The sequence below is a fragment of the Oncorhynchus masou genome, chromosome 29, assembly GCF_036934945.1.
Source record: "Oncorhynchus masou masou isolate Uvic2021 chromosome 29, UVic_Omas_1.1, whole genome shotgun sequence".
Classification (NCBI taxonomy): Eukaryota; Metazoa; Chordata; class Actinopteri; order Salmoniformes; family Salmonidae; genus Oncorhynchus; species Oncorhynchus masou.
Genome location: NC_088240.1, coordinates 20,323,775 through 20,384,999, shown reverse-complemented (window position 1 = coordinate 20,384,999; position 61,225 = coordinate 20,323,775). Strand labels below are relative to the sequence as shown.

Below are 61,225 nucleotides of genomic sequence, written 5' to 3'. Positions count from 1 at the left end.
ACTCCATAGTTTCGTGTGAAATTCTGTTGTGGCTGTGCGCTGCTGGTTGAGGTCAGATGCAGGAGAGCAGGGAGTATTGAACAAGCACACAATTTATTATGACAGTAGAGAAAATAACAGAAGAACGCAGCTTCTTGAAAACCTCCAGCCCACAAGGCAAAAGTGTAAGGCGTGATAAATGTACAATACAAGACACTGCAGTACAAAATAAACAACCTGTGTGCAAAAGACATGGAAACTTGAAAACTCAGTCTGGCGCGTAACGATAACCACGTAACAAGAAACAATTTCACACAAAGACATGGAGGGGTACAGAGGACTAAATACATGCAGTATGATTAGGGAATGAAAACCAGGTGTGTATGGAACAAGACAAAACAAATGGAAATATGAAAAATGGAGCAGCGATGGCTAGAAAGCCGGTGACGTTGATCGCCGAATGCCGACCGAACAAGGAGGGGAGCCGACTTCGGCGAAAGTCGTGACAGATTCCTTTTGTCTTTCCCACATGTTCTCAGTCCACACCCACGTCCCTTTGTCCACCAAGCAGTCATATCAGCTTAGCCCAAAAAGGAACCTCCTCTTTCATTTCCTTGTAACCATATCTACCGTTGTTTGTTTATGCATTTCTGTGATTATTTAGTTAGTTAATAAATAAATGATTAAGCCAATTGGTGTATGGATGATTCATAGTAAAGGCTGGATTCGTGCAGATAACCAACAATTTACGACGTTTATAATGAGACTAAGCGAGGTAAAGAATAATTAATTGATTAGAAGACTAATTGATCAGATATTAAAATATCTGAAATAAGATTTTCCTTGGTGCCCCAAATTCCTAGTTAATTACATTTACATGATTCATTTTTTCATGTAATAATAATTACAGGGAATTGATTTGGATAAAATAAGTCTTCACTTTTAATGATGCCAAAGACACGACAACAGTACCTTTCAGCTCTGTTCTCTTTCCTTAGATCATCAATCTGACATTGGCTGAATTCTAGACGGTCAAATAATGCATTGATGTCCTCTCGTAATATATCCAAGAGATCAAGTTTGACATTAGACCGGTGGAGATCTGTCCTTTGGTCTGATGAGTCCAAATTTGAGATTTTTGGTTCCAACCGCCGTGTCTTTGTGAGACGCAGAGATGGTGAACTAATGATCTCTGCATGTGTGATTCCCACCGTTAATTATGGAAGAGGAGGGGTGATGGTGTGGGGGTGATTTGCTGGTGACACTCAGTGATTTATTTAGAATTCAAGGCACACTTAACCAGAATGGCTACCACAGCATTCTGCAGCGATTCACCATCCCATCTAGTTTGCTCTTAGTGGAACTATCATTTGTTTTTCAACAGAACAATGACCCAACACACCTCCAGGCTTTGGCCAGAAATGAGAGTGATGGAGTGCTGCATCAGATGACCTGGCCTCCACAATCCCCCAACCTCAACCCGATTGAGATGGTTTGGGATGAGTTGGACCGCAGAGTGAAGGGAAAGCAGCCAACAAGTGCCCAGCATATGTGAGAACTCCTTCAAGACTGATGGAAAAGCATTCCAGGTTAAGCTGGTTGAGAGAATGCCAAGAGTGTGCAAAGCTATCATCAAGGCAAATGGTGGCTACTTTGAAGAATCTCAAATATAAAATGTATTTTGACTTGTTTAACACTTTTTTGGTTACTACATGATTCCATATGTGTTATTTCATAGTTTTGATGTCTTCACTATTATACTACAATGTAGAAAATAGTAAGAAATAAAGAAAAACCCTGGAATGAGTAGGTGTGTCCAAACTTTTGACTAGTATATACAAAAGTATATGGACACCCCTTTAAATTTGTGGATTTGGCAATTTCAGCCACACCCGTTGCTGAGAGGTGCACACAGCCATGCAATCTCCATAGACAAACATTGGCAGTAGAATGGCCTTTCCGAAGAGGTCAGTGACTTTCAATGTGGCGCCGTCATAGGATGCCACCTTTCCAACAAGCCATTTTGTCCAATTTCTGCACTGCGAGAGCAGCCCGGTCAACTGTAAGTGTTGTTACTGTGAAGTGGAAACGTCTAGGAGCAACAACAGCTCAGCTGCGAAGTGGTAGACGACACAAGCTCACAGAACGGGATCGCCGAGTGCTGACGTGCGTAATTCGTAAAAATCATCTGTCCTCGGCTGCAACACTCACTACCGAGTTCCAAACTGCCTTTGGAAGCAATGTCAACACAATACCTGTTAGTTGGGAGCTTCATGAAATGGGTTTCCATGGCCGAGCAGCCGCACACAACCCTAAGATCACCATGCGCAATGCCTCTTCTCAAAATTTGAGTTAAGCAACATTGATCCCCTCCTTCCATCATGCCACCTTAAGGGGGAGCTCTTGCAGAACAGGTGCTGCAGGCTGGGGGGCAGGTCTGTGTAGCACCCCTCCCCCATATCCCCCAGCTGAATGAGGATGACACTCATCTCACTGTGGACCAGAGCCTGGTGGAGCCCCACCTGACAGACAGTCAGTCTTCTGCAGGGGTCAGTGAGGACGAGTAGCCCACTGGCCCCCTGACCCTTGACCTCCCGACTCTGAGCCTGACCCTGAGCTTGAGCTGGGGGTCAGGATGACCATCAGCCTCCTGCTCGGCTGAATACATCAGCCTCCAACAGTCTGGGGACACAACAGAGGAGTGGAAGAAGTTTACGTTTTTAACAGTTTATTAGCCTCAGTTTATTAGCCTCTCTTGTTAAATTAGCCTCTTAGAGGGAAGGGAACTGTCTAAAAGAATTTACCTTCTCCAGGTAAGTTGTTTCTGCTGTGGATGAAAAGTCTTAAGCCTCACTTCTGCTGCAGGACAGTTTCTCACAAAGTGACACTTTCTCCTGCATGCCTTGGTCTACACCAACCATCTGGTAGACAACTTAAAGCATCCTAGACCTTCCGATCTGAAAACACAGATAAAGAGTTTTCTGTCTAACCTCTGCATGTAGGCCGTCATTGTAAATAATCATTAGTTCTTATCTGGCTTGCCTAGTTGAATAAAGGTTCAATTAAAAAAAAAAAAATGAAGAGTGGATTCTAGAGATTAAATTAAATTCTATTTGAACTGAAATGTAGTTATTTTATCTTAAAAGGCCAATGATTTATTATTTCAAATCTTTAATTTGAGCAAAATTAGCATAATTTTACTTTGAGCAGATAGGCTTTGAGCAGATAGGCCTACTGCAGACTATAGGCCTACTGCACTGCACAATGAGTGGGCCCTATTAAGACTTTCCCCGTGTGGTGTGACTAAGAATCATGTGGGAGAATAAACACACAAGTACATCATAATTTAGCATCCTAGGTCTAGGATCCTAGGTCCTAGGTATAGGATGCTTAATTACATGTGCATTTATACTGTAACAACTTTTGTAGTTAACTGTAACTACTTATAGTTATAATGTAATAAAAACATGTGCCTGGTGCAAGTTTACACTAATTCACCAACTTAGTGTTTTGCTTCATCTGAGCTGCATCTGATTCATGTACAAGTTTGACAAAGGTTGCGACCCCTTGTGGATGTACTGGGTGTCTGAGAGATTATAGCCTATGCTCAATAGACACTAATTATTTAAACATTAATGTGCATTGTTCAAAATATATCTCCAGTCAATGTTGTTACTAGCACTTGCCCATAAAATAAAGCATATACCATCTGGGTCAACTTGGTTGAGCTAACGAAAACAGATTTAATGCGAGTGTCATCACACACCATTTCAAAGCACATGTGATGTTTGCCTAAGTACAATGGAATTACTAGTTGTTACACAGCATATAGCTAGTTAAAATGAAGTGCATCTTGAGGGGAACTTGCATGTGATGAATGTGTACTTATACAGTACATTACCCGTCCTGACAACCTGGCCCTCATTTTAAAGTTTCTGGAAGAGTGATCCATTTTCACTTAGGGGTGTACTCACTTTTGTTGCCAGAGCTTTAGACATTACTGGCTGTGTGTTGAGTTATTTTGAGGCGACAGCACATTTACACTGTTATACCAGCTGTACACTCACTACTTTACACTGTAGCAAAGTGTCATTTCTTCAGTGTTGTCACATGAAAAGATATACTCAAATATTTACAAAAATGTGAGGGGTGTACTCAATTTGTGATATACTGTATTTACTCTGAGCTGCGCTTCGGGAGGTTGGTGGTAGATGGGAGGCCGTGTTGCCCAACCGAGTCCTTTGAAGAATGTCTCTGGTTGTCAATTGGATACGTTGTAGTAATGTTGTTGGGTGATAGACGGGATACTCTGTCTGTTCCTTCGTAACCTTTGTTTGCATCTGCTGTTGCTTACTCAACAGCTAGGAGGTGTCACTTCTGTAGTGAATAAGAGTTCAAAGTTCATACCATTTGCAACCAAAGCTCACGCTAATGTTGGCTTCGTTCTGTAGTTAGTATCTGAACCATTCTGACATAGGATCGTCGTCCTCACGTCCTCGGAACAGGAAGTTATATTGTCGTCAAGGGCTTATATAGGAAGGGAGATGAGGGCGTGTTTGAAAAGTTTTATAGCCCATGTCCCTTCACAGGGGCGGGCCACTGATTGAGCAGAGCCCTATCTTATGAAAACCCAAATCTCACATTTTAGAAGCTAAAATCACATTTCATCCCATCACAAATAATTTCCTATTCAAACATTTAAATTGAACAACTGCCAGAGCCACCCGTCTGCACTGAGCTGCCAGAGCCGCCTGTCTGTCAGAGGCTGCCAGAGCCGCCCGTCAGGAGATGCCGGAGCTGCCTGTCAATCAGGAGCTGCCGGAGCCGCCCTTCACTACGCCGCTGCCGGAGTCACCCTTCACTACGGCGCTGCCGGAGTCGCCCTTCACTACGGTGCTGCCGGAGTCTCCCGTCTATTCAGGGCCCGCTGTTAGGGTCCCCAGTATGAGGTCGGGGGCGAGGGTCGCCACTCCAAAGGCGCCACTTAAGTGGGCCAAGACCATGGTGGAGTGGGGTCCACGTCCTGCGCCAGAGCCGCCACCGCGGACAGACGCCCACCCAGACCCTCCCCTATAGGTTCAGGTTTTGCGGCCGAAGTCCACACCTTTGGGAGGGGGGGTACTGTCACATTTTGACCTTACTTTTTTATGTATTTGTGTTAGTTTGGTCAGGGCTTGTGTTGGGGTGGGTAGTCTATGTTCTATTTTCTATGTTGTATTTCTGTGTTTGGCCTGGTATGGTTCTCAATCAGAGACAGCTGTCGATCGTTGTCTCTGATTGAGAATCATACTTAGGTAGCCTGTTTTCCCCATTTTGGTTGTGGGTGATTGTTTTCTGTTTTGTGTGTATTCCTTACAGAACTGTTTCGTTTTCGCTCTTTATTATTTTTGTCATTTCAGTGTTCAGTTTATTAACACTTACCACGCTGCACCTTGGTCCTCTTCTCCTTCACCTGACGAAAACCGTTACACACTGGGCAACAACTGATTGAATCAACATTGTTTCCTTGTTATTTCAACAAAAAAGATCAATGTGATGACACTGAATCAACGTGGAAAACTGATTTGATTTAGAAAAAGTCACTGCCTCCTTTTTTATCACCAGACTTTTAACCAAAATCCAATAACATGGTGAAATGTTTTGTTGATTTCGCGTTGAATTCACGTTAGTTGATAACTTAACCAAATGTAAATCAAAATTAGGCGTTTAACTAACGTCTGTTCCCAGTGGGCAGATAGGTCACATTCATTCCCCCCAAAATATTAACTTCAAAAATAATATGCTATTTAACCGAAGACAGGCTATCCATAAACAAACACAAAAAAACTTGGATGTCTCACATGGTTTGAGAGACAGAGCCATATATTTAAATAGCATAGCTGTTTCGAGATAAGCACCCGTAACAACACATGTGTCACGCCCTGGCCATAGTTTACTTTGTATGTTTCTATGTTTTGATTGGTCAGGGTGTGATCTGAGTGGGCATTCTATGTTGGATGTCTTGTTTGTCTATTTCTGTGTTTGGCCTGATATGGTTCTCAATCAGGGGCAGGTGTTAGTCATTGTCTCTGATTGGGAACCATATTTAGGTAGCCTGGGTTTCAATGTGTGTTTGTGGGTGATTGTTCCTGTCTCTGTGTTTTGCACCAGATAGGGCTGTTTTTGGTTTTCGTACGTTTGTTATTTTGTTAGTTTATCGTGTATAGTTTCCGTATTAAATAAAATGAATCACAACTACGCTGCATTTTGGTCCGCTCCTCCTTCCCACAACGAAAGCCGTGACAACATGACTATGAATGACTGAATAATGATGATGACTTTTGAAAGGTTGATAAATAATTTTCCTAAGTGAAAGGTACAGTACTATCTACATTGTATGTAGGCCTATAGTAGATATAACTACAAACTGCCTTTGCACTCAGTCGATTAGTGTAGTTGAGGGGTCACAGGTGTAAGTGCAGCCTGTAGCCTCCGAGTGGACAGGATTGAGTTTGACACTTGAAACATCCTTTTTAATAACATGTTTAACAACTAATTAGAAGCTGTTCGTGTGTGTGTGTGTGTGTGTGTGTCTGCGTGCTCACCTTGTCCCCAGGTGTGTGTGGGTAGCTGTGTAACATGAGAAGGTGTGTGCCAGAGAAGAGTCTAAATGTCATGAGAACAGATGGTTGGGAGATGATTAGATACAGAAGTAGCAGCAACATTTGGCAAACCAACATCAGTGCAGCCAAACCATTCACACAGACCTCAATAAATACTGACAGAAAGGACAGAAACATGATCGTTTTTCTCTTTATTGCATGTCATGAGTAAATGATAGGCAGCTCTTTACAAACTCAAAGGCAACCTACTGTAGACCATCTTGTGCTTTTATTTTATTTTCATAATAGTCAACCCTTTTTTATGTAAGTAGACAGGAAGGTTTCTCAGAGGTCCGAAAAATGTAGTTTTCCATTGATTTAGAGCATGTGATTCCTCGCCTTCCCTCATGCCACCTTAAGGAGGCCCTCTTACGGAACAGGTGATGCAGGTTGGGGGGTAGGGGTGTGTATCCCCCTGCCCCATAAACCCCAGCTGGATGAGGATGACACTCATCTCACTGTGGACCAGAGCCTGGTGAAGCCCCACCTGACAGACAGTCATAGTCTTCTGCAGGGGTCAGTGAGGACGAGTAGCCCAGTGGCTCCGCTGACCCTTGCCCTCCCAACCTCCCGACCTGAGCTTGAGCTGGGGGTCAGGATGATGTCATGACTGGCCTGCTCGGGTCAGGTTACGGTGGACCACAATCCTACAGAGAGATCTCTCACACCCAGCAGAGGGGAAGAGATCGAGAGTTATGGAGATGGGGGGGGGGGCTCAGATCATTAACATGCTATAAATGGACTTTGGGACGATAGGTTTCATCAACCACATTGATAGATGGAATATGAAAATTATTTTAGTTTTTGTTAAGTTATTAAAAGTTAAAGGATGGCGTTAAAGCGAAAACATTGTAACTTTAAGAGTTGTCTTAGTATATGCTGGATGTTTGCATATTGTACATTGTGTGGAAAATGTCCAGATCAAAGAGAATGTTTTTGTAAAGATGAAATGTGAAGCTAGTTGTCTAAATTGGATCTGAGTAAAATCCAGACCTTGCCTGGTGCTTGGTACGCCCAAAGAACTTGTCACGCCTTGGTCTTAGTATTTTGTGTTTTAGTTGATTAGTTAGTCAGACCAGGGTGTGACATGGGTTTATTTTGTATTGTAGTTTCATATTGGGGTTTGTAGTAGTTGGGATTGTAGCTGATTAGGGGTGTGTGTGTTTAATAGGTTTGTCTGCCTGAGGCGGTTCTCAATTAGAGTCAGGTGATTCTCGTTGTCTCTGATTGGGAACCGTATTTAGGTAGCCTGGTTTTCGCTTTGTATTTCGTGGGTGATTGTTCCTGTCTCTGTGTTAGTTTCACCAGTCAGGCTGTAATAGGTTTCACGTTCTGTTTGTTGTTTTTGTATTTATTAGTTATTTTGTGTATAGTTCGTTCGTTTGTCTTCCTATAAACATGAGTAACTTACACGCTGCATTTCGGTCCGACTCTCTTTCAACTAAAGAAGAACGCCGTTACAGAATCACCCACCACACTCGGACCGAGCAGCGTGTTAACAGGCAACGACAGCTGGAGAATCAAAGGGAGGAGGAATTATTCGGAGAATGGACATGGGAAGACGTGCTGGAAAGAAAAAGACCCCGGGCTCAGCCTGGTGAATATCGCCGCCCTAAGGAGGAATTAGAAGCGGCTGAAGCGGAGAGGCGCTGGTATGAGGAGGCAGCACGGCGACGTGGATGGAAACAGGAGCAGCCCACAATGGAATATAGTATGGATATAACGACGTGGGAAGAAATAGACAGGTGGGCGGCCGACCCAGAGAGAGTGCCGGTGCCCGCCTGGGATTCGCTGGAGCAGTGCGAAGAGGGCTATAGAAGAATGGAGTTGAAAAGAAAGTCATGGCGGCGCAGAGCGAAACCCGAAAAGCAGCCCCAAAATTTTTTTTGGGGGGGGCTATCAGGGAGTATGGCTGCGTCAGGTAGGAGACCTGCGCAATCTCCCTGTGCTTACCGGGGGGCTAGAGAGACCGGGCAGGCACCGTGTTATGCAGTGGTGCGCACGGTGTCCCCAGTGCGGGTGCATAGCCCGGTGCGGTATATTTCAGCTCCGCGTATCGGCCGGGCTAGATTGAGCATCGAGCCAAATGCCATGAAGCCGGCTCTACGCATCTGGTCTCCAGTGCGTCTCCTTGGGCCGGCTTACATGGCACCAGCCTTGCGCTCTGTGTCTCCGGTTCGCCTACATAGCCCAGTGCGGGCTATTTCTCCTCACTGCACTGGCAGGGCAACCGAGAGTATTCAACCAGGTAAGATTGGGCAGGCTCGGTGCTCAAGAGCTCCAGTGCGCCTGCACGGTCCGGTCTATCCAGAACCACCTCCACACCCCAGCCTTCCAGTAGCAGCTCCCCGCACTAGGCTTCCTGTGCGTGTCCTCGGCCAAATACCACCAGTGCCAGCACCACGCATCAGGCCTTCAGTGCGTCTCGCCTGTTCAGCGCAGCCAGTGCTTTCTCCCTCTCTTGCGCTGTCGGAGTCTCCCGTCTGTTCAGCGGTTCTAGAGCCTTCCTCCTCTACAGCACTGCCGGAGGCTCCTGCCTGTATAGAGCAGCCTGAGCTGCCAGTCTACATGGAGCAGCCAGAGCTGTCAGTTTGTATAGAGCAGCCTGAGCTGCCAGTCTACATGGAGCAGCCAGAGCTGTCAGTTTGCATAGAGCAGCCTGAGCTGCTAGTCTGCATGGAGCAGCCAGAGCTGCCAGTCTGCAAAGAGCTGCCAGTCTCCATGAAGCCGCCAGAGCTGTCAATCCGTATGGAGCAGCCAGAGCCGTCAGTCAGCATGGAGCAGCCAGAGCCGTCAGTCAGCATGAAGCAGCCAGATCTGCCAGTCAGCCAGACTCTTCCAGATCCGCCAGTCAGCCAGACTCTTCCAGATCTGCCAGTCAACCAGACTCTTCCAGATCCGCCAGTCAGCCAGACTCTTCCAGATCTGCCAGTCAACCAGACTCTTCTAGATCTGCCAGTCAACCAGACTCTTCCAGATCTGCCAGTCAGCCAGACTCTTCCAGATCTGCCAGTCAACCAGACTCTTCCAGATCTGCCAGTCAACCGAACTCTTCCAGATCTGCCAGTCAGCCAGACTCTTCCAGATCTGCCAGTCAACCAGACTCTTCCAGATCTGCCAGTCAACCAGACTCTTCCAGATCTGCCAGTCAACCAGACTCTTCCTGATCTGCCAGTCAACCAGACTCTTCCAGATCTGCTAGTCAGCCAGGATCCGCCAGTCAGCCAAGATCCGCCAGTCAGCCAAGATCCGCCAGTCAGCCAGGATCCGCCAGTCGGCCAGGATCTGCCAGTCAGCCAGGATCCGCCAGTAAACCAGGATCTGCCAGATCTGCTAGTCAGCCAGGATCCGCCAGTCAGCCAGGATCCGCCAGTCAGCCAGGATCCGCCAGTTAGCCAGGATCTGCCGGATTCAAATGCCTGGCTGGGCTTCATCTCAGTACTGGGCTTTTTCTCAGTACTGGGCTGCCTCTCAGTGCTGGGCTGCCTCTCAGTGCTGAGCTGCCCCTCAGTCCCGAGCTGCCCATCAGTCCCGAGCTGCCCCTCAGTCCCGAGCTGCCCCTCAGTCTCGAGCTGCCCCTCAGTCCCGAGTTGCCCCTCAGTCCCGAGCTGCCCCTCAGTCCCAAGCTGCCTCAGTCCCGAGCTGCCCCTCAGTCACGAGCTGCTCCTCTGTTATGTAGGGTTCTGGGTGAGGACTATTCGGCCATGGTCGGTGGTTAGGGTGGTTTATCCATGGACGCGAAGGGGAGGAACAATGACATTTATGAAGTGGGGTCCACGTCCGGAGCCGGAAACGCCACCATGGACAGACGCCCACCCGGACCCTCCCTATGGTTTTGAGGTGCGTTCGGGAGTCCGCACCTTAGGGGGGGGGTTCTGTCACGCCTTGGTCTTAGTATTTTGTGTTTTAGTTTATTAGTTAGTCAGACCAGGGTGTGACATGGGTTTATTTTGTATTGTAGTTTCATATTGGGGTTTGTAGTAGTTGGGATTGTAGCTTATTAGGGGTGTGTGTGTTTAATAGGTTTGGCTGCCTGAGGCGGTTCTCAATCAGAGTCAGGTGATTCTCGTTGTCTCTGATTGAGAACCGTATTTAGGTAGCCTGGTTTTCGCTTTGTATTTCGTGGGTGATTGTTCCTGTCTCTGTGTTAGTTTCACCAGTCAGGCTGTAATAGGTTTCACGTTCTGTTTGTTGTTTTTGTATTTATTAGTTATTTCGTGTATAGTTCGTTCGTTTGTCTTCCTATAAACATGAGTAACTTACACGCTGCATTTCGGTCCGACTCTCTTTCAACTAAAGAAGAACGCCGTTACAGAATTGCCCTAAAAGGTTAAAATGCCCATTTCTGATCCGAGGGTATAAAACTTGTGAGTTAAGAATTTACAACCAGACTAAGTGACCTGAGCTGCAGCCAAGGTCTGAGCAGTCAGCAACCCCAAAACGCAACGCGAGGTTGAAGACAAAGGAACCTTTTATCTATTTTACTGATGAGTAGAGGGTGAATTCAAGCAGGACCACCCGGTCACCACTCTCCATCGAATCGTGTGCCTACACTGCTTTCATCCCTACGCTGTGAGTTTTGAGCTACAGGGCTGGCTGTTCTCAAAAGACCCCTTTCAGATCAAGGGCAAAGAATACAGACCACTAAGACAAAGGACACTGACACCGTGAGGACAACCAGAGAGTTACACCAGAGAAGTGTGTCATCAGAGAAGCAGAAACGGTCCATGCAGAGACCCCCATCGGAGACCTTCAACAAGTAATTACATCATTATTTTCTGACCCATAAGAGCGGCAGTTCGGGGCAAGGTTAGAGTTAAAATAAGCATAGCTGACAAATGCACCTAAGTGTATTTTTCTCTCGTGTACTCTCTCTCGTTCTCTCTTTTAAATCCCCATGTAAGTAACACATGCCATATTGTGCTGGCCCACTAGGGAGCTGTTTTGTTGTACTACGTTCTAATCAATAGCCTAAACTGTATGTTTGTGTATGTATATCTTATATTATCATTTTAGCTTGTTTGTAAATAAATAATCAACTCAACTGGTGTGGTACAGACTCATTGGTGAGACTCGGGTTTGTGCAGATCTACGGATAATGCGACATTCAGAATGAGACTGTAGAGGAAATTGATTAATTACCGACTGTTGTAAAATCAATATTCTGATTCTTTGAGTTAATTTGGGAAATAGAAACTTAATAAAACCAAACTTTCCCATGGTTCCCCAGGTTAATGAGTTAATAATTACCTAATTAATTTAATCACGTAATTATGAACCGTTAATCATTCGATGAGAAGCAGTCGTCACATTAATCAATACAACCTCACGAAAATCAGCCTCCTGCATATATCAGCCTCCACCAGTCTGGGTACACAACAGAGGAGTGGAAGAAGTTTATGTTTTTAACAGTTTATTACTGTTTATTACTCTCCACGGAAGAGGAGAGCCACACACTTAAACTCTGACTGGAGGTCCTTGATAATCACGGTGTCTATGGTCAGGATAGCCATGAAGATACTCTGCCTTGAAGATATCTCCACACCTCTATTAGAACTGGGAAATGCCAATGACCTCACGATACGATATTATCACGATACTTTGGTGCAAATATGATATGTATTGCGATTCTCAGGATTATCCTGATTCTTTACGTATTGCGATTTGATATTGATTTCATTGTGATTCGATGTTCCAAACATATTGCTCACCATATGTCTGCTGCAGAGGGGCAAGAGAAAGCCATGAGAAAACGAGTTTTGATCAGTCATTGAAATAAATAACTGAAAATAAATTGGCTCTCTATTTAAGGAAAACTTCTGGGATCTTTTCAGCTCATGAAACATGGGACCAACACTTTACATGTTGCTTTTATAGTTTTGTTTAGTGTATAAGTCTTTGTATCTCAAAATCATTGTCTGGTTAATCTATATTCTATCTACAGTAAATCACAATTATACAAATCTAAACATTCCCGAGCTCACTGGCACAGGAAACTCTGACGGCCTGGAATATTTTATACAATGTTGCAAGTTTGCTAGTGCACGATTCGGGCTGGACCCAAGTTAATAGTTGATACAATATTTCAAGTTTGTTGCAGACAGCCAATATGTAGCCAATGTGATTAATAGGATATTTATTTTTCTCAGGATAATTTCTACCTGCAGGCTGCAATGTTTTTATTTGCTGGCTTTATGTAGGCTATTTTTACATAGTTGGCAATGGCAATATAATTTACTTTTTAGGATCATTTTAATTTAGATTTGGATAGAATTTTGATTAACCACATGACAATGATTTTGAGATATGAAGATGTTATTATAAATTAAACTATTTCCCTAGAAACGGTAAGATAAATTGGCATTCAACATGAGAAAAGTTGCTGACTCCTCGTGTAACCTATTACCGGCAACTTCAGGAGAGTAATGGTAGAATCTGCAAAAGCCAGCAGGAGCGGGAGGAGAATAGTTGGGTCAGGTTAGGTTTTCTTCTGGTTATTTTGATCTCTGGTGCCCTCTTGAGGCAGTTGTCTTATTTCATCAAACAGTAATCTTACAGCATTAGACAAGCTCAGTGAGTATATGTGATTTTCACTACTCTCTACAGTAACTGAATACTGCCAACAGGTATAAAGCCAAGTTTGGTGATTTTCTGCCACCTGCAGATGTGGAACGTTTGCTCATGAGTATAAGTCATTGGCTGATCCATCCTGATGACCCATATGGAATTATGTAATCCTTCCTTAACGCATAGAAAGTCCCACCTAGTTGACTACTTCAAAATGATGAAAGTCCTCAATGGTGCTGCCCTTGATAAAACAAGATTGTGGGCACAGAGTCCTCTATCTATCTATATGCTGAAGTTCACTGAGTAGTCTTGCTTCTGCGATCACACTTTCTCTCCGTTAATGTCCCACCACATGTGACAGTTGTCTATGATGTTTTGTCCACAAAACGCTTCACAACTCAACTTCTTAGTGGTGCCCATAAAGAACGATAGATACTGTGAAGACTGACAGATATACCGAGCAAACCAAATCAAGCAGAATTATTTGAAAGTGTTTGAGCCAGGTGTGCTCCCTACCCAGGTCAGTGGTCTCTGTGCTTCTGTCTCTAGGCACGTTGTCTGAGGAGGATGGGAGGTGGAGGGAGCTGAAGGAGACTAATACACAGAAAAGAAAGATACTTTTAAAAAGTGGTTTGACAAACATGTTAATGATATGATTGTGGCTGCCGGAAGTGCCACTCGAGATAAGCGGGTTGCTTGTATTTCCTCCGTTTGAGTTTTTATTTGTAAAATTGCTGACCCTGCAGCTATAGTATGTTGGACGAGGTCTCTATCTCAGTAAAGATTAAATCAATTATATCAAATGCTGAGCAGACTGACAGAGCAGTCATCAATCCGCAGCCTACTTACCTTGGACTTTTAGTCCCCTGGATGCAGAAGTGGTAAGAACCTTCCCACTGTGCTCCCACAGGTACACACACACACACACACACACACACACACACACACACACACACACACACACACACACACACACACACACACACACACACACACACACACACACATGGGTAGATGCCCTCATCTGCTTTGGAAGCGCCGTAAACTGACAGGTAACTCTCACATTCGTTTGGAATTAAAGACAAAACAGTAGACAAACATTTAAAGCAGAGCTTGATGATGAGTTGGGTGTTAGTGCTGGGCTACAACAAAAACACATGCAACCCTTAGGAGCTTTAGGACAGGAGTTGAGAACCAATAGTACACCGCTTGTGTTAGTATTCCGGTTAAGTTTCCTTTCCCATCCTGACACAGTTGTTCCACGAGGGTCAGGACATGGGATAGCGATGCTGTCTGCTAGCTCTGAGATATGGCTGAACAGGACTGAGTTGTTGAACAGTTGGGCTTTGACCACAATCACCTCTGTCACAGACATGAGGCAGGTGTCTGCTGCCTTCCTCCTGGAACATAGATACATTAAAATATGCAGTGTACAACAAGTTATCAGAAATACACACACAACTTTGAATTTAATCTGGGCCCGTAATGAAATACTGTCATTACTAATGATCTTCTCTAACATATCAGCCATTATATTCAACAGCTATTGATAAGAAGAACATTGTCCAGTTCAACACACTTCATCATATTTTAAATGTACAGTCTAAAATAAACAAATAAAGTACAAAAGGAATACACAGCCGATGTGTTTCCTGTACCATTAGAAACTGAAAATAGACTTACTAAGTCAGTGGAGACCTTGGTTGAGACCATGCAGTTTCCAACCCATCCACAGTTTATACTGACACTACTGTAAATAGTACCAGGCCAGTCGTACCCGTGTATACAGTACCACTACACTGACACATTACACTAATAGCTCTGTTATTGATAAAAAGCCTCTCAATTTGCACAATTTACGCATTTCTTAAGAGGATACTCGATCACACTGGTATCTTAATCATATAAATTGAAAAAGAAAATGCCCAATGCTTGTTCACCATTAAAAACATTTGTTGTTCTTTATTATAAAAGCTTAAATACTTGGTTAAATAAAAGCATTTGTTTTTAATGGTCAGCGAGTGCTGTGCCTTTTCCTTTTCAATCATGATACATTTGTTGGGTTGCATCTTGACTCATCTTGATCGCCCTCCACTTCTTTCCATCTTAATCATTTAAAAAATAAATAAACAACAAACAGGTCATTGTCACGCCCTGACCTTAGTTATCTATGTTTTATGTATTATTTTGATTAGGTCAGGGTGTGACGAGGGTGGTTATGTGTGTTTTTGTCCTGTCTAGGTTTTTTGTATATCTATGGGGTTTTCGTATGTCTAGGTAATGTAGGTCTATGGTGGCCTGAATTGGTTCCCAATCAGAGGCAGTTGTTTATCGTTGTCTCTGATTGGGGATCCTATTTAGGTTGCCATTTTCCATTTTGGTTTGTGGGCTATATTCTATGTTTAGTTGCATGTTTGCACTAGTCATATAGCGTCACGGTTCGTTCTTTTCATTAAAAGAGTTATGTATGTTTATCACGCTGCGCCTTGGTCTCCTAATTATGATGACAGTCATAGTATAATTCAAGGCTTGACTTGAGGTCACAGTTCAATTACACAGTGAAAGGTCTCCAGGAAAAATCTCCAGGACCAAGGTTGGCCATCCAAGCCATAGAGCAAAATATCCATATAAAGACATTATACACATTGTCAAATAACTAATACCGTTCTGTGCTATAGTATGTCCCAGGTGTTTGATAAAGTTCTATACTACGTTACATCGCAGTTGTTGGCTGAGGATTCAGACCCCCTTTTTGGCTCAGAGGGCATGTGGTATCTCATACACTTCCAGAAGTAGCCATTAGGAGCTGCAGTTGAGCTGCTGTTTCCAGAGCTGGGCCTCCACCTCATGGCTTCCTCCTAATGTAGCTTAGTGACTCAAGCAGGGAGGTGTAGTCTACCTTGGCATCTGTCTCCACCAGGACCACCCGGAGCCCATGTTGGATCAAAGCATCATATAGGCCAATCTGTTGGTCTTAGCCAGGGTGGTCCTGCAGCTTCTTTTGCAGTGGTAACTGGTAATCAGGATTCATGTTGGAGTCCAGAGGGGATCCACTCTGGGCTGACAGGAGGATTATGAGTCGTCTGCTTCTCTGTAAAGTATCAAATCAAATGTATTTATATAGCCCTTCATACATCAGCTGATATCTCAAAGTGCTGTACAGAAACCCAGCCTAAAACCCCAAACAGCAAGCAATGCCGGTTTTGAAGCACGTTGGCTAGGAAAAACTCCCTAGAAAGGCCAAAACCTAGGAAGAAACCTAGAGAGGAACCAGACTATGAGGGGTGGCCAGTCTTCTTCTGGCTGTGCCGGGTGGAGATTATAACAGAACATGGCCAAGATGTTCAAATGTTAATAAATGACCAGCATGGTCAAATAATAGGTCTGGGACAGGTAGCACGTCCGGTGAACAGGTCAGGACTCCATAGCCGCAGGCAGAACAGTTGAAACTGGAGCAACAGCACGGCCAGGTGGACTGGGGACAGCAAGGAGTCATCATGCCAGATAGTCCTGAGGCTTGGTCCTACGGCTCAAGTCCTCCGAGAGAAAGAAAGAAAGAGAAAAAGAGAGAATTAGAGAGAGCATACTTAAATTCACACAGGACACCGGATAACACAGGAGAAGTAGTCCAGATATAACAAACTGACCCTAGCCCCCTGACACATAAACTACTGCAGCATAAATACTGGAGGCTGAGACAGGAGGGGTCAGGAGACACTGTGGCCCCATCCAATGATATCCCAGGACAGGGCCAAACAGGAAGGATATAACACCATCGACTTTTCCAAAGCACAACCCCCACACCAGTAGAGGAGTATCTTCAACCGCCAACTTACCATCCTGAAACAAGGCCGAGTATAGCCCACAAAGATCTCTGCCACGGCACAACCCAAGGGGGGCGCCAACCCAGACAGGAAGATCACATCAGTGACTCAACCCACTCAAGTGACGCACCCCTCTTAGGGACGGCATGAAAGAGCACCAGTAAGCCAGTTACTCAGCCCTGTAATAGGGTTAGAGGCAGAGAATCCCAGTGGAAAGAGGGGAACCGGCCAGGCAGAGACAGCAAGGGCGGTTCGTTGCTCCAGAGCCTTTCCGTTCACCTTCACACTCCTGGGCCAGACTACACTCAATCATATGACCCACTGAAGAGATGAGTCTTCAGTAAAGACTTAAAGGTTGAGACCGAGTTTGCGTCTCTCACATGGGTAAGCAGACCATTCCATAAAAATGGAGCTCTATAGGAGAAAGCCCTGCCTCCAGCTGTTTGCTTAGAAATTATAGGGACAATTAGGAGGCCTGCGTCTTGTGACCGTAGCGTACGTGTAGGTATGTACGGTAGGACCAAGTCAGAGAGATAGGTAGGAGCAAGCCCATGTAATGCTTTGTAGGTTAGCAGTAAAACCATGAAATCAGCCCTTGCCTTGACAGGAAGCCAGTGTAGGGAGGCTAGCACTGGAGTAATATGATCAAATGTGTTGGTTCTAGTCAGGATTCTAACAACGGTATTTAGCACTAACCGAAGTTTATTTAGTGCTTTATCCAGGTAGCCGGAAAGTAGAGCATTGCAGTAGTCTAACCTAGAAGTAACAAAAGCATGGATAAATTTTTCTGCATCATTTTTGGACAGAAAGTTTCTGATTTTTGCAATGTTACGTAGATGAAAAAAAGCTGTCCTTGAAACAGTCTACATATGTTCGTCAAAAGAGAGATCAGGGTCCAGAGTAATGCCAAGGTCCATCACAGTTTTATTTGAGACGACTGTACAACCATTAAGGTTAATTGTCAGATTCAACAGAAGATCTTTTTGTTTCTTGGGACCTAGAACAAGCATCTCTCTCACTTCCTTATGTCTGAAACACAGACTTCTTGCGAGGGCAATTTTGGGGCTTCACTATGTTTCATTGAAATGTACAGCTGTGTGTCATCCGCATAGCAGTGAAAGTTAACATTATGTTTTCGAATGACATCCCCAAGAGGTCAAATATATAGTGAAAACAATAGTGGTCCTAAAACGGAACCTTGAGGAACCCCTAAATTTACAGTTGACTTGTCAGAGGACAAACCATTCACAGAGACAAACTGATATCTTTCCGACAGATAAGATCTAAACCAGGCCAGAACTTGTCCGTGTAGACCAATTTGGGTTTCCAATCTCTCCAAAAGAATGTGGTGATCGATTTTATCAGTTCCAAGTTAAGAGACTGATATTTGAGCGCGGCACAAATCATGCTTCATTGACAGCATGGCCAATGTTGACTGTTTAGAATTTTAAACTAGGAAAAAATAGCCTTAATCTTAGACTTGGGACCACACAGCCACTCCACTGAATAGCAGGCTAGTGATTGCTTCGCAATGCTTGCAGTTAGCCACACTGATTCCTTCCAAACCACTCATTGAATTTGCATCCAATGTGCGTCTTTATGTTGAATGGCCGATGAGCACCAATACACTTTGTCTATCATTTCTCTTCCTTATTTCTCTTTATATGATAAGGATTAAAAAGGATTGGCCAGTAGAGTATCGACTTGATTCATGAGGATGACTGCTAGCTAGACTTTGAAAGTATGATGTAGATCAGTCCAATCAAAGCTATTGTAGATTTAATGTGATTTGACGTCATTTTATCTGTGGCCAATGATGTTGAGCCTCTTCGAAGGGCACTTCTAATGTAACTCTATGGCAGTACCCAAGTGTCTTGAATTTTCTAGCTCTACCCTTAGACTTGGCAGTGACGTAGTGTTCCCATGAGTGACAGAACACTGAGCCAATCACAGCGCAACGCTTCGTATTTTCTGCTGGTTTGCCCCACCACCACAGAAAGCACTGAGCTAGGCTAAAACACCTGAATTTTGTAACTGCCTTAATCAAGAAAACAAAAAAGAGGCCATGTTTGTATGTGGCTTTATTAACTCAATGATATATATATTTTTTAACATTATTTGCAAACTGATGTGTGACACATATTAATGCCAAAATAACATGCAAAACAGGCAAGCCCCCAAAAAAACAAAACATTTTGGCTCTGCCCCACCTGCCCTGAATGACAAGTCGCAACTGGGCGGCACCCACATCTCCATAAAATAACCTTCCAGAAATGAACATCTTCCACTCTTAATGTGCAGGTGATGGGTTATGTGATGCGTAAAAGACACTGCTGGCTAGTGGCAAGGTGGAACGCATGACTTGTTCATTCGTCAGAACAGAAATGTTGGCCTATACGCCTACAGGAGGGAGCTGTTGAGGATAGTTTGCATTGAAGTATATTTGCCATTGCTAAAGCAACTTGAATTATCTGAATGGTACTCTCTTTGTTTTTTGTTTTTTACTGGTGAAGAAACAACTGAGCCAGCCGAATAAAACGTTTTGGTTGTACTAGATTTTTGACACTAGCACCCCAATTTCACTTTCGGTTACGTTTTATTTTTCTCAGCATCTTTTAAATCTTTTTTTTTTGTATTACATGGTATGGCATTGTATATTCCCCTCAGGCTTTAAAGGGATGATTTTTGACCATATATGATTAATTAGGAGCATTTTGAAATGCAAATAGCCAAGGTCGTGCACAAGCACTGAGGCTGAGAACAATTGGTATTTATCAATGGTTATTTTATACTGGTGTGCGTATGACACTCATAGGATTGTTTGATAAATCACACTTTTTCTATGCATATGAACATTCTCTAAATTCCATTCGTAAGTAGTATTTTTAGAATAGTTTCTACGCAATATTGATTAATGAGGCCCCAGGAATCTTTTGTGACCATGGGAGATTTCTACGTTTACTCACCTCTCTTTTTGGGCACAAGGTTGTTCAGTTTCCTATAGGCCAACACCAGGTCCACTTTACAGCCATAGAAAATACCAGGCAGAGACACATGCACGTGTAGAAACCACTGTGAATGGCTAAAAGGGAAGGAAGTGAGATATAATGGTATCACATTCTGTGCTGACAGACAGTAGCTACGAGTCTAAGCTACTGTTACAATAACAGCACCTTACATCAAATCTCTCACAAATGGCAAGGCCAATGTCCTGTTCAAACAGACTCTTATGAGCGATTTGAAGTCTTTCATGTTACTAAGGAGTGTGTTTGGGGTCCTACCTGGTTGGCGCAGTAGCAGCTCTATGTCCCGACCCAGGACATTCCTGGCGATGCAGCTGATAGGCACATTGAGGAATTTAGAACGGACCTCATAGTGGACTGGCCATAGACCCCACTGCTCCTAAAAAGGCTGAGGGTCAGATGGTGACAGAGTGAGATGGTCACAGTGTAGGACAGAGCTCTATACACACACACACACACACACACACACACACACACACACACACACACACACACACACACACACACACACACACACACACACACACACACACACACACACACACACACACACACAAACTCTTGCTCACATGCACACAGACGAACAAACAATCACACACAAACTCACGCACAAACACATCTCTAAAAAGATACATACTGAGATGCAGTGTATACTACATGTTTTAAAAGAGTACTCACATTGTTGTCTTTGTCACGTTGAGCTGTTCTATGTGGTCAGTATGTCTTCCATCCAGAACATAGAGCTCTCTGACTCCGTACCTTCACCGACCCCAAGAAACGCTGAACAGACCAGCTCTATCCTTGAGCCTGCCATCAAACAGAAAACAGCGGCTGTGACATGGCCCAGAAAGACTGAATTACCCAGCAGTCTTCACACCAGATTTCTATTAAACACTACTGTTCAAGGGATGAGCGATAGCCTTATCTACAAAAAAGCAAGACGTCATAATTTCACACTTGGTTCAACCACAACGGTTTCCTTTCTGGGGTCGGCTAACTTGGGGTCGCAACAGGACTTTTCTTCACATGCACAGACCACACAGCTAAAGTCAGATAAAGCCAATATCATCAGGTAAACGGAAATGCTGCAAAAGGTACACGTTTACAAATCACCTAATTATCACCAAATATGTCAAAAAATTATACACATTATACAATTTCACACTTTGTTGCAGCCACAGAAAGTGTGGTGAGAAAAAATATATTTTCATTGAATTGAAATGGAGGTACAACTTTACCTTTGTTAAATATGAGCTGAGTGCTGTGGCGGTGGTGAGGGGTTTTCCCTGCAGAGAGAACTCTACTAGGCAGGTGTAAATTACAGCATGGCTCTCAGTGGTATTGATCACCCAGAGCCTCTTCAGACCATCTTCTTCAATGATCTTCTCTCCATGCTGGTCGACAGGGCTACAGTCCTGCATAGCCCATCGGAGATGCTGCGTGTCAAAGTTAGCTCACACAATCCTATCTACTTATCCCACAATAGAAATGTCATCAATGTTTTTTATTAAGTTACCAATTTTGAGCAACTGACATTCATGACAGGCAAGGCAGTTAGTTAAGCTAAACAACAGTTCAGTCATGACTGTATTATGTCCATTGTCACAAGCTGATGTCAGCTACTATCAATCTGTTACGTTATTACTATGACATTGTAATGCATGCCAGGCCAGAGGCGGTCGGTGCCGTTTAAGATGAGGATTATTTTTCATTTTATGAGCATAGCCATATTTCTATTACTGTATATTGGATGACTGTCATTCATATTCCATTGACCCAGTTCAATGTAACATTGATAGGTTTAGGCTACTACATGATAATTTTCCCTATACCCATCATGAGGTTGCTACAACCTAGCCTATGAATGAAAGTTTACAGGTCAAGAGAAGAATTTGAGTAATCAAGGTGACAGACAATGACACATTCAGTACCTCCTTGCACTCTTGCCTGTATCTAGCTGATCTAGGGTGTAATCATTAGTCCAACAGTTGCAAACGACAGTTTATATTGGACTAATTCAGCTATGTTTATCCCCGTTTCATTCCGTTTGCTTCTGTTTAAGTTTTTCTTTCAACAGCATTGACGGAATGAATACAGTGTGGCCAAAAGTTTTGAGAATTACACAAATATACATTTTCACAAAGTCTGCTGCCTCAGTTTGTATGATGGCAATTTGCAAATACTCCAGAATGTTATGAAGAGTGGTCAGTTGAATTGCAATTCATTGCAAAGTCCCTCTTTGCCATGCAAATGAACTGAATCCCAAAAAATCATTTCTACTGCATTTCAGCTCTGCCAGAAAAGGACCAGCTGACATCATGTCAGTGATTCTCTCATTAACACAGGTGTGAGTGTTGACGAGGACAAGGCTGGAGATCACTCTGTCATGCTGATTGAGTTTGAATAACAGACTGGAAGCTTCAAAAGGAGGGTGGTGCTAGGAATCATTGTTCTTCCTCTGTCAACCTTTAAGGAAACACATGATGGCAACATTGCTTTGCACAAAAGGGGCTTCACAGGCAAGGATATTGCTGCCAGTAAGATTGCACATAAATCAATCATAAATCATCATTTATCATCAAGAACTTCAAGGAGAGCGGTTCAATTGTTGTGAAGGCTTCAGGGTGCCCAAGAAAGTCCAGCAAGTGTCAGGACCGTCTCCTAATGTTGATTCAGCTGTGGGATCGGGGCACCACCAGTACAGAGCTTGCTCAGGAATGGCAGCAGGCAGGTGTGAGTGCATCTGCCCGCACAGTGAGGTGAAGACTTTTGGAGGATGGCCTGGTGTCTAGAAGGGCAGCAAAGAAGCCACTTCTCTCCAGGAAAAACATCAGGGACACACTGATATTCTGCAAAAGGTACAGGGATTGGACTGCTGAGGACTGGGGTAGTCATTTTCTCTGATGAATCCCCTTTCCGATTGTTTGAGGCATCTGGAATAAAGCTTGTCCGGAGAAAACAAGGTGAGTTCTACAATCATGTCTGTGTCATGCCAACAGTAAAGCATCCTGAGCCCATTCATGTGTGGGGTTGCTTCTCCGCCAAGGGAGTGGGCTCACTCACAATTTTGCCTAAGAACACAGCCATGGATAACGAATGGTACCAACACATCCTCCGAGAGCAACTTCTCCCAACCATCCAGGAACAGTTTGGTGATGAACAATGCCCTTTCCAGCATGATGGAGCACCTTGCTGTGAGGCAAAACTGATAACTAAGTGGCTCGGGGAACAAAACATTGATATTTTGGGTCCATGGCCAGGAAACTCCCCAGACCTTAATCCCATTGAGAACTTGTGGTCAATCCTCAAGAGGCGGGTGGATAAACAAAACCCCACAAATTCTGACAAACTCCAAGCATTGATTATGCAAGAATTGGCTGCCATCAGTCAGGATGTGGCCCAGAAGTTAATTGACAGCATGCATGACAGAAAAAGAAGGGTCAACACTGCAAATATTGACTCTTTGCATCAACTTCATGCAATTGTCAATGAAAGCCTTTGACACTTATGAAATCCTTGTAATTATACTTCTGTTGTCCATAGTAACATCTGACAAAAATATCTAAAGACACTGAGGCAGAAAACTTTGTGAAATGTATATTTGTGTCATTCTCAAAACCTTTGGCCACAACTGTACACCCTTGGTCACATATCAAACACAGTTCACTTTCATAGTAGCCACATACAAACAGCATGAACCTTATACTTGTTGCATAATTCCTTCTCACGTTTACGTGCTCTCCTCCTCTCACTTTTTCCCACCACTTGTGGACTTCAGTGCACAACACATCAGCTGTCTGTGACCAGGCCAAACAACCTTTCCAAGCCAAACCTTCATACAGTATCCTAACCACTAACCGCTACACACAGCATACATCAGTGTCACCATATTAGCTAACGTCCTAGTCAACATACTTACTAGAAGTAACCCGTTAGTATACCCGCTACAATCAAGCAGTACAGTGTACAGTCAGCAAGCAGTTTAGCAGTTACACCGACAAGCCCCAATGGCAATACGTTTATAAAACCAAAAGCTTACCTGGACTTGGAAGAGTTCCCGTATTGGATAGCCATAGCCAGCTAGTTAACATAGAATCCCTCTCTGTTTGAGCCGGTTGTTTGAGTAGGCTAAACTAGCTATCTACATCCGCTAGCTAAGCAAGTGAAAGTGAAAAAAAATCCAGCAAAATATAGATAGCTCTCTCTCTCTTGTTTCTCATGATTCTCCAATTTTTCAAAACTGTTCAACTACTGTCTTTATCTCTCTTTGAGTCAACTACTGACCACATTTTATGCAGTGCTAGCCAGCTGTAGCTTATGCTTTTAGAACTAGATTCAATTTCTGATACTTTGATTGAGTGGACAACGTGACAACCTCCGGAAGTTGTCATAATTACTGTGTAAGTCTATGGAAGGCGTTGAGAACCATAGGTCTCCTAGGTTTTGTATCGAAGTCAATGTACACAATGGTACTACCCTACAGAGTGCTTTTGAGGCTACTGTAGACCTTCATTGCTAAATAGTGTGTTTTAATAAATTGTTTGGTGACAAGTGACTATGTTATTTGGTGACATGTTTGTTTTACAATTTTTATTTTTCTGAAATTCACTGAGGAGGATGGTCCTCCCATTCATCCTCTGAGGAGCATCCACTGCTTTAAGACAGGGCTCTTCAAGTAGGGTATTATGGTATGTGTGTCTAGTGGGGTGTCTGCCCTAACCTTGAACCATCGGATGTGTGCTGTGGGGTCCAGACGAAGAACATCTTGCTGTCTGTAGAACACCACTTCTGTCACGTTCTGACCTTAGTTCTTTTGTTATGTCTTTGTTGTAGTATGGTCAGGGCGTGAGTTGGGTGGGTTGTCTATGTTAGTTTTTCTATGATTTGCTATTTCTGTATTTGGCCTGGTATGGTTCAGAGGCAGCTGTCAATAGTTGTCCCTGATTGAGAACCATAGTTTGCGAGCCTGTTTTCTATTGTGTTTCGTGGGTGATTGTTTTCTGTTTTCTGTTGTGTGTCTGCACCAGCCAGAACTGTTTTCGGTCGTTCTCTTTGTTAGTTTGGTTATTTCCGTGTTCATTTAATAAATATGGACACATACCACGCTGCACCTTGGTCCTCACCTTCTTCCACCAACCATGGCCGTTACAACTTCACTAGTCCCCTTGGATACAGCCCTGTTCTCAGCTGGGACAGGACAGGGCCCAGGGTCCATAGACAGCACAAACTCCATCTCCCATGATCCAGTAGGGTACCTGTGTTGTAATACACATGAATATATGACCAGAGTACTCCATTTACTATTGTAACAGTGAAGTTGAGAAGTATTAATGTGAGACGTGAATAGATTTAGTATTTGGAAACCAATCACCTCATCTCAAACTCTGATTGTGATATTACCTCAAACATTCTTGAAGTCACTTTAGAAACTAAAATAAATTAACAAAGGTATTTGACAACTACATCCAGTAACATGCAGAGGTTTCTTACCTGCTCTCACAGGTGTAGTGTCTGCTATGGGAGGTGTGGGCATGTAGAAACCTTAGAACCTCCCCTCTGACCTCCACCCCAGAGGTCATGTTCAGGGTCTGGTCCCCCCCTCTGTTCCAGGTCACAGTGGTACGATTCTCAATGGCATCACCACACTTCAGCTGGAAGAAGTGACCTGCACTGATGTATTGGGTTTCTATTGCCCCCTGGTGTTCTGGATGACACAGTGAAAAGGTTCTTATTACAGGTTTATGTCAACTTAATATGATTTCATCAATCTAATTTAGAAGAAGCAGCACTTAAAATGAATGACTCGCTGAGAAAACTGAAACCCAACTGCCTGTCAAACAAAGTCAGCTGCATCCACAAACAATCAGCTGTGAACCACTAGTGGGTCCTGACCAGGTCCTGACCTGTTCAAGACACTCCAAGCAGGAAATGAAACTGCTGACGAGGGTGCTGCATATCTGTCTGCATGCAGAATAGAAAGGCAAATCAATTGTATTGTCACCCCACATGACACTACTTATCTGTGCGTGTCTATCATGTTACCTGTAAGCTTTCCTTTATCAATGCAGATAATGTTTGGCTAATGGTCTTGCCCTAGGACATACAGTATATTATAAACTGGGTGGTTCGAGCCCTGAATGCTGATTGGCTGACAGCCGTGGTATATCAGACCGTCCACCACGGGTATGACAAAACATTTAATTTTACTGCTGTAATTACGTTGCTAACCAGTTTATAATAGAAATAAAGCACCTCGGGGGGTTGTGGTATATGGCCAATATACCAGGGCTAAGGGATGTGTCCAGACACTCTGCGTTGCCTCGTGCCTAAGAACAGCCCGTAGTCATGGTAAATTGTCCATTTACAACACCCCCTCTGGCCTAATTGCTTAAGTATACCTATCAGAGAGATGTTTGGAGGGTGTAAACAGTTCAGAAAGTGGGAGAAATATTTTAGAAACAAGGCCAGTGGGTCGGCCTTGCAGAGAATTAACCTGAAACAAGCTTTTCTTCTGACGCACATTTCAGATTTTGACTGTATTCAGGTAGACAGGATATACAAAAAGAGACAAACATTTAAAAGAGGCTTTCAAAACGAAATAGTGAAGGGGATAGACAGAGGGGGGTATATATATCTACAGTATAGTTTTTGATTTGTTAAAAAAGTTTGAAATATCCAATAAATGTCGTTCCACTTCATGATTATGTCCAACTTGTTGTTGATTCTTCACAAAAAAATACAGTTTTATATCTTTATGTTTGAAGCCTGAAATGTGGCAAAAGGTCACAAAGTTCAAGGGGGCCGAATACTTTCGCAAGGTACTGTACCTGCTGGAGTGCGTGCTGCTATGGTGACCAGTGAGCTGAGATAAGGCGGGGCTTTACCTAGCAGAGACTTGTAGATAACCTGTAGCCAGTGGGTTTGGCGACGAGTATGAAGCGAGTGCCAGCCAACGAGAGGGTACAGATCGCAATTGTGGGTAGTGTATGGTGCATCCAGTTTGTTGAGTAGAGTGTTGGAGGCTATTTTATAGATGACATCACCGAAGTCGAGGATAGGTAGGATGGTCAGTTTTACGAGGGTATGTTTGGCAGCATTAGTGAAGGATGCTTTGTTGCAATATAGATTTAATTTTGGATTGGAGATGCTTAATGTGAGTCTGGAAGGATAATTGACAGTCTAACCAGACACCCAGGTATTTGTAGTTGTCCACATATTCTAAGTTATTCTAAGTCAGAGCCGTCCAAGGTAGTGATGCTGGACGGGCGAGCAGGTGCGGGCAGTGATCGATTGAATAGCATGCATTTAGTTTTACTTGCGTTTAAGAGCAGTTGGTGGCCACGGAAGGAGAGTTGTATGGCATTAAAGCTTGTCTGGAGGTTAGTTAACACAGTGTCCAAGGAGGGGCCAGAAGTATACAGAATGGTGTCGTCGACGTAGAGGTGGATCAGAGAATCACCAGCAGCAAGAGCAACATCATTGATGTATACAGAAAACAGAGTCGGCCCGAGAATTGAACCCTGTGGCACACCCATAGAGACTGTAGGAGGTCCGGACAACAGGCCCTCCGATTTGACACACTGAACTCTATCAGAGAAGTAGTTGGTAAACCAAGCGAGGCAATCATTTGAGAAACCAAGGCTGTTGAGTCTGTCAATAAGAATGTTGTGACTGACAGAGTCGAAAGCCTTGGCAAGGTTGATGAATACGGCTGCACAGTATTGTCTCTTATCGATGGCGGTTATGATGTCGTTCAGAAGCTTGAGCGTGGCTGAGGTGAACCCATGACCAGCTCTGAAACCAGATTGCATAGCGGAGAAGGTATGGTGGGATTCGAAATGGTCAGTAATCTGTTTGTTAACTTGGCTTTTGAAGACCTTAGAAAGACAAGGTAGGATAGATATAGGTCTGTAGTAGTTTGGGTCTAGAGTTTCACCCCCTTTGAAGAGGGGGATGACCGCGGCAGCTTTCCAATCTTTGGGAATCTCAGACGATACAAAAGAGAGGTTGAACAGGCTAGTAATAGGGGTTGCAACAATTTCGGCAGATAATTTTAGAAAGAGAGGTTCCAGATTGTCTAGGCCGGCTGATTTGTAGGGGTCCAGATTTTGGAGCTCTTTCAGAACATCAGCTATCTGGATTTGGGTAAAGGAGAAATGGTGGGGGCTTTGGCGGGTTGCTGTGGAGGGTGCCGGGCAGTTGACCGGGGTAGCGGTAGCCACCTGGAAAGCATGGCCAGCTGCAGCGAATGCTTATTGAAATTCTCAATTATAGTGGATTTATCGGTGGTGACATTGTTTCCTAGCCTCAGAGCAGTGGACAGCTGGGAGGACGTGCTCTTATTCTCCATGGACTTTACAGTGTCCCAGAACTCTTTTGAGTTAGTACTACAGGATGCAATTTTCTGTTTTAAAAAGCTTGCCTTAGCTTTTCTAACTGCCTGTGTATATTTGTTCCTAACTTCCCTGAAAAGTTGCATATCACGGGGGTTATTCGATGCTAATGCAGAACGCCACAGGATGTTTTTGTGCTGGTCAAGGGCTGACAGGTCCGGAGTGAACCAAGGACTATATCTATTCCTAGTTCTACATTTTTTGAGAGGGGCATGCTTATTTAAGATGGTTTGGAAGGCACTTTTAAAGAATAGCCAGGCATTATCTACTGACGGGATGAGGTCAATGTCATTCCAGGATACCCTCGCCAGGTCGATTAGAAAGGAGTGCTCGCAGAAGTGTTTCAGGGAGCATTTGACCGTGATGAGGGGTGGTCGTTTGGTCACAGATCCATTGCGGATGCAGGCAATGAGGCAGTGATCGCTGAGATCTTGATTGAAAACAGCAGAGGTGTATTTGGAGGTTGAGTTAGTTAGGATGACATCTATGAGGGTGCCCGTGTTTACTGATTTGGGGTTGTACCTGGTAGGTTCATTGATAATTTGTGTGAGATTGAGGGCATCAAGCTTAGATTGTATTGGATGGATGGGGCGTTAATCATGTCCCAGTTTAGGTCACCTAGTAGCACGAGCTCAGAAGATAGATGGGGGGCAATCAATTCACATATGGTATCGAGGGCACAGCTGGGGGCAGAGGGAGGTCTATAGCAAGCGGCAACAGTGAGAAAGTTGTTTCTGGAAAGGTGAATGTTTAGAAGTAGAAGCTCAAATTGTTTGGGTACATACAGATAGTAATACAGAACTCTGCAGGCTATCTTTGCAGTAGATTGCAACACCGCCCCCTTTGGCAGTTCTATCTTGGCGGAATACGTTATAGTTAGCGATGGAGTTGGTGGTTTTCCTAAGCCAGGATTCCGTCACGGCTAGGACATCTGGGTTGGCAGAGTGTGCTAAAGCAGTGAGTAAAACTAATTTTGGGAGTATGCTTCTAATGTTAACATGCATGAAACCAAGGCTTTTACGTTTACAGAAGTCAAGCCACCTGGGGGGTGGGAGTGGAGCTAGGCACTGCAGGACCTGGATTAACCTCCACATCACCAGAGGAACAGAGGAGAAGTAGGATAAGGGTACGGCTAAAGGCTATAAGAACTGGCCGTCTAGCACGTTTGGAACAGAGTAAAAGGAGCAGGTTTCTGGGCACGATAGCATAGATTCAAGGCATAGTGTACAGACAAAGATAAGGTAGGATGTGAGTACATTGGAGGTATAGTCTCTCGAGATGTTTAAACCAGGTGATGTCATCGCATATGTAGGAGGTGGAACAACATGGTTGGTGAAGGCATATTGAGCAGGGCTAGAGGCTCTACAGAGAAATAAGACAGTAGTCACTGTCCCATTCACAGGGCAAAATGGAAGGCTGTTCCACAAGTAAACTCAGCAAAAAAAAGAGAAGTCCAATTTTCAGGACCCTTTCTATCAAAGATAATTTGTAATTTGTATCCAATTAACTTCACAGATCTTCATTTTAAAGGATTTAAACACTGTTTCCCATGCTTGTTCAATGAACCATAAACAGTTAATGAACACGCACCTGTGGAACGGTCATTAAGACACTAACAGCTTACAGATGGTAGGCAATTAAGGTCATAGTTATGAACACTTAGGACACTAAAGAGGCCTTTCTACTGACTCTGAAAAACACCAAAAGAAAGATGCCCAGGGTCCCTGCTCATCTGCGTGAACATGTCTTAGGCATGCTGCAACGAGGCACGAGGACTGCAGATGTGGCCTGGTTAATAAATTGCAATGTCCGTAGTGTGAGACGCCTAAGACAGCGCTACAGGGAGACAGCTGATCGTCCTCGCAGTGGCAGACCACGTGTAACAACACCTGCACAGGATCGGTACATCCGACCATCACACCTGCGGGACAGGTACACGATGACAACAACAACTGCCCGAGTTACACCAGGGACGCACAATCCCTCCATCAGTGCTCAGACTTTTCGAAATAGGCTGGACTGAGGGCTTGTAGGTCTGTTGTAAGGCAGGTCCTCACCAGACATCACCGGCAACAACGTTGCCTATGGGCACAAACCCACCATCGCTGGACCAGACAGGACTGGCAAAAAGTGTTCTTCACTGACGAGTCATGGTTTTGTCTCACCAGGGGTGATGAACGGATTCATGTTTATTGTCAAAGAAATGAGCGTTACACCAAGGCCTGTACTCTGGAGCGAGTTTGATTTGGAGGTGGAGGGTCCATCATAGTCTGGGGCAGCGTGTCACAGCATCATCGGACTGACCTTGTTGCCGTTGCAGACAATCTCAACGCTGTGCATTACAGGGAAGACATCCTCCTCCCTCATGTGGTACCCTTCCTGCAGGCTCATCCTGACATGACACTCCTGCATGACAATACCACAAGCCATAATGCTCGTTCTTTGCGGGATTTCCCGCAAGACAGGAATGTCACATGGTCAGCAAAGAACCAGCAATCCCATTGAGCATGTCTGGGACCTGTTGGATCGGAGGGTGAGGGCTAGGGCCATTCCCCCCAGAAATGTGCATGTACCTTGGTGGAAGAGTGGGGTAACATCTCACAGAAATAACTGGCAAATCTGGTGCAGTCCATGAGGAGGAGATGCACTGCAGTACTTAATGCAGCTGGTGGCCACTCCAGATACCAGAGTTGGGACCAAGTCACTGTTTTACAAGTCACAAGTAAGTCTCAAGTCTTAGGACTTAAGTCCAAGTCAAGTCCCAAGTCAAGACAGGCAAGTCTGAGTCAATTCTCAAGTCAAGACCGTCAAGCATCAACTCAAGTCTCAAGTCGTAAACTTTGAGTTTCGAGTCCTAAACAAGTCATAATGTGCTCTTCACATAATGTGCTCTTCACATTCAAATGTAATACCATGTCATTTTTTTAACAAGAGTAATAGTTAGTAATAGTTTACGCAAATCATGAATGCTTTTAAAAATATCTCTATATTTATTACTTTGCAAATAAACATTATATTTCCACGGAAAAACATGGGTAGCCATGAGAAAGACCCCCCAATAGTGATCGACTATCGAGGATCGCTATGGGGGGCAATCGGGCGATGGAGGCTTGTACACAATCGCTCAACCTTAACACACACACACTCTCTGTGTGGTTACAGTAGGCTAATGTATGTCAATGGTTTTAGGAACAGGGTAGCCTAGTGGTTAGAGCATTGGACTAGTAACCGAAAGGTTGCAAGTTCAAACCCCCGAGCTGACAAGGTACAAATCTGTCGTTCTGCCCCTGAACAGGCAGTTAACCCACTGTTCCTAGGCCGTCATTGAAAATAAGAATTTGTTCTTAACTGACTTGCCTAGTGAAATAAAAAATTAAAATTAAAACATCAAGCAGGATTTAGGCTACCAACTGCCTAGCCAGTTGTAGCTCAATCTCGGGTGCAATGATTACATTGCCACACTGACTGTATGGAGGCTCATTGCAATCCGTTTTTTGTTGATACAGCGTTTGGGGTATCATCTTTCCAAGGGCTCCATCTGAATTCACCTGCCGACATTCCTCTGCACTGCAACGCACACCTTTTTCTCAGCTGACGCAATTTGATTGGCTGCTGTCCGATTGAAACTGTAATCCGTTAAATGAAGAGTTGATGCGCTACATACTTTTTTTAATAGGATCATTTTTTATATTTGGGCTTGAGGACGGTATCAAGTCAGGTCGAGTCATAAGGCTCAAGTCCAACTCAAGTCACGAGTCATTGGTGTTAAAGTCAAAGTCGAGTTGCAAGTCATCATATTTGTGACTCGAGTCTGACTCGAGTCCAAGTCATGTGACTCGAGTCCATACCTCTGCCAGATACTGACTGTTACTTTTCAGTTTGACCGCCCATTTGTTCAGGGACACATTATTCCATTTCTGTTAGTCACATGTCTGTCTCAGTTGTTGAAACTTGTTATATTCATACAAATATTTACACATGTTAAGTTTGCTGAAAATAAACGCAATTGACAGTGAGTGGACATTTCTTTTTTTGCTGAGTTTAGATTTTTGTCCGTCAGCATTGTCATTCAGTGATGCTGAACCCATGAACAAATACATCTGCATAGATGAGATAGAAACATACGTCCGTTTTAGTAGAAGGGGATTAATCTTCTGAATGCATCTAAAGTAATGATCTTTTATTTTAATTACGAACCCAATTCTTAAAATCTTCTGACTCCACCCAATTTTCCAATGACATTAGAATGATTTCGCAATATGTCGCAATACGAGACTGGTAATTCTCCTGAGCAGTGTTGTTAGCCAAATGATTAAACTTGCATTTGTCGATACCACAGGGGAAATTATACATTTATTGGAATGTTCAAGTCCTTAAGTTATTTGAATGGTATCACCTCCATGCAGCTGTTCCTCCTGTTGCATCAGCCCCAATTAGATCTCCCGAGTCTACTGGTGCCTGAAAGCATGGAGGTTTTGTGTGTGTGTGTGTGTGTGTGTGTGTGTGTGTGTGTGTGTGTGTGTGTGTGTGTGTGTGTGTGTGTGTGTGTGTGTGTGTGTGTGTGTGTGTGTGTGTGTGTGTGTGTGTGTGTGTGTGTGTGTGTGTGTGTGTGTGTGTGTGTGTGTGTGTGTGTGTGTGTGTGTGTTGAGCTCCAAGATATAGTTTCCTTCAATTTGAGCAGAATTTTAAAGCTTAGCTATATTTTGCCTTTGCCTTTCATTCCTTCATTCCCACTTTTTCTTCCCCCATTCCCCATATCATGGACATTGTTGTATTTCAGTGTGCAGCACAGAAGAGGATAAGTCACTTTGATGGTGAGCATATGACATTACTTTAACTGTAACAATGTCAGTTATTTATTTGATATTGGTACATTGTCTGTTTAATTCGCTAAGCTGATGATACAATACACTAAATATTCACTGTTTGCCATTTGACATCAATCACAGGCAGGCGCATCCTGCACCCCAAAAATCTGAAGGGGTACAAAGTACTATGGGCTGTGGGGTAGTCCAGGGAGGAGCTATGCCCCCAAATCTGTAAGTTGGAGAATTGTGCATTTTTCAAACACCTGACAAGCTTTTTCCTGCAATCTAGAGCCATAACCATTATGCTTAATTAGATGCCAAAAATATGTAAAGATCGTTACACAAGCTAGCTACTCTAACTTGATTGATAGCCTGAATTTTTTTCTTGGGAGCTAGTTATGTAAGGACAGATGCTGGGAGTACAGAGAGTAAACATTTAATAAACAATGGACATAAAACAGAACACGGACAGCATCTGGACAGGAGGAAAATAAAGACATCAATGCTGACACGGGGATGAAACAGAGGAACAGAGAGATATAGGGAAGGCAATCAAAACATAAAGGAGTACAGGTGAGTCCAATGAAGCGCTGATGCGTGTAACGAAGGTGACAGGTGTGCGTAATGATGGGCAACCTGGAGTCCTCGAGCGCCAGGGAGTGGGAGCAGGAGCAGGCATAACAAGTTATGAGGTTGAGAGATTGCAAACCTATCTGGGCTAGCTAAAGCCAACTTCATACAATTGCTAAGTGGCTAGTAGTATTAGAGAGAAAAAACAAACAAACAAAATCACAAATAACAGGACAAATCTGACATGGGGCATGACGCCTCTGATCACACACTGTAAATGCAAGCAATGCCACTTTGTGAGGATCTTTCATCCTCATGATAAAGAATCCTGCCTTGCAGGATCTCTGAGCCCCATACAAATCCAGCAGTGACAGTCATCTGACAGTTTGAGATTGGCACCCCTAGCTACGCTCAGTAACTGTGTAGAGGAGGATCTGTGTTGGTATGCAACATGAAAGAGGCTAAAGGAACGACACGTCCATATAGGCATTTGACTGCACTTTTTACAATCATGTTGCAGGCGTGAAATGATCTGCCAAATTTCACTTTTCACATACTATCAAATATGAATAAGCCCAGATATGATCAGATCAACTATTATCACACAGTATGTGGTTTAATTAATGGAAAACTGCTACTGTAGGTTTTGAGTGGATCCCAGTGAGAAAGCGAATCTAAGCTTCGTCACTGTTGCCTACTTCTACTTGGCATAATTGTTTGGTTACTTTACTAGACCTCCATTTTGGTTAGGTGTATAAACAGTTATTTAGCTAATAATTTCTGAACATTTAACAAAGATTACAGTATACATAAGAAGTAAATCAGATGAAGTCCATTAATCATTTTCATAGCCTAAAATAAGAACTTTTAAATGTTTGATTGTTTGCTGTCATGTGTAAGATTTTTAGTTGACAAAGTGCTTTAATGACAATAGTGTTTCTAGTTTCCTGCCACCTGGTCTCTGCCAGTGGCTGGAGGGAGTGGTGTCAGAGATACTGGCTATAATGACGAGATGCTTATGTCTCTGCTCTAACAATGGGATTCGTTGTCCACAGGACGGAACGGTGGGATGTCAAATTCCTACCTATATCTCTCTTTTTGGTTTGGTGGATACATCTCGTTATTTGAATACTGTTTTGAGTATTCGATGAAGGGTGTTGACGTCAATTGCCTATTCAATTGCATAGACCATCTCAACAGGGTCAACTCCACAGGGTGTTTTCCAAAGTTGCCGAGATGTCACGTGCATCACACGTATATCAGTAAACTCATAATAACCTAAGCATTAAGAAACTTCTATTAGATCAAATAAGCCTCACATATCAAAATAAACATTCATTTTTATCTTGACTAAATTCGACACTCTCTCATTGGCCCCCATACAAAAACTCTTCACTTTCGTAATAATTAATGATCTGCGTAACGTGGACAGATTTTGGGTGGAGTAAACCCTCTTGATTCACCTCTTCCTCTCTGGTAGGGTGAAGTTGGCCCTAGATGCTGTTCTTGGGTCAGTTTTGCATTTCTCCCAGTAATGGTTAAGTTTAGCATTGGGGGAGGGGAATCTGATCTTAAAGGAAACTTTACCCCAGAGTGCGGCTGCAGGGTATGCTCAGGTGTAGAGCTTTATGGTTTTTGAGATTAGAATAAAAAATGTCCACCTGTATCTGTAGGAGTTTGTTGGGCTACTGTGAGCCCTAGGGTGAGTCAGGACTGATTGTCTTTCTTTTCTTTTCTTTTCTTTTCATTTCATTCATTTTTTTTATCAGCCTCCTATTTACTTTGAGGCTGGTCCAGCATTTTGTTTCAATACATCCCAGTTAGCACTGTCCGATACCGACATCCATGGATGTCTAAAATATATAATTCTGCTCACTGGGTTTCTACATTTTGTAAATACCTGCACCTGCTCTAATGCCCAAGTATTCATACTCTGTCTGTGCTTAGCTTTTCTTGCTCCTAACCTTTTATTAATCCTCTTGTATTTTGGCAGGAGCGCTGGCCCCTTGCAGGCTTATCTGCCTCAAGGATATTACTCTACTTTAGATGTCACCCTGGGTCTGAGGTAATACTGATCCATACCACCCTCTTCTCCTTGTTTTACCCAGGCAAAAACGTAACTGTTTCAACTTTGACCTGGACATGTATTATTATGTGTAGATTTACTTTCTTCAGTGCATTGATTCAATGTGAGAAACCATTAGCAGCAGGGACCACTGAGTTAGGCTACATGTATGTCCTCTTTAAATCAGTCCCAGAAACATTTGTTATCTTCAAATCTGTTTGAGCCAAATATCACCTCTGTCAAATTGAAATGTAGTTCTCTGGGCTGTTCTCATAGTAAAGTCATGTATCACAGTTTCCATTTGCACAGTTATTATACTTTGTCAGTGCTAAACATGTAATTGTTCTTCAGAGCAGATTGCTCCTGAACTTTTCCTGTCAATACTTATAAGAGATAAATTGTTCCATTTCATATTTTATTCATGCACCGGTTTGTAGAACATTATTCTAAATGTTTTTGTTTTTACTGTGGTTAATTATACCCTGTCTTGAGTTCATGTCAACAACATCTAAAGGTAATAATGAGGAATAGAAGCCATTAGTGAGTCATTACACACTGCAGTTGCTCGCCTCTTATTTTTGTGTAGAGTAATTATAGTATTTTCAAATGGATTACATCCACATATTTAGTTCCCACTTTCTCTATTATCTCTTGGTTAAAGCCACTGAAGCGGGTCTAGCTCCATCTGTTGTGGTTTGTCATAGTTACTGTCTGTATGGGATGTGTTACTTAAAAGGGTCTACTTCCTCTTTCTTATGTTTTACACACCCACCCTCCTTTACAATGGACACTACATCTTCATAATGTGGCCTGTGTGCTGTGTGTTTTATTTCTACTGCTGTTCAAGTTGAATAGTACATATATATCTTTGCTGGCATGAATTTATGAGTGAAATAAAAAAATACCTTTCAGGTTGTGAGCATATTGTAGTTTCATTTTAATGCTGACTCCACTGAAGCAGCCACTCATTGACATTTTCAATACTTTTTTATTTTTATTTTTTTACAAATGGCTGAATGAGGCTTTTAAATGCAGCTGATATTTGAATCTTGGTGCCATATGTAAACAGACGTGGCCCAGATTCCTTTGGTTTTTTGATATGACAGTAAGGTATAAAGATTTTTTAAGTTACTATCCTAAGATTATGCAAGCCAATTTTACTCCCATTGACACTCTCTTTAAACCTGAGGAAAATGGCCTTTTGCTGACAAATACATTTTTAAGTGGTTGTATTAAGGTGTGGGCTTACAGTTTTGCTTTGAAATAAGAACAGCACCATAGCTATAACACATTTCATTCGGTGTGACAGTATAAAATATATCAGGAAGCTCTGTGCTTGGCTGGGCTGTGTTGGTTGCCAGGTCTGTATGAGTGAACATGTGTGTGTTTGGAGGAGGCGTGGATAGGGAAATGTCACATTTCAGTGCGTGTGTGTGTTGAGTGTGTGTTGCCTGTCTACAGTATGTGTGCATACGTAGACGTGTGATGGGCAGTGTCATTGTGTCAGTGTCCTTGTTATTGTTTCTGTGTGTGTATGTACGTGCATGTGTGTGTCACACTGTATGTGTTTGAGTGCGATGTAGTGTACTCCACTGCAGATGTAAACAGAAGTGACATGCCTATGGTATATTTACGGGTCCTTGCCCTCTGTCTTCCCAACTCTCTCTGAACTACACTGGGGCGGCAGTGTAGCCTAGTGGTTAGAGCGTTGGACTGGTAACCAGAAGGTTGCAGGTTCCAACCCCCGAGCTGACAAGGTACAAATCTGTTGTTCTGCCCCTGAACAGGCAGTTAACCCACTGTTCCCAGGCCATCATTGAAAATAAGAATTTGTTCTTAACTGACTTGCCTGGTTAAATAAAGGTAAAAAAATAAATAAAAACTACCTTATTCTCCACCTCTGATTTTAGCAACAGCTCACTTTTGACATGTGCCCTCCTTGTTCACAGACACATTCCATGCAGAATGAAACTATTTAGTGCATAGCCACTTCTGTATGTTCTCCCAGTTTGGGTTTTTAGGTCTTCAGAGTGCTGCATGGCAGAAGTTTTTAGGTCAGTGCTCTTCTACTTTCTGCACTGCTCAGACTCTGGGGATTCAGAAATCACCGATGGGAGCTGTGCTGCTGTCAAGCAAAGCCTCTTTCAGGTTGTCACAGGCTGCAAAGGAGTCCGGTTTGTCCATCAATGTCCTGTTCTTTACTGCTGAGACTCAGTAAAGCCCCCCAAGACAGTGTATGTCCTGAGTCTCAACGTTTGTGTACCATCCATGTAGGCCTACTGATTTATCTTATTCTTTATCGCTGGCAACATTGATGTGATGTAAATGCTGAGTACTCAGATACATTAATATTACAGAGGGTATTGACTAAATACAGTATATGTGTTGTAATGATTGTCAGATTTTTCTCTCAGGCATTTAGACCAATAAATGAATTATCCCGGTAGGCCAATCGAAATTGAAATGTAATTATTTAATATTTAATTTGATATTTACAAGGAAATTAATTTGTCCACATTAAGCCAACATAATGCAAATCATTGGTGTATTTATGCTCAATGTTTTAGTACTAGGCACATCCCCTGCATGTCACTGTCAGTAATTGAGTGCATTGATTCAAGGAAAATTAAAAACTGCCTGATTATTTCACGGCAAATTGATGAGAACAGCATCAAGTCAATGTATCCATTTCCAAATCCAAATCGAATTGGAATTTGGAGTACATCTGTGACTGCTATCTCAGGCAGGCAGGCTTGCAGGCAGAGTCAGTGTGGCTGGTTTGGCCAAGCCAGTTAAAAACAGCTTGTTATCTGTGTCTCATAATGAGAGGAATCAAACATATTCCTCTACTTCTGTGGGTCTCCCTTCTAAAATACATTGTCAATGTTTAGTTGTGTTCTCCAACTGAAACACTCTCAGCTTTTGAAGCTCCATTCGTCATCAGCGCGCACCAATCCGCTTAACAATGTGTGTCTGGGTGATGTTTCCATGGAAACTGTGTTTACTGCCCGGCTGAGGTCTAAAAATGGTACCAAAGTGATAACCGAGCCAGGCCTGTAAGTGGGGTGTACTGAGAGTGGGACAATGTAACAGGTGGATCCAAATGAATGCACACAAACCAATGCTTGTATTTGTCTTTGTTAGGTTTTACCTTTATAAGTTGTAACATTTCTCCTTTAAATAAGATGAGAACTGATTATCAATGTTTAGTTGTGTTCTCCAACTGAAACACTCTCAGCTTTTGAAGCTCCGTTCGTCATCAGCACGCACCAATCTGCTTAACAATGTGTGTCTGGGTGATGTTTCCATGGAAACTGTGTTGATAAAAAAGGTGATGATCAAACAGGTTTTATTTGTGAAGGTAAGGTAAATCAACTAATTAGGGAGAGCATTGTATTCGGCATTGCAACTGAAAGAAGTGAATACTTATTATAGTAGAACTGGATGTCTTCTGTGTCTGTATTACTCCTGTGACCATGGTTATTGTAACTGGCAGATTTAAAAGGGAGGGGTGCTGGGTAGTGAGAGCTGGTGAGTGCCAATTTTGATAGAAGCAAATTAGAAATTAAAATTGACCTTGTGGCCATACAGTATTAGTGTGGAGAGCCAATTGTAGCATTAAAAGGCTAATGAATGCCATTAGTTCTCTTCCCTTCCCCACAATGTGGATTTCACTGGCACGTTGCCCAAACCTGGACACCATGAGATAGAAGGCCTTCTTAAATGACTCTTACCAAGGGGAACCTTTGTCATTATAATTGCTTAATTTCCTCCAATTGTATCCATCCCCTAACTTACAACATTTTGTAGCAGCAGTGGTTTGCACGCAGTTATTTTTGTGCAACCTTGAGTAAGAGTTAGTGTTATGTTGTTTTATGACAATAAATGTTCATCTTGTTCACTGCCAGTTCTGAAGCCATTTCAAGGCTAACATACATGCAAATGCAATATAAGAGCTATTTTAGTCATTCCATTATGAACCTAATCCATTTCGTTTTGCTTGTGTCAGAAGTGGGTTTGCACAACCTCGACCAGATGGATGGGCCATTTTTAGATTATAGACATCAAATAGGTGATTGATTTAATATGGTACAACATGTGGTGAGACTTTAAAAGAAGCTGAAGACAATTAGGGGATTTTAACTGGGATTAAATCGGTTTCAGTCTTCTCTATAATGTAATGCAGGTGAAGCAGAATAAGTTAATTATTGCACTAGTAGAAGTCACTGTTAAAACACAGATGGTGCTTCAATGGTAATATGAAACCACAGCATGTCTTGAAAGATTTTGGTTGTAAAACATAATTCTTCTATTATTTCTACATGGTCATGTTTTTCCCTATTTGCTGTACTTTCATCTTTTTATTTTTAGTGGAGCAAAAGATCCAGGAGATGGTCACGACAGGGGTCATCAGGCTATCCAACGGCCCTTGGATGGCCCCTGTGGTCCTTGTCAAGAAGAAGGACAGCTCATGGTGCTTCTGTGTGGACTTCAGGCAGCTGAACTATGTGACTAGGAAGAATTCCTATCCCCTCCCGCTCACTCCATCTCCACAGTGGTTATTGGCAACTGCTTTCCCTGAAAGCCAGGCTGAAGACTGCCTTCACAATTGCATTAGGTCTTTGTCTGTTCACTTTGATTCCCTTTGGACTCTGCAACACTCTGCCTACCTTTGAGCACCTTATGGAGCAAGTTATGACCACAATCCCTTGCAACAAGTGTGTTGTCTACCTGGATGACCTCCTTGTGCACTCACCGGACTTCAAGGGTCCATTCCCTTGAAGGGGCAAGCCACTTTGGGCACACAAATACCATCCAACGTCTCAGAGAGAATTCTTGCTGGGCTGGAGCGGTATGTGTATGCCTGCGAAACATGTACTGGCCACAAAGGCCCAACTGGACACTCCCATGCCCCATTACAGCAATACCAGGTGTGGGCCCCCTTCAAGCGGGTCCTTACTTGTAGCCTTACTTGTAGTCCGTACTTGTAGCCATGGACTGCATTACCGTGGCCAGAGGCCAATGTAGTTCCCGGCCAGTCCACCACAACTACTGCCAACAAGCTGGTGAAGGGGATGTTTTGCCGGTTTGGAGTACTGGAAGATGTCCACAGTGATCAGACGAGAAATGTTGACAATAAGGTGTTAAAGACAGTCTGTATGGAACTGGTGGTGCGCAGGACGAGAACCAGCCCCCTGCTCTTTAAAGCAAAAGGCTGGTCGAACGGTCTAATCAGACTTTGGCGATACATCTGGCTACGCTCACCTCAAACCACCAGAAGGACTGGGACAAACATCTGTCATTGGTCTATTGGGCTTACCGGTCAGCATTACAAGAGTCCACTGGCTGCACCCCAGCGGTGCTGATGTTAGGCAGATAACTAAACACTACAGTGGACTTTTCCTTTGGAATACCACCTCAACCTTACAGTAAGCAGTGCTTGGACACAGGCCATAACTTCGTACGGTATCGCTTGATGGAATGCATGGTCAAACTTACGCTGTGAGGTCCAGAGACTTAGCCTCTCACTATGACTCATCGGAAGGTATCAATCAATCACATTTATTTGATAAAGCCCTTTATACATAAGCATTGCTATACAGATACCCAGCCTAAAACCCCCAGAAGGAAGCAATGCAGATGTAGGAGCACAGTGTTAGGTGTAGAAGCACAGTGTTAAGTGTAGAAGGACAGTGTTAAGTCTAGAAGGACAGTGTTAAGTCTAGAAGGACAGTGTTAGGTGTAGAAGGACAGTGTTAAGTGAAGAAGGACAGTGTTAAGTGAAGAAGGACAGTGTTAGGTGTAGAAGGACAGTGTTAGGTGAAGAAGCAGTGTTAGGTAAGGAGACACGTGAAATGAGTTCACATTGAACAAAAATCTATACTCTATCTAGCCTACCAGGTCTGACAACATCCTCCCTGTCTCCATGACAACATGTTTGTAGAAAATAAAACAAATATCCCACTGGGCACAGACGTCTGTTCAACGTCTAGTTTTGATATACATTTGGTTGAGTTGTCAAATACAGTGAATTCAAATAGAAAACAACAAAACATTTTACCATGTCATTGGATTTAGGTTCAAAGTTTGGTGAAAGAAAGATGTAATTCCCTTACGTTGATTACTTTTTCAGTTTACCATGTTGATTAAACGTCATCACATTGAATTTGTTGGTTGAAATGACGTGGAAACAACGTTGATTCAACTAGTTTTTGCTCTGTCGGATGATGCCCAGAGAGAGACTCACATGGTGGTGGTGCAGGGCTGACTCTGCTCATTTTTCTGTCACATCAAGAAAATGCTTTTTAGCAAACTGACAGCCACAAGTACATACAGTACTGTACTGAAGCTTTCCACAGACACACAACAGCTGTTCGAAAATACTGTGGTCTTATGAAAATAATCCTTGATCTTAATTGCTCTTCAATACCAGAATACAGTCAAGTAATATAGTGTAGGCATATGTCTTCATATAGATACTGTATATGATGGTTGAAAGTAAGTTACATTTCAGAAAAGTGAGGATATTATGCAAAAAAAAACTCCAGGACCTATAAAAGGTAGAGTAAATTCAATTATTTCACAGATATTTTCAGTTGTCCATTGGCACTGACCAGTGGCTAGCCCCAGCCCTATGAAGTGAAGCCAGGCATAGTAATCAGTAATCAGAGCTCACTGGGCTGTTTCCTGGACCTTGCCTGATAGACTAGATCAATGTCCTGTCAGATCCTACCCTTCAATATCCCACGTAACTGGGCTCTCCACAGCCCAGGCCCCACAACACAGGAATGACCTGCCATCTCACAATATCCAGTCTCCACTAGTATTTACCTGCCGTTTCGTAGGTGGCAATTGAAATCAATTCAACATAATTGGTAATTACCTGGTGTCACATCGGTATCAAGAGGTGTTTGTTTTTATAGGATGAGACTATATTTACTTCAAAGACAAGTCATTGTAGGCCTCGCAAATCTTGTATCCATATAATATTCATGTATGGCTCTGGTATGGCTCTGGTATTGGGCTTCAAATGTGGGTATTCAGTATGTTTCCATAACTTACTGTATGTACAATTAGACTGGTGCAGACAAAACACATGATTTTCACACAAAGTCATTAACTTGCAGCAATTTTAACTTGCAACCTTTCAAGCTTATACTAAAGGTGGCAATACATGTAGTGAGGCTTATAATTGTTTGTCAAAAAAGAATGATACCAAAAATAGCTCCAGTAGTTTGTGGAGGTATATTTTCAACTCTAATTTGTTGAATTAGCATTCATGATTATATATAGATATAGGACCTTCATTTGATAACCCTGTTGTTGTAGGAAATGTCATGCCCACAGGAAATGCAAACTTGTAGTGTATTCAGGTTTAAAAAGGCTTCTAAAGTTTGTAATATCCGCTTAAACATTTCAGACTTGATTTGCCCTCACTAAAATATTAACACCTACAAAATGTCCATGAATTAATTTCCTGTTGCTGCACGTTAATTTTCATACTGTTAGAGAATTATCAAATTAAGATCCTATACTTGTATGATGATGATTAAATTACATTTCTGCAGTAGAATCAAAATAAAGAGACTGACCATGAATGGGTTCAAGTGATGAGAAAATAATGAGTCAAAATATCCAAAGAATCCTCTGAACAGTCTGCATAACATCTGATCTATATACAAACAGTAACAGACAAAAGTTTGGACACACTGTCACGCCCTGGTCGAGGTATTTTGTGTTTGTCTTCATTTATTTGGTCAGGCCAGGGTGTGGCATGGGTTTTTGTATGTGGTGTGTTTGTATTGGGATTGTAGCTTAGTGGGGTGTTCTAGTTAAGTCTATGGCTGTCTGAAGTGGTTCTCAATCAGAGGCAGGTGTTTATCATTGTCTCTGATTGGGAACCATATTTAGGCAGCCATATTCTTTGAGTGTTTTGTGGGTGATTGTCCTTAGTGTCCTGATGTCATTGGTCTGTGTTTATTTACACCAGTATAGGCTGTTTCGGTTTTCGTTACGTTCTTTGTTTTGTAGTGTTTGTAATTGATTCGTATTTTACGTTTGTTTATTAAACATGGATTGCAATCTACATGACGCATTTTGGTCCGACTCTCCTTCCCACCTAGAAAGCCGTAACACACACCTACTCATTCCAGGGTTTTTCTTTATTTTTTTAAACTATTTTCTACATTGTAGATTAATAGTGAAGACATCAAAACTATGAAATAACATACATGGATATCATGTAATCAAAAAAGTCTTAAACAAATCAAAATATATTTTCAATTTGAGATTCTTCAAAATAGCTACCCTTTACCTTGACAGCTTTGCACACTTGGAATTCTCTCAACCAGCTTCACCTGGAATTATTTTCCAACAGTCTTAAAGGAGTTCCCACATATGCTGAGCACTTGTTGGCTTCTTCTCCTTCACTCCACTGTCCAACTCATCCCAAACCATCTCAATTGGGTTGAGATCGGGGGATTGTGGAGGCCAGGTCATCTGATGCAGCACTCCATCACTCTCCTTATTGGTCAAATAGCCCTTAAACAGCCTGGAGGTGTGTTTGGTCATTGTCCTGTTGAAAAACAAATGATAGTTCCACTAAGTGCAAACCAGATGGGAACCAGATTGAATGAGTAGGTGTGTCAACTTTTGACTGGTACTTATATATGTTTTATTGTTACACACACCAAGTTGTCTGGATGCCCTTTGGCTGGTGGACCATTCTTGATACTGAAACTGTTAAGCGTGAAAAACACAGCAGCGTTGTAGTTCGTGACATGAACCGGTGCGCCTGGCACCTACTACCATATCCCGTTCAAACACTTCAATCTTTTGTCTTGCCAATTCAACCTCTGAATGGCACAGATACACAATCCATGTCTCAATTGTCTCAAGGCTTAACAATCCTTCTTTAACCTGTCTCCGCCCTATCATCTACACTGATTGAAGTGGATTTAAATGACATAATGGACCAAAGCTTTGACCTGGATTCACCAAGTCAATCTTTGTCATGGTGTCTGCATAGTAAAGTAAAGTAAAACATGACAAGTGAGGACTCCAGACGCTGATGTTGAATAATGTGCACTGCCCCTGTAAAAGTCTGCGTAGTAAAGTAAAACATGACAAGTGAGGACTCCAGACGCTGATGTTGAGTAATGTGCACTGCCCCTGTAAAAGTCTGCATAATAAAGTAAAGTAAAACATGACAAGTGAGGACTCCAGACGCTGATGTTGAATAATGAAAGCAGTGCTGGCTCTGAGTTTAAAAACCTACTGTAGTACATGACATCATCACCATACATGAATAATGTACATAAATATAACATGACCATGATTAATGTCATTGTGTAATATAGTGTCATTCATGATAATATCAATGTACAGTGCAGGTAGAGGTACAAATAGATGTTTTACATTATATCAGTTATTCAATGATGCATATAGCCAGAAACCTCACTTAAACCATACTCTATGCATGGGAGTATATTCAGTGTCTGACGGTTAGCCTTCCATTTGACATAATGCTTGCTAATCACTTAAATGAAATGTTTTGTGCAAGCACATCATGTTCTGTTGTATCTGTTTACAGTGAGCCCATAGATATACTTCTTGCAAAAACATACTTTTCTATTCGTAGCCTCCGGCTCTGCTATAAAATAGAGTGACAGCAACTATCAAGGGAGGAATTTCCCAGCTTCTTCTGACAGACCTTGGCGGATGAAAAAATCAATTGCATCAGCCAACATTCCTTACCACAGGGATTATCCAACCAGAGATACAATGGGGCAAAAAAATGATTTAGTCAGCCACCAATTGTGCAAGTTCTCCCACTGAAAAAGATGAGAGAGGCCTGTAATTTTCATCATAGGTACACTTCAACTATGTCAGACAAAATGAGAAAAAAAATCCAGAAAATCACATTGTAGGATTTTTAATTAATTTATTTGCAAATTATGGTGGAAAATAAGTATTTGGTCACCTACAAACAAGCAAGATTTCTGGCTCTCACAGACCTGTAACGTCTTCTTTAAGAGGCTCCTCTGTCCTCCAGTCGTTACCTGTATTAATGGCACCTGTTTGAACTTGTTATCAGTATAAAAGACACCTGTCCACAACCTCAAACAGTCACACTCCAACCTCCACTATGGCCAAGACCAAAGAACTGTCAAAGGACACCAGAAACAAAATTGTAGACCAACACCAGGCTGGGAAGACTGAATCTGCAATAGGTAAGCAGCTTGTTTTGAAGAAATCAACTGTGGGAGCAATTATTAGGAAATGGAAGACATACAAGACCACTGATAATCTCCCTTGATCTGGGGCTCCACGTAAGATCTCACCCCGTGGGGTCAAAATGATCACAAGAAGTTAGCAAAAATCCCAGAACCACACGGGGGGACCGAGTAAATGACCTGCAGAGAGCTGGAACCAAAGTAACAAAGCCTTCCATCAGTAACACACTGCGCCACCAGGGACTCAAATCCTGCAGTGCCAGATGTGTCCCCTTGCTTAAGCCAGTACATGTCCAGGCCCGTCTGAAGTTTGCTAGAGAGCATTTGGATGATCAGAAAAAGATTGGGAGAAAGTCATATGGTCAGATGAAACCAAAATATAACTTTTTGGTAAAAACTCAACTCGTCGTGTTTGGAGGACAAAGAATGCTGAGTTGCATCCAAAGAACACCATACCTACTGTGAAGCATGGGGGTGGAAACATCGTGCTTTGGGGCTGTTTTTCTGCAAAGGGACCAGGACGACTGATCCGTGTAAAGGAAAGAATGAATGGGGCCATGTATCGTGATATTTTGAGTGAAAACCTCCTTCCATCAGCAAGGGCATTGAAGATGAAACTTGGCTGGGTCTTTCAGCATGACAATGATCCCAAACACACCACCCGGGCAATGAAGGAGTGGCTTCGTAAGAAGCATTTCAAGGTCCTGGAGTGGCCTAGCCAGTCTCCAACTCTCAACCCCATAGAAAATCTTTGGAGGGAGTTGAAAGTCCATGTTGCCCAGCAACAGCCCCAAAATATCACTGCTCTAGAGGAGATCTGCATCGAGGAATGGGCCAAAATACCAGAAACAGTGTGTGAAAACCTTGTGAAGACTTACAGAAAACGTTTGACCTCTGTCATTGCCAACAAAGGGTGCATAACAAAGTACTGAGATAAACTTTTGTTATTTACCAAATAATTATTTTCCACCATAATTTGCAAATAAATTCATTAAAAATCCTACAGTGTGATTTTCTGGATTTTTTTTTCTCATTTTGTCTGTCATAGTTGAAGTGTACCTATGATGAAAAGTACAGGCCTCTTTCATCTTTTTAAGTGGGAGAACTTGCACAATTGGTGGCTGACTAAATACTTTTTTGCCCCACTGTATTAGACAAACTGGGTAGGAATCTCAACCTACGGTAAAATCCTACACAAGCCACTGCATATTTGAGATGAGACTCACCAGAAATATATTTGAAGAACAAGAAAATAAGTGATCTTCCTTTGTCGGTCTCCGTCTTGTTGGTAACAGGGCCTTTAACATACTGCTAAGCTCCACTGAAGGGAGAGCCGATGTAAACAAGTTAAGCAATTGGAATTGTGCTCAATCTCCCCTTATCCTTCTGACAGCCCTGCACAGATCCAGTGACATTGCTCAGTGAGACAAGCCTGCCAGCCAGAAATAGATTAATTGTGAGCCAGTGTCAGCATCAGCATACGTTGGACCAGAGAAATGGAGTGTGTCTGCCTTTTGGGTTTGGGTGACTGCATCTAGAGATTCCAACCTAAACCTTAGACAGGAGAGGCAATGAGGCATGCAGGTAAACTAATCCACGGAATGGACTTGTTATACACGGGCAACCCCAAATTCTTGTGGCAAAACTATCATGCAGTACTTACAATTGCATGTCCCCCTTCCCAACATTGTTTACCTTGTATTTTTTTTCTTCGACATGGCCTCTGAAAATGGCAGTGGGGTTTAGCTCAGTAAGCCCTTCCCACTGGGCACATACTGGTTGAATCAATGTTGTTTCCACATATTTTCAATGAAATTGCGTTGAACCAATGTGGAATAGATGTTAAATTGACATCTGTGCCCAGTGGGTTGCTCCAGAGACACTGTCATCACACAGACACACAGACAGACAGACATAGGAGGGTTTTGTTGTGATTTACCAGAGTGAGTATGGACCCTCCCCAGTGCCTAGACTTGGGATCAGTGGGGTTTCAGTGCTCAGTGATGAAGAAAGGAAGGCTGAAGAACAGCCAGGTTGGTCTCATTGATGGGGGAGGGGAGGGCTGTGATTGACATGTGTACTCTACTTGAAACCCCAGTTCCTCACCTGCCCAGGGGGGGAGATGACCCTGAGATATGCATCCTCCAATAGGCCCTGAGGCTGGTCACTCACCCTGGATCCATCAAGCACAGAACAGCATATACTGTCTGTTCACACAAAAAGCCCCTGGAAGCTCCATATCTCCACAGAGAGACCAAGGCCCTGTCTTGTCATAATGTGTTTGTTATCTTCAGTGGATATTGGTAAGATTCTGCCAAATAGCTTCACATGACTTTACTATGAGAGAAAGATCAGGGATGTTGTTGAGGGATATTGTCTCTGTTTTGGATTGGTAATCCATCCCTCTCCTCATGAATCCTCTTATTGAATCTTTATGTTTCCCACCCCAATATACTGAAGCTATAACCACCAGTGACAATCCACCTCACCTCTTCTCTTGGTTTAAATCCATGGAATAATGATAGAGGGAGAAAGTAATTTGGTGGGATAAAAATACATGGGAATCGATGATGCAATGGATACTCCCCAAAGCTTGATGCTCCACTCCACTGAACATGAGCATCCGGGAGACTCCAGCCTGCTTGTTGTTTCCAGGTGAACTCACCAGTCCAGTCGTATCCCTCTCTCTTCTCTCTCTCCCTCTCTCTGTCTCTCGACTTTCCTCTTTCTCTCTCTTTTTCCCTCCTTGTTACCCAATGATGCAAAAAAAAGAGAATCTGATTAAGATGCTGCGATTAACAGATGATGGGTAACAGTATTTAATATTGTAATCAATTTGATAACATTTCATTTTTAGAGTAGATTACAAATTTCCTTGAAAAGAAATATCTTAAATGATATCAAATGACTAATGATTTCTAATGGAGACACCCATACTGCAATTAACCAGAGCAAAACAGCATCCTCTGTGACAAAGCAGGATCAAGGAGTTAAATATTCTGAAATAACTTTATATGTTTGACTACGATAAACTTGAAATGGGCATGGTCTAATTGAGTCAACAACCAAAAACACATATCTAAATTCAGCTTGCCTAATGAACCTGAAAACCAACATTTATTTCTGTCTGTTTATTAAAGTTCTGTTTATCAAAGTTCTGTTTATCAAAGTTCTACATTTTGGTGTCAAACCATTTTAGACAGCATAGTCTAAATGGATTGCACTATAAACCTGGCAATGTAAAACCCTCAATTCCCCACAGCAGGCAGCAGCAGCCAATCTCACTTGTATCTGGGCAGCTTTATGAGAGGCTTGTCCTGCATTGTGCCTATCTTTTAATGGCCGTAGGAAGTCCTGGGTGAGTGAAAGAGACAGCTCTAGTCGGGAGATTAGGGTTTTTTATTCTTCTTAAACCCACAGTACACAGATGGATACATCTCTCTTTCCCTTTGGCTACGTGCAGAATGGGATTTCACTTCCTTAATTATCTGACGATTATCTGACCCACCTGCCCAAAGGTCCTTACTGATGGAATCTAATGGCCAGTTAGAGTGGGTGCTGCCGGTTGGAACATGGTCAAGACAATTGTAGCTGTCTTTGAGATGGACACGGAGTGACCACAGGGTCAAGCGTGTCTTGACCCTCTGTATCCTGTCTCATTAACCATGTGTCATACTGTACTTCTGGCCTGGGTTTATTTAAAGGGATAAGGGAAGAGCGTCTGGTTGATCTGTGAAACCTTAAGGTAATGTTTGCCAAGATGATGGATGTTAAGAGATTTTCACTGTGATCTGAGGCAAGATATGTTTTTAATGTTGTGTGTGTGTTGTATACATAAGTCTTCCTATTGACGTAAAATAAGATGGGAGCTGTTGCAGCCCATTACAGTAGGTCAAGGCTAGTTCAATTAAGACTAGCAAACCCTGCCCTAGCATACATGATTCAATATTGGTCTCCTGACTGATTCGGCGCATGTGACAAAGTTTGATTTGATTTGCATATTGGATACCACGAAATTGGGGAGAAAAAGGGGTAAAAGTTTTTTTTTAAATCAACTGTGCAATCGGGGGAGAAGTGCCTTGTTTAGGGAGGTGACCAAGAACCCGATTGTCACTCTGACAGAGCTCCAGAGTTCTTCTGTGGAAATGGGAGAACGTTCCAGAAGGACAACTATTTCTGCAGCACTCCACCAATCAGGCCTTTATGTTGGAGTAAAACACACATGACAGTCCTAAAGGACTTTCAGACCATGAGAAACAAGATTCTCTGGTCTGATGAAACCAAGATTGAACTCTTTGGCCTGAATGTCAAGTGTGACACTTGAACCTGGCACCATCACTACGGTGAAGTATGGTGGTGGCAGCATAATGCTGTGGGGAAGTTTTTCAGTGGCAGGGACTGGGAGACTAGTCAGGATCGAGAGAAAGATGAATGGAGCAAAGCACGGAGAGATCCTTGATGAAAACTTGCTCCAGGGGGGTCACCTTCCAACTGGATAAGGACCCTAAGCACACAGCCAAGTGGGAGTGGCTTTAGGACAAGTCTCTGAATATCTTTGAGTTGCCCAGCCAGAGCCCGGATTTGAACCCGATCGAACATCTCTGGAGAGTCCTGAAAATAGCTGTGCAGTAACGCTCCCCATCCAACCTGACAGAGCTTGAGAGGATCTGCAGAGAAGAATGGGAGAAACTTCCCAAATACAGATGTGCCAAGCTTGTAGCGCCATACCCAATAGGACTCACGGCTGTAATTGCTGCCAAAGGTGCTTGAACAAGTACTAAGTAAAGGGTCTGAATACTTATGTATATGTAATATTTACATGTGCTAAAGGCTAGAGCTGCCGCTATCAAGGAGTGGGACACTAATCCGTACGCTTATAAGAAATCACGCTATGCCCTCAGATGAACCATCAAACAAGCAAAGCGTCAATACAGGATTAAGATTGAATCCTACTACACCGGCTCTGACGCTCGTCAGATGCGACAGGGCTGTAAAACTATTACAGACTACAAAGGGAAACCCAGATGCGAGCTGCCCAGTGACGAGAGCCTACCAGACGAGCTAAATGCCTTTTATGCTCGCTTCGAGGCAAGCAACACTGAAGCATGCACGAGAGCACCAGCTGTTCTGGATGACTGTGTGATAACGCTCTCGGTAGCCGACGTGAGCAAGACGTTTAACTTTTTATGGCTGCAGGGGCAGTATTGAGTAGCTTGGATGAAAGGTGCCCATATCAAATGGCCTGCTCCTCAGTCGTAGTTGCTAATATTTGCATATTATTAGTAGTATTGGATAGTAAACACCCTGAAGTTTCTAAAACTGTTTGAATGATGTCTGTGAGTATAACATAACTCATATTGGCAGGCAAAATCCTGAGTTGAAATCAAAACAGGAAGTCAGAAATCTGAGCTTGTATGTATTCACCAGAGTCCCCAATGAAATCCCCTTGAGATATGAATGATGTTGTATTGCCTAGGGGTTCCACTAGATGTCAACCATCAATAGAAAGTATAATGAGGCTTCTATGTTGTTGTGGGAGTGAATGAGAGCAGAATATATCAAATGTCCATCACGCAGCCATTTTGTGATCGCGTTTTTTCCTCATGGTCGTCACTTGCGTTCCATTGCTCACGTAGACAAGAAGGAATACTCTGGTTGGAACGTTATTGAAGCTATATGTTAAAAACATCCTAATGATTGATTCTGTACTTAGTTTGAAATGTTTCTTCGACCGGTAATATCACTTTTTGAAGTTTTTGTCCGATATAACGCTGACCAGAATTAGCGTTTGGATATGTATACCAAACGCGCTAACAAAAGAAGGTATTTGGACATAAATTACAGACATTTTCGAACAAAATAAACATTTATTGTGGACCTGGGATTCCTGGAGTGCTTTCTGATGTAGATCATCAAAGGTAAGGGAATATTTATCATGTCATTTCTTGTTTATGTTGACGCCTTCGTTGCGGCTGTAGTGTTTTTACTTTTGTGCGCCGTCCCAGATTATTGCATGCATTTCTTTTTCCATAAAGTTTTTTTGAAATTGAGAGCATCCTAACCGGTTGCATCACCGCCTGGTATGGCAACTGCTCGGCCTCTGACCGTAAGGCGCTACAGAGGGTAGTGTGTACAGCCCAGTACATCACCGGGGCCAAGCTTCCTGCAATCCAGTACCTACAGAGGAAAGCCCATAAAATTGTCAGAGACTCCAATCACCCAAGTCATAGACTGTTTTCTCTGCTACCACACAGCAAGTGGTACCAGAGCGCCAAGTCTTGGACCAAAAGGCTCCTTAACAGCTTCTACCCCCAAGCCATAAGACTGCTTAAAAATGTATCAAATGGCTACTGGACATTGACCCCCCCCCCCACCCCCCACCCCTACCTACATGTACAAATTAACTCAACTAACCTGTACCCCCGCACACTGACTCGGTACAGGTACCCCCTGTATATCGCCTTGTTATTGTTATGTTATTGTGTTACTTTTAACTATTTTTTACTTTAGTTTATTTGGTAAATATTTTTTTTACTTTTCTTGAACTGCACATTTGGTTATTGGCTTGTAAGTATGCATTTCACGGTAAGGTCTACACTTGTATTTGGCGCATGTGACAAATTAAGTTTGATTTGATTATTCAATGTTTTTTATATATATATTTGCAAACATTTCTACAAACCTGTTTTTGCTTTGTCATTATGGGGCATTGTCTGTAGTTTGCTGAGGAAAAAAAACGATTTAATCCAGTTTAGAATAAGGATAACGTAACAAAATGTGGAAAAAGTCACGGGTTCTGAATACTTTCCAAATGCACTGTATTTAATGAGAAGGTGTAAAATAGCTGCTGTCAGCAAATAAAACTGATTCATCCATTGAAAGTCTATCTTTACCTTTCAGTGGCATTGGGGAATAAAGCATGTTGATTCACTGTCACTTCAATGACAAAGCAATGATACACCTCAAACCAGAGCTAGTTAGACATTCTGTACCATGAGATCCAATGTGACACTTGCAATTTTTGGCCATAGAATTCAACAGGGGGAGGAGGAGGCTGGAGTAGATGATTTCCTTCTGGTGCTCAGACAGTCTGTCACAGCAAAGCAGCACAGCAGAGGAGCTGGAAGCTGAGCCGGTCAGTGACAGAGCACCAGACTGAGGAGTAATATTGCCCCCGATCATGTCGCAGTATTCAGCCATGTGTTGTACCTAGGAGTAATCTCACACAGCCTATGGATGGCTTGACATGAATGAGAGACAGGGACTTTTTCACGCTGTTGTTGTTGTTCTGTCTTCTAGTGTGCTCTCCAGCCTGCCCAAGTGGAATGAACATCATTCATGCCTTTGGACCATGATGCTGAGGAACTTGCAGCCTCCTAGCTGGCTTAAACAGTTTGATTCTGGACAGGTCCATGCTATAGTATAAATACTTTATTAATAGGCAAAGCTAAATATCTAAATTAAAATGTATTTTACAATCTCACTCGGGCGCACTTGTGTATGCGCGTCCATGCGCCTCTCTCTGTCAGTTAGTTATCCCTTTATTGACTTCCGGCGCCGACAGAGATGGCTGCCTCGCTTCGCGTTCCTAGGAAACTATGAGGTATTTTTTTACGTGTTATTTCTTACATTGGTACCCCAGGTAATCTTAGGTTTTATTACATACAGTCGGGAGGAACTACTGGATATAAGAGCAACGTCAACTCACCATCATGACGACCAGGAATACGACTTTCCCGAAGCAGATCCTGTGTTTTGCCCACCACCCAGGCCAATGGATTCGATCCCAGCCGGTGAACCAAAACAACGACGCCGTAAAATGAGCAGACGAAGCGGTCTTCTGGTCAGGCTCCAGAGACGGGCACATCGCGCACCGCTCCCAAGCATACTAATCGACAATGTCCAGTCTCTTGACAACAAGGTTGATGAAATCCGGGCAAGGGTACCATTCCAGAGAGACATAAGAGACTGTAACGTTCTTTGGTTCATGGAAACATGGCTCACTTGCGACACGCTATCGGAGTTGATACAGCCAGCTGGTTTCTTCACGCATCGCGCCAACAGAAACAACCATCTTTCTGGTAAGAAGAGGAGCGGAGGGTATGCCTTATGATAAACGAGACGTGGTGTGATCATAACAACATACAGGAACTCAAGTCCTTCTGTTCACCTGACTTAGAATTCCTCACAATCAAATGTCGACCGCATTATCTACCAAGAGAATTCTCTTCGATTATAATCACAGCCGTGTATATCCCCCCCAAGCAGACACCTCGACGGCCCTGAAAGAACTTCATTGGACTCTATGTAAACTGGAAACCACATATCCTGAGGCTGCATTTATTGTAGCTGGGGATTTTAACAAGGCTAATCTGAAAACAAGGCTCCCTAAATGTTATTAGCATATCGAATGTGCAACCCAGGCTCGCAACATTCCGGATCATTGCTACTCTAACTTCCGTGAAGCATACAAAGCCCTCCCTAGCCCTCCATCCGGCAATTTGAACACGACTCCATTTTGTTGCTCCCAGCCCATAGACAGAAACTTCCGGTTCCGGGTTGGAGCGAGCGGTCGCATCTACACTTCGGTCCGCAGGTAGTATAACTTTTCATTACATTTTCATTACATTTCATTATAGTACAACGGTTTGATTTGTCTAATCTTAGCAATTTCTTCTTAGCTAGCTACATAGCCATCTTTGTATCAAAGATAATTGCGTAATTATCGTATTTCGTCGTCCTAACGTAGTCTACACTGCTATCTGCCCAGCAGCTAGCTAACGTCCACCGTCTACTAGCACTGTAGAAACTATTACACTCAACTGAACGACTCGATTAGTGTAGTGTTAGCTAGCTACATAGTTGTCTTTGCTGTCTTTGTATCCAAGATAATTGTGTAGTTTAGAGTGTGTAGACTTGAGTGTGATTATCTTAATTTACCGAGGTTAGCTAGCCAGCTATTTGTCATCCTTAACGTAGGAGATACTGCTAGCTAGCTAGCCAACAGCTAGCCAACGTCTACCGAATTGAACTTCAACTACCCGGTCAACATTCCGCTTCGCTCCACAGGTAGTATCACATTTTCATTTCACTTCATTACAGTACAACGGTTTGATTTGTTTGATCGTAGCTAGCTAGCTACATAGCCGTCTTTGTATCTAAGACAATTGTGTAGTCTAGAGCGATTTTCTAGGTTAGCTAGCCAGCTATTGTCGTTCTTTTAACGTAACGTAACGTAATCAACACCGCTAGTTAGCCAGCTAGCCCCCGAATAGCAGCACTGTAGAAACTATTACACTCGACGGAACGACTTGATTAGTGTAGTGTCAACAACGCAGCCACTGCCAGCTAGCCTACAAAGTCAACAACGCAGCCACTGCCAGCTAGCCTACTCCAGCAGTACTGTATCATTTCAATCATTTTAGTCAATAAGATTCTTGCTACGTAAGCTTAACTTTCTGAACATTCGAGACGTGTAGTCCACTTGTCATTCCAATCTCCTTTGCATTAGCGTAGCCTCTTCTGTAGCCTGTCAACTATGTGTCTATCTATCCCTGTTCTCTCCTCTCTGCACAGACCATACAAACGCTCCACACCGCATGGCCGCGGCCACCCTAATCTGGTGGTCCCAGCGCGCACGACCCACGTGGAGTTCCAGGTCTCCGGTAGCCTCTGGAACTGCCGATCTGCGGCCAAAAAGGCAGAGTTCATCTCAGCCTATGCCTCCCTCCAGTCCCTCGACTTCTTGGCACTGACGGAAACATGGATCACCACAGATAACACTGCTACTCCTACTGCTCTCTCTTCGTCCGCCCACGTGTTCTCGCACACCCCGAGAGCTTCTGGTCAGCGGGGTGGTGGCACCGGGATCCTCATCTCTCCCAAGTGGTCATTCTCTCTTTCTCCCCTTACCCATCTGTCTATCGCCTCCTTTGAATTCCATGCTGTCACAGTTACCAGCCCTTTCAAGCTTAACATCCTTATCATTTATCGCCCTCCAGGTTCCCTCGGAGAGTTCATCAATGAGCTTGATGCCTTGATAAGCTCCTTTCCTGAGGACGGCTCACCTCTCACAGTCCTGGGTGACTTTAACCTCCCCACGTCTACCTTTGACTCATTCCTCTCTGCCTCCTTCTTTCCACTCCTCTCCTCTTTTGACCTCACCCTCTCACCTTCCCCCCTACTCACAAGGCAGGCAATACGCTCAACCTCATCTTTACTAGATGCTGTTCTTCCACTAACCTCATTGCAACTCCCCTCCAAGTCTCCGACCACTACCTTGTATCCTTTTCCCTCTCGCTCTCATCCAACACTTCCCACACTGCCCCTACTCGGATGGTATCGCGCCGTCCCAACCTTCGCTCTCTCTCCCCCCGCTACTCTCTCCTCTTCCATCCTATCATCTCTTCCCTCTGCTCATACCTTCTCCAACCTATCTCCTGATTCTGCCTCCTCAACCCTCCTCTCTTCCCTTTCTGCATCCTTTGACTCTCTATGTCCCCTATCCTCCAGGCCGGCTCGGTCCTCCCCTCCCGCTCCGTGGCTCGACGACTCATTGCGAGCTCACAGAACAGTGCTCCGGGCAGCCGAGCGGAAATGGAGGAAAACTCGCCTCCCTGCGGACCTGGCATCCTTTCACTCCCCCCTCTCTACATTTTCCTCCTCTGTCTCTGCTGCTAAAGCCACTTTCTTCCACTCTAAATTCCAAGCATCTGCCTCTAACCCTAGGAAGCTCTTTGCCACCTTCTCCTCCCTCCTGAATCCCCCCTCCTCCCTCTCTGCAGATGACTTCGTCAACCATTTTGAAAAGAAGGTCGATGACATCCGATCCTCGTTTGCTAAGTCAAACGACACCGCTGGTTCTGCTCACACTGCCCTACCCTGTGCTCTGACCTCTTTCTCCCCTCTCTCTCCAGATGAAATCTCGCTTCTTGTGACGGCCGGCCGCCCAACAACCTGCCCGCTTGACCCTATCCCCTCCTCTCTTCTCCAGACCATTTCCGGAGACCTTCTCCCTTACCTCACCTCGCTCATCAACTCATCCCTGACCGCTGGCTACGTCCCTTCCATCTTCAAGAGAGCGAGAGTTGCACCCCTTCTGAAAAAACCTACACTCGATCCCTCCGATGTCAACAACTACAGACCAGTATCCCTTCTTTCTTTTCTCTCCAAAACTCTTGAACGTGCCGTCCTTGGCCAGCTCTCCCACTATCTCTCTCAGAATGACCTTCTTGATCCAAATCAGTCAGGTTTCAAGACTAGTCATTCAACTGAGACTGCTCTTCTCTGCATCACGGAGGCGCTCCGCACTGCTAAAGCTAACTCTCTCTCCTCTGCTCTCATCCTTCTAGACCTATCGGCTGCCTTCGATACTGTGAACCATCAGATCCTCCTCTCCACCCTCTCCGAGTTGGGCATCTCCGGCGCGGCCCACGCTTGGATTGCGTCCTACCTGACAGGTCGCTCCTACCAGGTGGCGTGGCGAGAATCTGTCTCCTCGCCACGCGCTCTCACCACTGGTGTCCCCCAGGGCTCTGTTCTAGGCCCTCTCCTATTCTCGCTATACACCAAGTCACTTGGCTCTGTCATAACCTCACATGGTCTCTCCTATCATTGCTATGCAGACGACACACAATTAATCTTCTCCTTTCCCCCTTCTGATGACCAGGTGGCGAATCGTATCTCTGCATGTCTGGCAGACATATCAGTGTGGATGACGGATCACCACCTCAAGCTGAACCTCGGCAAGACGGAGCTGCTCTTCCTCCCGGGGAAGGACTGCCCGTTCCATGATCTCGCCATCACGGTTGACAACTCCATTGTGTCCTCCTCCCAGAGCGCTAAGAACCTTGGCGTGATCCTGGACAACACCCTGTCGTTCTCAACTAACATCAAGGCGGTGGCCCGTTCCTGTAGGTTCATGCTCTACAACATCCGCAGAGTACGACCCTGCCTCACACAGGAAGCGGTGCAGGTCCTAATCCAGGCACTTGTCATCTCCCGTCTGGATTACTGCAACTCGCTGTTGGCTGGGCTCCCTGCCTGTGCCATTAAACCCCTACAACTCATCCAGAACGCCGCAGCCCGTCTGGTGTTCAACCTTCCCAAGTTCTCTCACGTCACCCCGCTCCTCCGCTCTCTCCACTGGCTTCCAGTTGAAGCTTGCATCCGCTACAAGACCATGGTGCTTGCCTACGGAGCTGTGAGGGGAACGGCACCGCAGTACCTCCAGGCTCTGATCAGGCCCTACACCCAAACAAGGGCACTGCGTTCATCCACCTCTGGCCTGCTCGCCTCCCTACCACTGAGGAAGTACAGTTCCCGCTCAGCCCAGTCAAAACTGTTCGCTGCTCTGGCCCCCAATGGTGGAACAAACTCCCTCACGACGCCAGGACAGCGGAGTCAATCACCACCTTCCGGAGACACCTGAAACCCCACCTCTTCAAGGAATACCTAGGATAGGATAAAGTAATCCTTCTCACCCCCCCTTAAATGATTTAGATGCACTATTGTAAAGTGGCTGTTCCACTGGATGTCAGAAGGTGAATTCACCAATTTGTAAGTCGCTCTGGATAAGAGCGTCTGCTAAATGACTTAAATGTAAATGAAACTAAAACAGGAAACATCCGTGCTCAGGTCTGTTCAACGCTGGTCCAACGGATCTAATTCCACGCTTCAAGATTGCTTCGATCACATGGACTAGGATATGTTCCAGATAGTCTCAGACAACAACATTGATGTATACGCTGATTTGGTGAGCAAGTTATTAATTAGCAAGTGCATCGGTGATGTTGTACTCACGATGAATATTAAAACCTTCCCTAACCAAAAACCATGGATTGATGGCAGCATTCGCGCAAAACTGAAAGCGCGAACCTCTGCTTTTAATCATGGCAAGGCAACCAGAAACATGACCGAATACAAACAGTGTAGCTATTCCCTCCGCAAGGCAATCATACAAACTAAGTGTCAGTATAGAGACAAAGTAGAGTCGCAATTCAACAGCTCAGACACGAGACGTCAATCAGTCAATCACGGATTACAAAAAGAAAACCAGCCCGGTTGCAGACACCAATGTCTTGCTCCCAGACAAACTAAACAACTTCTTTGCTCGCTTTGAGGACAATACAGTGCCACTGACACGGCCCGCTAACCTTCAGGCTCTCCTTCACCGCAGCCAACGTGAGTAAAACATTTAAAGGTGTTAACCCTCGCAAGGCTGCCGGCCCAGACGGAATCCCTAGCCCCGTCCTCAGAGCATGCGCAGACCAGCTGGCTGGTATGTTTACGGACATATTCAAATAATCCCTATCCCAGTCTGCTGTTCCCACATGCTTCAAGATGGCCAACATTGTTCCTGTTCCCAAGAAAGCTAAGGTAACTGAGTTAAATGACTATCGCCCCGTAGCACTCACTTCCGTCATCATGAAGTGCTTTGAGAGATTAGTCAAGGAGCATATCACTTCCACCCTACCTGACACCCTATACCCACTCCAAATTGCTGTGGACCCCAAAAGGTTGCAATTGTAATCACACTGCCCTAACCCATCTGGACAAGAGCAACATCTATGTAAGAATGCTGTTCACCGATTACAGCTCAGCATTTAACGCCATATTACCCTCCAAACTCGTCATTAAGCTCGAGACCCTGGATCTCGACTCCGCCCTGTGCAACTGGGTCCTGGACTTTCTGAAGGGCTGCCCCCAGCTGGTATGGGTAGGAAAGAACATCTCCACCCCACTGATCCTCAACACTGGGGCCCCACAAGGGTGCATTCTCAGCCCTCTCCTGTACTCCCTGTTCCCCCATGACTGCGTGGCCATGCACACCTCCAACTCAATCATCAAGTTTTCAGACGACCCTACAGAGGTAGGCTTGATTATCAACAACGACAAGACAGCCTACAGGGAGGAGGTGAGGGCCCTCGGAATGTGGTGTCAGGAAAATATCCTCACACTCAACGTCAACAAAACAGAGGAGATGATCGTGGACTTCAGGAAACAGCAGAGGGAGCACCCCCCTTTCCACATCAACGGGACAGTAGTGGAGAAGGTGGAAAGTTAAGTTCCTCAGCGTACAATTCACGGACAAACTGAAACGCTCCATCCACACAGACAGCGTGGTGAAGAAGTCGCAACAGCACCTCTTCATCCTCAGGAGGCTGAAGAAATTTGGCTTGTCACCAAAAACACAAACTTTTACAGATGCACAATCGAGAGCATCCTGTCAGTCTGTATCACCGCATGGTATGGCAACTGCTCCGCCCACAACCGTAAGGCTCTACAGAGGGTAGTGAGGTCTGCACAACGCATCACCAGGGGCAAACTACCTACCCTCCAGGACACCTACACCCCCCGATGTCACAGGAAGGCCACTGCCTGTTCACCCCGCTATCATCCAGAAGGCGAGGTCAGTACAGGTGCATCAATGCTGAGAGACTGAAAAACAGCTTCTATCTCAAGGCCATCAGACTGTTAAACAGCCATCACTAATATTGAGTGGCTACTGCCAACATACAGACTCAAATCTCTAACCACTTTTATAATTAATAATTGGATGTAATAAATGTATCACTAGTCACTTAAACAATGCCACTTTATATAATGTTTACATACGCTACATTACTCATTTTATATGAACTGTGGGGCAAAAAAGTATTTAGTCAGCCACAAGTTCTCCCACTTAAAAAGATGAGATAGGCCTGTAATTTTCATCATAGGTACACTTCAACTATGACAGACAAAATGAGAGAAAAAAATCCAGAAAATCACATTGTAGGATTTTCAATTAATTTATTTGCAAATTATGGTGGAAAATAAGTATTTGGTCAATAACAAAAGTTTATCTCAATACTTTGTTATATACCCTTTGTTGGCAATGACAGAGGTCAAACGTTTTCTGTAAGTCTTCACAAGGTTTTCACACACTGTTGCTGGTATTTTGGCCCATTCCTCCATGCAGATCTCCTCTAGAGCAGTGATGTTTTGGGGCTGTTGCTGGGCAACACGGACTTTCAACTCCCTCCAAAGATTTTCTATGGGGTTGAGATCTGGAGACTGGCTAGGCCACTCCAGGACCTTGAAATGCTTCTTACAAAGCTACTCCTGCCCAGGTGGTGT

General features: G+C 43.6%; 2 pseudogenes; both read right to left on the bottom strand.

Moving 5' to 3' along the window:
* Positions 1-12,046: 12,046 nt before the first annotated feature.
* LOC135519500 (uncharacterized) lies at positions 12,047-16,036 on the bottom strand (annotated as a pseudogene).
* Positions 16,037-16,161: 125 nt separating this feature from the next.
* On the bottom strand, positions 16,162-53,305 carry LOC135519498 (interleukin-1 receptor type 1-like; annotated as a pseudogene).
* Positions 53,306-61,225: the final 7,920 nt, after the last annotated feature.